Below are 72,089 nucleotides of genomic sequence, written 5' to 3' on the forward strand. Positions count from 1 at the left end.
TCAATAACATTATTTTTATTTATTTCCAACTTTATATTTTCGTTAATTTCGATATTGACTTTTAATTTGGAATCTCATAAGACTTCCAATATTTTCCGAGTGATTCTAAACATAGTTTACTTCAAATCTCGTAAAAACTATCTTGTTAGAACTCAACATTCAAAACCATATAATATTATTCATTATATTATTTACTTTTAAAAGTTACAAAACATGATAACTGAACGTGTATGTTACAAATACCTCCTTCTTTTGAGGATTTCGTCCCCGAAATTACATCGATTTAAATAAATGGGGATATTTCGCTCTTATCTCATTCTTATTTTCCCAAGTATAATTTGGGCCTCGATGGTGTTTCCATTTGACAAGCACCAACTCCACTTCTTTATTACGCAATTCAGTCGTTCTTTCGTTTACGATTTCTTCAGGTTCTTCTACATATCTTAATTTATTATCCAGTTTCACCTCGGATAACGGAACCATTTCATTATAAATGCTCAAACATTTACGCAGATAACTCACATGAAACACATCATGAATACTTGCCAAATCTTTGGGTACTTCCAAGCGGTATGCTTGCTTACCAATTCTCTAGATGATTTTGTAAGGACCAACAAATCTAGGACTCAGTTTTCCTTTCTTCCCAAATCGCATAAGGCCTTTCCATGGGGATACTTTTAGCATTACAAAATCACCCACCTAGAATTCTATGGGTCGTCTCCTCTTTTCTGCATAGGACTTCTGTCGATCCTGGGCCGCTTTCATTCTTTCTCCTACAATTTGAATCTTATCAGTGGTATCTTGAATCATTTCAGGGCCTCCAATGATTTTTTGTCCTACATCACGCCAACATAATGGCGTACGACATTTACGACCATATAATGCTTCATATGGTGGCATTTTGATTGAAGTGTGGTAACTGTTATTATATGAAAATTCGACAAAAGGTAAATATTTATCCCAATTACCACCGAACTCCAAGACACATCCACGAAGCATATCTTCTACTGTTTGGATTGTTCTCTCCGTTTGACCATTTGTCTGGGGATGATAAGTTGTGCTGAGAGCAACTGAAGATCCCAATTCACGTTTCATACTCGCCCAAAAGTGAGAAGTGAAGCGAGTATCACGATCGGAAATAATCTTTAGTGGCACACCATGTCTCGCAACAATTTCATCCAAGTATACTTGTGCGTATTTCTCCATTGGAGCCGTTTCACGCATGGCGAGAAAATGGGCGCTTTTAGTTAGGCGGTCGACAATTACCCAAATGCTATCATGATGTCTAGCAGTCTTTGGCAATTTGGTAATAAAATCCATGGACAGCTCTTCCCATTTCCACACAGGAACACTAAGACTTTCTGGAGTTCAGTAAGGCTTTTGGTGCTCTGTTTTGACTTGTAAGCATACTAAGTATTCTTGCACATATCTTCCAATCTCTCTCTTTAATCCAGGCCACCAATAATCAGCTATTACATCATAGTACATTTTACTTGTACCAGGATGTATTGACAGTTTAGACTTATGGGCTTCATCTAAAATCTTCTGTCTTAATCCACCAATCTTTGGAATCCATAGCCGATTCTTAAATACCTTTAATCCCCGTGGATCATCAAGTAAAACATCAGCATAATGTATCATCCCTTCCTTCTTCACATTTTCTGGCTTTAAGGCCTCTACTTGCCATTTCTCTAGTTCATCAAGAATAGTGAACCTTACTGTAGTGTGAGTAATAGTATAACACAAACTATTATGATAAACCTTTCCGCTGAGTGCATCTGCAACTACATTAGCCTTTCCAGGATGGTACAAGATTTCACAGTCATAGTCTTTGATCAGCTTCATGGCTCGTTGTTGTCTCATATTCAAAGTTTGCTAACTGAATATATACTTGAGACTTTTGTGGTCGGTAAACAATTGGCATTTTGTACCAAAAAGATAATGCCTCCAGAGTTTTAGGGCGAATACTACTGCAGCGAGTTCGAGGTCATGAGTGGGATAGTTCTTTTCATAATCTTTCAGTTGTCTTGAGGCATAGGCTATTACTCTAACACGCTGCATCAACACACAACCGAGTCCCAACCTTGAAGCATCGCCATACACAGAAAAATCATTATCACCTTCTGGGAGTGATAAGATCGGAGCATGAGTCAAAAGATCTTTTAAAGTTGAGAAAGCTTTTTTCTTGGGCTTCACCCCATTTGAACTTGGTTTCCTTTCGTGTAAGACTTGTGAGAGGTACAACTATACGTGAAAAATCTTTAATGAATCTCCGGTAATATCCCACGAGACGCAAGAAACTGCGAATTTCAGAAGCATTACGGGGCGCTTCCCAATTATGAATAGCTTCAATTTTGGTAGGATCTACAGATATACCGTCACCAGAAATCACATGGCCGAGAAATTAAACTTGGCGAAGCCATAATTCACATTTCGAGAATTTAGCATATAGTTTCTCCTTTCGAAGAAGTTGTAATATTTCACGAATATGAATGATATGATCAGATTAAGACTTGGAATACATTAGAATATCATCAATGAATACGATGACAAATTTATCGAGCATTGGACGACATACGCGATTCATCATATCCATGAATACCGCAGGAGCATTTGTTAGTCTGAAGGGCATGACAAGGAATTCATAATGTCCATATCGAGTACGAAAAGCAGTCTTCGATACATCCTGCTCGTGTACTTTCAACTGATGATAGCCAGATCTCAAATCAATCTTCGAGAAGTAGCTAACACCCTAAAGTTGATCAAACAAATCGTCAATGCGAGGTAGTGGGTACTTGTTCTTGATAGTCTAAATACCAATTTGTGGTATTTAGTTCACTTAAACTACTGCTCTGATACCATGATTGAGAGAACCCCTCTCTAAAATTACATCATATTACTCCAAAACATGCTACATGCATATTTATAAACAATATTTTACATTGATAGTTTAATTACAAAAGACTGGATACAAACCGACTGAGTTTTAGTATATTACATTACTACCTAGGAAATTATAATTTTATACATACACAATCACTAAAAACAAAAGTAATATTATTAACTATTCTAAATCTTCCAACAATATATGTCTATACTGGATCCTTATTACCTGCAATAGTTAAACACTGAGAGGGATAAGCGGTGACGCTTAGTGAGTTCAAAAATAGATACAATATAACGTTATGCCATATATATACCAATATGACAGAAGCAAAGAGGAACAGAGAACAACAAAGGCATATGAGTATCATATGTCATGCTTTCCATATCAACAAATAATCTGATTCAGAGATTTACAATCAATGAGATACAACAATTTCAACTTGATATACATCAATAAGACTTTAGCCCAAGTGGCACAGAAAATAAACATTTTGCTAGAATTTACAGGCTTTCAGCCCTATCCAACATTCTGCCAGTGCCAAAGTGATGCTTACTCATACACTTCATGGTCAAAGGCTACATACCAGTACCCAAGTGATGCTTAGTCATTCACTTCAAGTCAAAGGTATAGCACATTTTCATAAAAACACGGGAAAGCATATTGAACATATAACACATAACATACAATTGTTCCTATAATTTGAACTCACCGTGAAATAACCGAGGGTTAAAATAGTAATTTGAGCAGCACTTCGTTTCTAACTTTCTTCGATGAAAACCGGGAGCTTTATTTAAAACCGGGAGTTTTTATTGAAAATCGGGCCTTGCGTGGTTTAAGCTTCAAACCGAAAATATAAATTTCTCGGAGTCTTCAGGCACTTCGGGACGTTTTTCAGGTGTTAGATATGATCCTGGGGCTTCGAGGGTTGTAAAATAGCTAAAAAGAGGGTTTAATGTGTAAAAAGTATGAATTTTGCAACCAAAACCGGGAGGGTTCGCACCTCCCTTTATATAGGTGCGAGGGTTCGGCCGAAGGGGAGAAGGAAGAAACACGTGTCGCATGCGAGGGGAGCCAGGCGTCGGATGCGGGGCGAGGGCAGGCGGCGGTCTCGGATTGGGCTGCGCCTTCGGGTATGAGGTTCAGCGACACGCGTCGGACTCGGTGGCAGCTGGCTTCGGATGACTCATCAAGTCGGACACGGGGTAGGCTCGCGAGGCCGAGACCGAGACACGTGTCAGGCATGCGAGATTTCTCAGATTTTGTGCCTAATTTCTTCAAAAATTCATAACTTTTGCATACGAGCTCCATTTTCGACGTTCTTTATATGCACGCGTAGGCGAGATTATACTATACAACTTTCGTTTAGACTCTGTCGGCTAATTTTGACTTTATTTTTAATATTATTATTTTTAACAGACCGGGACAGGAAAATCCGTTCAAAATTCATAACTTCTTCATTCGACGTCCGTTTTCGTCTGCCTTTTTACCGTTGTAATACTATTGACGAGACCTTCGATTCTCGTTTAGGTTGTGTCGGCAAAAAATCACTCGATCTTAATTTCGAGTTTTTCGTTGTATACTGCTATACTGAAACTTAGAAAAATCATAACTTCCTCATACGAAGTCAGATTTGGACGTTCTTTTTATGAAAATTATCGGTTTAATGAATACTACGACTTTCATTTAGATCACTAAGGCTAAAAAGTAGTTTATCGAAAACTCACTTTTTACGCTAAATAGTGTTTGCCGGTTTTGTCGCAGATCTTCGATTGATCATAACTTATTCGTTATAACTCGGATTTCGATGAGGTTTTCGCCTAAAGTTTCTAACTAAATTATTTGCAACTTTCAATAACATTATTTTTATTTATTTCCAACTTTATATTTTCGTTAATTTCGATAGTTGACTTTTAATTTGGAATCTCATAAGATTTCCAATATTTTCCGAGTTATTCTTAACATAGTTTTACTTCAAATATCGTAAAAACTATCTTGTTAGAACTCAACGTTCAAAACCATATAATATTATTCATTATATTATTTACTTTTAAAAGTTACAAAACACGATAACTGAACGTGTAAGTTACAATTTTCAAGTTTTATTTTCATTTGTCTCCTTCATACATAATTTTCTGGATCGAAACTTTGTTTTGATAATGTTGTAGTCCACTTGAAATTGTATAATCGTTATTGTTATATGTATGGACTGTTTATATTTATAAATTGCTTTTTATATACGATTTGCAAAGGAATTACCCTGCGTATTAAAGTTACGTTTTCGTCTCTTACGTAAAAAAAATTATAGTTTTCGTTTCTATAAAATTCTTTAAGACACACTTTCAAGCTTTATTTTCATCCGAATCCTAGATACATAATTATTAGGATCAAAATTTTATTTTGATATTTTGCGGTCCACTTTATATGGTCTAACCGTCTGCATGCTATATGTGGACTATTGACCTTTTTAAATCACATTTTATATACGAATTGTAAAGGAGTTGCCCCGCATATCAAAGTTTCCCTTACACAATTTCTTTTTATAGTTTTATTTTTATCATTTGCAAACGAGTTCTTCGTCGCAACACGTGAGGTGATTTAAATACTAATTTCACTAATAATTATGGCCATTTATATACTAATTTCATTAATAATTATGAATTTTGCATACGTTTTGCAATTGTTTTAATAATATAAAACTTTTTTTACTATGAAAATGTTATTTGAATCACTACCATAAAAATTGATAAAAAAAATAAAAAATAAAAATCTCTCTCTCTCTCTCTCTCTCTCTCTCTCTCTCTCTCTCTCTCTCTCTCTCTCTCTCTCTCTCTCTCTCTCTCTCATCCTTCTAGTCTCTAACACAAATATGTTATTAGCCTCAAAATCACATTTGCATTTTTGATCTTTATCCCGATTGTTCCCTTTGAGATAATGATGGTTGTTTATTTGTAAATCTATGAATAATACGAAATATGGAGATGAATTTTTTGTCCCTGGTAAATTCTACGATCTCCCATGCTTTTTATTCAAGAGTTTCCCAAATCATTGTCTTCTACGTCTTCTGATTAACGTGATTTCTCAGCGTATAGTAGCGATCGAGATAATTGCATCGATTAGCGTGCTTGTCGGAGGATTCAAATGAGAGTGACCTGAATCAGGAGCAGAACCTGGAATCTGAGCCTTGCGTTGGGTTTTTAGAAAGGGATAGTTTCACTTAGAAACAGATAGAAAGCTTGAGAGATAGTGACGAGCCCTGATTTCTTCACCATCGTCATCTCACCTCCTACATTCCCTTCTTCACTATCAAATGAAGAAAAGCTTGAAAGATAGTGACGAGCCCTAATTTATGGTCTCTTCTTAAGAACCCTAATTTCTTTGATGGTGGTGGTCCGGTGGTGTTGAGAAAATGGGTTTGGGGCTGCGACAACTTGAATGTAATAGAAACTTTGATCTGTTCTTGAGTGAAGTGTTGAGTAAATCGTATCCGCCACCATCATCTTTACAGTCAGACAACCTTCACCCTTTATCGCAACCAAACCATCATCAGCCTTCATCTTTCAGAGCAGAAAATGGGTGCCTCCCTTACGCAGGTCCGTTCATCGGAGAGTCGTAACACGACCACCACTGTTGTAACACCACCTGTAACGCACATAAAAAACAGGTCAATTTAAAACTTTTTCAAGCATCCAAAAGCCATTAGTTATTACAAAATGTTTTCAAAATAGTTTAATATCAGAGTATCCCAGAAACCATAAGTCCAAAACACAAGGATGTGTACGGTCACGCATTCGCCTTGCCAAGTCATCTGAAGCACCTGAAACAATAAACTAAAACCGTAAGCACAAAGCTTAGTGAGTTCCCCCAAAATACCCATACACACAACAATACACATAAAATCACAAACAACATACTATGGGTCCAATCAACCATCGGGTTGGAATACCCCAGGCCCTCAACCATCGGGTTCGAATGCCAACATACTATGGGTCCAGTCAACCATCGGGTTGGAATACCCCAGGCCCGATCAACCTCCGGGTCCAGTCATCCATCCGGATGGAATACCCCAGGTTGGAATGCCAATATATATATATATATATATATATATATATATATATATATATATATATATATATATATATATATATATATATATATATATATAACGGGTCCAGTCATCCTCGAGATGGAATACCCTCGGCCCACAACCATCGGGTTGGATTGCCCACATACTACGAGTCCAATCATCCTCGGGATCGAATACTCACAGCCTACAACCATCGGGTTGGAATGCCCTGGTCTGTTGGCTCTCGCACAAAGCAGATGAGCCTCAACCACTAATCAAACATGTGTACATATATCATATAATCACATAACAGTCTATTAAGACAACTTACTAGGGTCCACTCATCCCCGTGGATGGAATACCCTCAACTACCAATCAAGCATGTGCACATATAACAGATAACCACATAACAGTTAAAAAATATTAGGCTAAAGGATTCGACCCTACAACGGTTAGACTCAAACGAGAGCTGCGAAGTAAAACCCAACCCTTCATCCTAAGATCCTTTAAACCATGTAAACTAGCATGTACTGATAATCATACAGATCTAACAGATCGGCAATCATAACATCATCCTCAAACCAGGATACAAATCTATCATAGCATCATAACGCATAATCACAAGATAACTAGGATAACAATCCAAAGGGTCGGCCTTGGTGCCTTAGACCCTTGAGTATAGTGAGGATAACTCGCCTGGCACTGCTGAAGTGTCAATCCAAAGGTTTGACAGATTCCCGAACTGTCAACATCAAACAATACCCAATTAATAATTGGGTTCCAAGCCGAAGGTCCAACTCACACTCCAAAGGCCCAAAAGTCAAGTAATGGGCCAAAACCCAACGTATGGCCCAATTTTCCAATTTGGGCCCAAACCTTCACATGGGCCTTACCTTAACGCCCAACCACCTATTCTGGTCCAAACGCTTGGCAGACCAATGGCTCAATATCTCATAATCATCAAGGCCCAATTATGGCCCGTCTATGGCCTAATTTTCCAAATTGGGCCCAAACCCCTTACATGGGCCTTACCCTAAAACCCATTAAATTATTCTATTCCATATGCTTGATTTCGGATGGCCCATTAATAACCCAAATACCAAAGTCCAATAGAAAGGCCCAACTCAAGGCCCAAGTGAAATTAGGGTTTTCACATGAAATGACGATTAGGGTTAAGTTTTCCTACTTAACCCATTAAGGACTTAATCCATTAAGTCCAATATTGACTTAGGTTAATTGCATATGATTATCAATAATATTTTAAGTTTGTTAATTAATTCAAGTGTGGGTCCCGATATTTAGCAAAATTAGGGTTTTATGCCATTCGGGTTTTCCAAACCCTAATTAGGGTTTCCAACCCAATACTAGCCCATTAGTCACATGGTTGGGCTTTTAGGTCAATTAGGGCTTCATTGGGCCCATTAGGCCCACTAGGGTTTTATTAGGCCCACTTTGTCCAATCATCCCAAACGAGTCCAAAACACAACAAGGCACACCGCCACCCAACACGACGACTGGTGGCGGCAGCCACCACCTTACGGTGATGGTTTAGAGTTTTATTACTATTCCGATCGATTACAATGTTACAACACGATATCCGAACACACACAAACACACACTAAGCTACACACTCATAAATAACACACACACGCACACAGCCGCACTGTGGCGGCAGGTGGTGGTCGGAGGTGCTAGCCACCACCCCACAGCGGTGGTGGTGGCCCTCATGCACTTCCCGGCTAAGATAACTACACCCACAAACAGAAGAACACACACCCATCCATACTTGCTTCTGATCTGCGAGATGTACCCCAGCTACCCTCCCAGTGGCCCACGACGGCGACAACAAACGTTTTGGGACGACAGCCACCACCTCACGGTGATGGCGATGATCTCCTTTGGTTCTCGGTCAAGCAGCAGCACATCCCGACGAGGCCTTACTCGGAATCTAGACGCAACCACCATTTGGTGGTGCATAACGACGACAACAGTAGTTCAAGCAGCCACAACGGTGGCTATCTGCGGCAGAACGAAAAGGAAGAAGAATAAGGACGGCGACGACTGGTCCCGAGCGACGGTGGTCGATGCAACGGCAGGGAAATGGCAGAACAAAAGAGACGCGAAGGAGGTGGCGGCTTGTTCGACGGCAGCTTCAGCTTCACTAGCGGTTGTTGTGGTGGAGGAAAATGGTGGTCGCGCCCCCCACCAGGAAGCGACCACAGCGGCCATTACCCTCGGTTCCATCAAGGGTCGATAGCCTCCAGTCGTAGCGAGCATCGTCGGTGGTCTAGGCGGTCGGAAAACGGGAGTGAAAGGGGTGGGGCGGCCGAAGGTTAGGAGGGTGGCGGCTGCATTAGATTTCGGGTTAGGGTTGCAAGTGACGGGGATAGCAAGGGTTATATACCCGGTTCTAAAACATAATCCCATAATAACATAATTAGTCCTTCCTTCCCCCATTTCTTTCAAAATAAATCCTTTATTTACCATTTAACCCCTCCTTCTGAAAATCCTTACAAATCAAGTCCCGAAATTACCAATCAGCCCCCTAATCTTTCAAATCCTTTCAATTTAAGTCCATTAATTACCAAACACACCATGACTTCTAAAATCCTTTTCAAATTAAATCTAGAACTTACACTATAACCCCCGGAGATTCAAATCTCGTCATTTGGCTTCCCGAAACCAACACCCCACTAATTATTATTTGACTTTGGACTATAATAATATATATAATAATAATAGAAATTGCTTCTCGGGGTTCCGGGTTTATTATTTAATTATTATATTTTATATGGGATGTTACAACTCTCCCCACTTAAATTTGATTTCGTCCTCGAAATCGTTTCTTCTCATTCCTTACACGCCAAACAACTTGAACTACAATCCCGAGCATAACCCTAGCCTTTCCATGGCAACCGTAACCAACCCTCACAGGGTTCTGAAACTTGATGATAATTAAATTCCTTGCAACATGATTACACTTACTCAATCCGAAATCTGGAGTCTCGAGGTGGTCTGGCCCCCTGACAGACCGCTCACACTGAATCATTGTCGAATTCATTGCACTTATCTCCCAACTGACTACTCAACTTCTGATAATTCGGGGTTCCCACTAGAAGACAGAGCCACAGACCAAATTTCCCTGCAGTACACTTATACTTGACAGAAAACTCATTCGGAATACCAGATGCATACCCGGTAGCTGAACCAACGAGCAATTTTATAGTCGCTCTGCGCGATTCCCGAAGGAACTCGACCAGCAATAACTGCCCTAGCTATATCACCTCTCATGGATCCATCAATCCTTCTGGTCCATCCGACCATAATGATCTGACAACCTGTCGCCATTGAATCAAATACGAAAGGTGAACGCTACCAGTAAATTGTAGTCTTATATCATGCCCGGTCCCCAACAACCTACCATTTCCTGATTCTGATCATGTCGTGGTCTACCCACAATCTTGCGAACTGGCCCATCCGGGCCTAATCATCTGAAAGAATTTGTGAATGCTACAGTTACCCCCGCAGTCTTACAACACTTTCGCCCTAACACAACCACAGCCCGATACCCTACCCTTAATATATCAATCCAAAAACCCTCAGAGTCGAGCACACACTCGACCGAACACCCGAACTGAACTCAATTCATGACTGGAATCCCAACTTGATTCCCCAATTTTTCTATCAAGCCCCAAGAAGACGCGATTCATATGTTGGGGAGTTTTACCGAACTCCCAACTCACACAACACTCAAACCAAACAGCCACTTGGTCTCCTTTCTTCCTGACGGAAATGTGAAACTTATCCCAGTTCCAAAACCGATCCTGCTTCTGCATTCCAGGACGGATCTCCCCCCACTTAGGTTCGACTAAGTCTTCACAATACACGAAAATTGGAGAATCCCCAATCCTTCTCACTTCCCAATAATCGATCTTACAACAACCAACTCTTTCCAACTAGTGCTCCATTAATAGCCGATCCTAAATGATCGCACACTTCTAAGAACTAGATGAACACTTCCTGGGTCCTAGTGAAACCGACAGTCCCGAATACTTGAATGATCCCACACTCAAATCTTGAAGACCTAAAGATAGGTGCTCCAACTAATATCGCATCAACGATATACTTCCCTTGGCGCCCCATCCGCCAATAAATAACGGTTACTAAAACCACTGAATCCTGATAATGTTGAATATCCATCCTGTGGGACTCTGTCCGTAGATCTACCACCTAATACCCCTTTTTCCCAATGTGCTCCAAACAAATCTCCCGCTTTCGGGCTCTAGAAATCATATCATTCAGGGTCTCACACCCTGACTCGTTCACCAGCTCGATCATCTACAACTTAACTGCAGTAGCTGAAACAATCTCTACCCTAAACCGGCCACAAACTACTCCCAAGACATAGTCTCCAATCCCCAGAAGTGCAATAAATAGCACAAGAAATCCTTACCTCCCGATGCAAGAGATACAAGGTGAATCGGATCTTAGCTCCTATGGGTAAGGACGGCAATCGTGTATGCCTCACAATATACTCACGCCAAATTGACCCACATGCGCTTACCAGCGCTGAAACAATGTCGCTAACCCCGACGACTAACTGACCCCAAGCTGGAATACAACCTGATTCAGGGGTCACAAGCCTTGTTCACTTCTTCGAGCTCGAAAACTGAAAGGGCACAATCCTTACCCTGGAACACGACATCTCAATCCATCAATTAACCATTATACTTCCAGTTGCAAACCCCAGTTGAACGTAATCATCACTCCCTTCCGGAGTCCTCGCGACTCGCATCCCGGCCTCGAACAAAACCCTCAAAGCCTCAATCTAGAAACGCATGTGCTAACCTCTCCCGCTCAACCCGCGAAATGTAACGAATACAGAACATCTCCCTGATCCCAAGTAATTGCAGCCCTCTTCACATCAAAATATGTCCCAGTAACAAGTCTCGGTACTGGAAAGCTCGACCAGCTCCTTACCCTGTCGTCGTTACAGCTGTTGTAGCTGCCACGGCAGCCGTCTCTGTAATGGCTGCATAGCGCTCGTCGAAATACTCAACCATGGCGGTCTTGATAGACCCAAACATCTTCGGCAACTGTCCCCGGACAATCTCGATCGCCTCCTCCCGGATGATCCCAGTGACACGATCCTCTGACAGTACTGGCCTATCCTGGCTGCCAGCTCCCGATCCTGACCCGGATCCGGTCTCAAGACGTCTCGTATCCACCATTCTGGTAGATACCAGAAAGATCTTTGATAATCCATATAATAATAGGGGAACAACTCCCAAACCCAACCCAAAGGGGTTGTGACTTCCTTGATACGCGTATGGGTCCTGTGATTTCAGTAGTACGGGCCCATACTATCTTCCACACCTACCCATATTTGTTTAAAGTATCACCACAACACCCTAACAATATACATAAACATAGAGAGCGCTCAATCCTCACTCCTAGAGGAATGCTAAATATCTTGTAACTGGCCTATCAGCCTCACACAATCCACTCATCCATGAAACTTCCACCAACCCTGCAGCACTAGTGTATGCTAGCCATACATAACGTTGGACCCTATAGACTTTCGAAAATCCGATCCTACCCTAAACCCCCAATCAAACAAGAACAGAACATAAGGCCAAATAAAACATTCTCAGACTATAAGATCTTAATTATGTATAACCGTGATGCATACACAAGCAACTACAGTAATGATGGCAATCTCATATAAGGAAAACCCTAGGCTAGCAAGCATCATGTAATCAGGCAATTCTATCATGCAATTCCTGAAGATCCTTAGCCTAGTACTAGTATGTTGTTCTAAGATACCACAATATCAAATAACCGTATGGTATTTTGGGGTTTACTTACTGGCTCTGGCTGATCGTACACCCTCCATCATCCTTTACTTATTTTGAAAACCATTTTAATTTTTTTTTGAAAATCCTTCCTTGATTTGAGACTGGATTCACACGAATGTTCCTCCAATTCACTCAAACCAAGACTTTGATACCAACTTGTAACGCCCATAAAAATCAGGCCAATTTAAAACTTTTTCGGACATCCAAAAGCCATTAGTTATTACAAAATGTTTTCAAAATAGTTTAATATCAGAGTATCCCAGAAACCATAAGTCCAAAACACGAGGATGTGTACGGTTACGCCTTCGCCTTGCCAAGTCATATGAAGCACCTGAAACAATAAACTAAAACCGTAAGCACAAAGCTTAGTGAGTTCCCCCAAAATACCCATACACACAACAATACACATAGAATCACAATAAGCATATTATGGGTCCAATCAACCATCGGGTTGGAATACCCTAGGCCCTTAACCATCGGGTTGGAATGCCAATATACTATGGGTCCAGTCAACCACCGGGTTGGAATACCCCAGGCCCAATCAACCTCCGGGTCCAGTCATCCATCCGGATGGAATACCCCAGGTTGGGATGCCAATATATATATATATATATATATATATATATATATATATATATATATATATATATATATATATATATATATATATAACGGGTCCAGTCATCCTCGGGATGGAATACCCTCGGCCCACAACCATCGGGTTGGAATGCCTACATACTACGAGTCCAATCATCCTCGGGATGGAATACTCACGGACCACAACCATCGGGTTGGAATGCCCAAGTCTGTTGGCTCTCGCACAAAGCAAATGAGCCTCAACCACTAATCAAACATGTGCACATATATCATATAATCACTTAACAGTATATTAAGACAACTTACTAGGGTCCACTCATCCCCGTGGATGGAATACCCTCAACTACCAATCAAGCATGTGCACATATAATAGATAACCACATAACAGTTAAACAATCTTAGGCTAAAGGATTCGACCCCACAACGGTTAGACTCAAACGAGAGCTGCGAAGCAGAACCCAACCCTTCATTCTAAGATCCTTTAGTGTGTCAGTAAACACGCAGTGGTTAAGGGCGTAGACCTCTAGACAGGACAGATTAAACCATGTAAACTAGCATGTACCGATAATCATACAGATTTAACAGATCGCCAATCATAACATCATCCTCAAACCAGGATACAAATCTAACATAGCATCATAACGCATAATCACAAGATAACTAGGATAACAATCCAAAGGGCCGACCTTGGTGCCTTAGACCATTGAGTATAGTGAGGATAACTCACCTGGCACTGCAGAAGTCCCGCAGATACAACTCCAGCTGCTGGTTGACAGATTCCCGAACTGTCAACATCAAATAATACCCAATTAATATCTGGGTTCGAAGCCCAAGGTTCAACTCACACTCTAAAGGCCCAAAAGTCAAGTAATGGGCCAAAGCCCAACATATGTGTAACACCGGAAATTTTCATACAAAATTTTCATTTTTAAAATCACATAAATATCATCAACACATATCACAAAATCTCAATATATCAATTATCAAAAACACGTGTTCATAATTATTTAAATAAAATCCAGGATCCTCGAACACAACTCCGTCTCGTGTGTACAATCAAGCCGGCGCCTTCCCGTGATCCTGAGAAGTACCTGAAACACATAACACATAACACATAACACGGTAAGAACGAAGCTTAGTGAGTTCCCAAGATACCACATACAACACATTAGCCACTCGAGGCTATAACTCGGTAAGACCCTCCGGTCTATGTGTCTCAGTGGGACCCTCCAGTCCCATAGCTCGTTGGACCATCTGGTCCGGTCTGAGTGAGGACCCTCCTGTCTCACAGCTCGTTGGACCCTCCGGTCCGGTCTCAGTGAGGACCCTCCGGTCTCACAACTCGTTGGACCCTCTGGTCCGGTCTCAGTGAGGACCCTCCGGTCTCACAGCTCGTTGGACCCTCTGGTCCGGTCTCAGTATCCCATAATATAGCATACATATATCACACAAACAAGTGCACAACTCAAGTAAGCACATAAGATCAACATATACACAAATTACTATAACACCATAAGTCACAAAGACAATATGCACGATAACACATAACATATTATAAACAAATAAGACCCTCCGGTCGATAATGTACAAAGACCCTCCGGTCTACAATGTACTAAGACCCTCCGGTCACTAATATAATTAAGACCCTTCGGTCAATAACACGAATAAGACCCTCCGGTCACACATAATTTACCACACGGGTAAGTAGTGAGAAGACTCACATCGGTTGGCGAACAGATCCTATAAATGTTGCTGCTGTACTCCGGCCTCTAACTCTGAATCAAACCCATAATTAACCCCATTAGGATTTAAGACCAACCTTCACATATTAGGTCTAAATATGGTCCACCAACCCGGTCCATAACTAACTCAAACCCATTGGGCCCACCAAGGCCCAATACCAAATGGGCCCACAAAGGTCCACTAAAGGTCCAACTATGGTCCAATTTTCCACATTGAGCTCAAACCCTCATGTGGGACTTACCCTAAAGCCCACCAATAGCCCAATCACCAAAGCCCAAAAAGGAAGGCCCAACTCAAGGCCCAAGCAACATTAGGGTTTTTACATGAAATGATGATTAGGGTTAAGTGTTCTCACTTAACCCATTAAGTCCATTATTCCACTAAGCCATTGAACAATGGAATCGACCTGAGCCATAACTCCAGTCCACTGGTCCAAACGCGGGTCCCAATAGGTCCAAACCCACAAACCCCAAAATTAGGGCTTTCTAAACCCTGATTAGGGTTTTTAGCCCAATAACCATCCAACTAGCCCAGATCAAGAATTTGGGCCGATTAGGGTTCACTATGCCAAGCACCACCCACTACCACCTCAGATAGTGGTGGTCGGTGGCGGCTCATGGCGGCGGCCACCATTTCCAATGGTGGTGGTCTGAAATCTTGACTCAAAAAAATCACATATATCACTTTACACATAATGCACACACACACAGCCACCCTCCACGGTGGCTGGTGACGGCAAGAGGCGTCACCACGGTGGCAGAAACAAAAATAGGGGCGACAGCCACCATGGTTGGCTGCCATTGTGGTTGCTGCGGCTTTCCGGCAGCCTAAACACATACACATATTCGAATGGACAAGTTCCTTTGCCACCATAAGCTAAACATACATCACACACACAAAAGCGACGATAACAGCAGCCAACAGCCACCGTCATGACGGCCGGCAGCGTCGGGGTCGACGGAAACAGCAGGCCGAGGCCAACAGCGGCGGCAATGGCGTTTCCCATGCCACACACACCGGAAGATTAAAGGGAGAAGGAGGAATCAGATTTCAGATCGCTTACCCAGTGGTTTTGGTCGTTCAAAACTCCCAGCGTCGTTCACAGCTCCGCCGGAGGATTCCGATGGCTCTTTCCGGCTTCGCACCTCGTCACCGACATCAACATTTGGGCGGCGCTCAACACGACAGCAGGCGACACCTTCGCCTGATCGGAAAAGTGAGGAGGAGGGATAGGTGGCGGCTGCAATGGAATAATGGAATTAGGGTTTGTCTCTCCAAAATAACGGGAGGGAACAACCATCGGGTTCAAGTCCCATGTTCTCTCAAACTCGAAAACACTTTTGTCACAATAAGCCCCTCCTTGCCAACCCTTTTCAACTTTAGCCCAATATTTCCCTTTTAACCCCTAAATCCATAAATTCATTACAATACAGGTCCCAAAACTTACCAAATAACCCCTGACCTTAGAAATCTTTACAAATTGACTCTACAATTACCATTTAGCCCTTGATTCCGAAAAGATACTCGATTTAAGGCTATTACTCGTTTATTAATTTCACATATTGATTTATCTAATAAACGGAATGTTACAATATGGCCCAATTTTCCAAATTGGGCCCAACCCTTCACATGGGCCTTACCTTAAGGCCCACCCACCTATTTTGGTCCAAACGCTTGGCATACCAATGACCCAATATCTCATAATCATCAAAGCCCAATTATGGCCCGTCTATGGCCCAATTTTCCAAATTGGGCCCAAACCCCTTACATGGGCCTTACCCTAAAACCCATTAAATTATTCTTGTCTATATGCTTGATTTTGGATGGCCCATTAATAACCTAATTACCAAAGTCCAATAGAAAGGCCCAAGTGAAATTAGGGTTTTCACATGAAATGACGATTAGGGTTAAGTTTCCCTACTTAACCCATTAAGGACTTAATCCATTAAGTCCAATATTGACTTAGGTTAATTGCATATGATTATTAATAATATTTTAAGTTTGTTAATTAATTCAAGTGCGGGTCCCGATATTTACCAAAATTAGGGTTTTCCAAACCCCAATTAGGGTTTCCAACCCAATACTAGCCCATTAGTCACATGGTTGGGCTTTTAGGTCTATTAGGGCTTCATTGGGCCCATTAGGCCCACTAGGGTTTTATTAGGCCCACTTTGTCCAAGCATCCCAAACGAGTCCAAAACACAACAAGGCACACCACCACCCAACACGACGGCTGGTGGCGGCAGCCACCACCTTATGGTGGTGGTTTAGAGTTTTCTTACTATTTCGATCGATTACAATGTTACAACACGATATCCGAACACACACAAAAACACACACTCATAAATAACACACACACACGCACACAGCCGCACTGTGGCGTCGTGTGGTGGTCGGAGGTGCTAGCCACCACCCCACGGCGGTGGTGGTGGCCCTTATGAACTTCCCGGCTAAGATAACTACACCCACAAACGGAAGAACACACACCCATCCATACTTGCTTCTGATCTGCGATATGTACCTCAACTACCCTCCCGGTGGCCCACGGTGGCGACAACAAACGTTTTGGGACGACAGCCACCACCTCACGGTGGTGACGGTGATCTCCTTTGGTTCTCGGTCAAGCAGCAGCACATCCCGACGAGGCCTTACTCGGAATCTGGACGTAACCACCATTTGGTGGTGCATAACGACGGCAGCAGTAGTTCAAGCAGCCACAACGGTAGCTATCAGCGGCAGAACGAAAAGGAAGAAGAATAAGGACGACGATGACTGGTCCCGGGCGACGGTGGTCGATGCAACGTCAGGGAAATGGCGGAATAGAATAGACGCGAAGGAGGTAGCGGCTTGTTCGACGACAACTTCATCTTCACTAGCGGTTGTTGCGGTGGAGGAAAATGGTGGTCGCGCCCCCCACCGGGAAGCGACCACATCGGCCATTACCCTCGGTTCCGTCAAGCGTCGATAGCCTCCAGTCGTAGCGAGCATCGCCGGTGGTCTAGGCGGTCGGAAAACGGGAGTGAAAGGGGTGGGGCGGCCGAAGGTTAGGAGGGTGGCGATTGCATTAGATTTAGGGTTAGGGTTGCAAGTGACAGGGATAGCAAGGGTTATATACCCGGTTCTAAAACATAATCCCATAATAACATAATTAGTCTCTCCTTCCCCCATTTCTTTCAAAATAAATCCTTTATTTACCATTTAACCCCTCCTTCTGAAAATCCTTACAAATCAAGTCCCGAAATTACCAATCAGCCCCCCTAAGCTTTCAAATCCTTTCAATTTAAGTCCATTAATTACCAAACACACCATGAATTCTAAAATCCTTTTCAAATTAAATCCAGAACTTACACTATAACCCCCAGAGATTCAAATCTCGTCATTTGGCTCCCGAAACCAACACCCCACTAATTATTATTTGACGTTGGACTATAATAATATAGATAATAATAATAATAAATGCTTCTCGGGGTTCCGGGTTTATTATTTAATTATTATATTTTAAATGGGATGTTACACCACCGACGATTTGATGGAGCCAAAACATCACCACGATCGTTCATACATATGGATTGAAAATCGATCCATACAAACGTGTTTTTTTTAGAGATTGATTTAATGGATCGTTTATACAGATGGGGTTTTAGAGAGATCGATTCTCTATATGTGTGGGTTTTGTCGAGGAGATCGAGAGATGTGTGTGTTATGGCGTGTTGGTTCAGGAAGAGAGAGAGAGAGAGAGAGATTTTATTTTTTATTTTAAATTATTTAAATACCAAAAAAATAAATAAAATAGAAAAAAGAAATGAAAATGGCAAAATCGACTTTTCAAGTGTATGAGGGACCAAAAACCCAGAAAACTTTGATTTTGGATCTTCCATGCAAGTTGAAAACTTTTTGGACTCTACCCAAAAATTTTTGAATACCACATGGACCAATCTTACAGTTTTGTATTTATTTATTTTTTTTATACTTTCAGCTTTTTTTTTCAAAAGGACATTGTTTTGACATTTTCACATGTCAAAATGTAATTACACAAATCAAACTTAAAAACATGTGGTTATTTTTGAAAATAATAATAATAATAATAATAATAATAATAATAATAATAATAATAACAACATGAAAATATTTAATTCACAACTATAAGCACAAAGCTTAGTAAGCCCTCAAAATATCACAAACACTACAAAATGACTATACATATCAATAACGGGCTTATCCTGCTCACGACTTCTCCGTTCTTGCCATCATCCTGACCAAGACGTTTTGACTCACGACCTCTCCGATCTTGTCATCATCCAAACATGGATTGTTTGAATCACGGTCTATTCAATCTTATCATCATCCCATCATAGCATATAAACATACAAGCAAACAAGCAAGACCCTTATAGTCTAGTTAAGCATATGATCATTTCGCAACATTAAATAGGCATCCAACACACAGAGGATCCAATTATGACATAAGTAATATAGTAAGAAAACTCACTTGAGCCAAACAACAAAATCTCAACAACATGCTTTGCAACGAATTGTTAACACCTACCACCTAATATCAATCCAATACTAATCCTTAGTCAAATACTCATTCCCAACAAAGTTTGACTAAAAGTCAAATTGGTCAAAGTCAATAGTTAAAAGTCAAAGCGTCACGACCAACCCTTGGTCGCATCGCTACCACTAGGCGACAAAATACTCGTGATTTCTTCTATATGCACTTCATGACCATCCAAAAGGTTGCGCCAAGAACTAGCGTCTGAATCAACTTTCATTTAGAGTCTTAATCCCTTACGTCCATAGACCCAATATTTCAAATCTAAAACTCCTCGTAGGCTTAATGGATAAAGTTTCCAACTTTATCCATTTAGATGACTCAAACAAGCATTATCCCAAACCCTAACTTAAAATAGGACTTTAAAGACCAAAAACTCATGCATGGCTTAATGGGGATGCAAGAACTTCCATTTTTCCAACTCCAATAGGTCCGGAAAGAAGTCCAAATCGTTTAAATGGTTATGGAGTTCTCCAAACTCCAAGAACACAAGAAATACAACAATAATGGACCAAAACAACAACCAAATACAAGATCTTAACGAAGCAAGATTAAGGTTGGAACTTTATACTCACAAAGGTCCAGAAGAGTGTTGATATTGCTTGATCTAAGCTAGAGCAAAGCTTCTATGCACCAATAAATAATAATCACCTCCTTCAACTTCAAGAATGCACCAAAAGCTCAAAACTCAACAATAAAGGATAAAGTTTGGTGAGAGACGTTATATGAGGATGGGTGCTGAAAGATAGAGCAAACCATAGATATAAGGTTCCTTAAATATGGCCTAAGGTCGAAGATCCACGGCTTCGCGCCACGACATTCACTTAATTTGCATCACGACTTGTTAATATGTCACACACCATGTCCTTCAAGACTCGCGCCGCTAACTATGGTTTTTTTCAAAACCATCTAACTCATTTCCTCCATAATACTAATGACATGCAACCAAAAAAAAGGGCATTACAACTCTCCCCCTATTTATCTGTATTTTATCTTTAAAATCCGCCTTGCAAAACATTCTAGATATAACGCACACCATTTCTATATGGATTATCCATCCTCACTCACCATTGTACCTAAGTTGAGATTACCCCATTGGCCTAAACGTTGTTTCCCAACAACTCGAAACAACAAAACGTCAATCAGGAAACAAAATATAGATCCTTGCGAAACCACCCAAAACCCAAAAATTCATCGGTATAGATCTTCTAAAACTAGCAATCTGAAACTGAAGGCTACCTTCCTAAACATGGATGTCAGCTAGCTCCTCTGGTGAGGAACACTACAACCCTACGGAAGAGTGAACACCATAGATAATTCTAACCGCAACAATTCAAGATGAAAACCGTATTCCGAAAATGGTCCGAAAGACCCCTAATTTACTTTCAAACTCATAAGGATGAGTTCCTAACATCACTTATTCACTTATTCTTCAAGTTTTAGCCTAGATCTTCATATTCTTCGTGAAAATCACCATCATCTCCATTTTCCCTCTCAGAATTGATTGTGGGGAAGAAATGAGGTGGACAGAATGATTAATATATTCTCACTTTGTTCACGAAAATATGTATTCGTCCTACTTTCCTTTCTTGTAATTCAACCGCCATTATACCTAGTATCTTAAGTACACTTGAGTCCTAAATTACCAAATATCATTTATGACTAAATCATAACCAGCCAATCCAACTCTGGTCCAATCGTTACTTTTTGTCTCTCATCTATATTTTCCATATTAAACCAAATTTGGTTATTCTATTTAAGAATAAATTACATGAATCATCCTCGTGAAGGTACCAAAAGACACGTTTAGTCCCTATTTTCAAAAATTATCTCGGACCCTCCCCACATACATAAAATAACTTTTTTGTCCTTAATATTTTTGCTTTTAGTTTTCTATTATTTATTTATCATTCTTAGATTAAAAAAATAAAAGAAACTAAATACCCCACCACCAACCCACCCTCTCCTTCCATTTCCTCTTTCCTTCTACCTTCCCTGAAACCAGGTCAACGGACCACCACCACTGACCACCATTTTTGAAAATCAAACCTCAAAATTCGAATCCCAAACCTGAGTCGGAGAAGAAGACCGAGAAACTACAGGTCGCAGGAGAAGAAATAAGATTCAAATTGGATGAATACCAACGCTCCATCTATGCCTCTCTTATCTTTTCTCCGTTCGCCACCTATACACCAACATCACAAATATGCAGACATGCAAACTACCATCGCCACATGCGCACCAACATCGCTGCACCAAATCCTAACAACCTTTCATTTTTCGGCGAGAGGGTAGCAAATTTGCACTCCGGCTCGAGGGTAGCATATATAAACTCCTCCCTAACCTTATACCTTACCGTTCATATATGCGCTACAACAAAAGGTTAGATCCTCCGATAGGTTTAGATGGTAAAAAGGGAGAAAATGAAGTTTAGTGGTTTTCAGTGGTGTGTGGTGCTCACCAAAATTGTGAGAGAGAGATAGAGGGTGGTTAATGGAGGTTTGCAGTATTGATGATGAAGTGGTGACAAATGGTGTTCGAAGGGGTGGTTACCGCCTGTTTGTATATGAGGGTGACAATGGTGAAGGAGGTGGTGGTTTGTGGTTATTTTCAAGGAAACCGGTGGTTGTTTTATAGATTTTCCGATGGTGGTTCAAATGTTTCGGTGGTGGTTGTGCAAACTCTCAATGATGGTGGTGGTTAAGTGTTCTTCAACAAAAGACACACACACACACACACACACACATATATATATATATATATAATATAATATAAAAAAGAAAAAAAACTACAAATGACACTTTAGTCATTTCATGTCTCACAACGGACGAAACATGCACATTTAAACTAACGATTGATGAAACGTACAACTGTACACCTTTTTACGATATAATGGATTGTCCGAGTTAATTTTTGTAAATTGGGACCGAACGTGCCTTTTGGAACATGCACGAGGGACGGTTCATGTAATTTACTCTTTATTTAAACTAAACCCTTAATAATCATGAATATTGTTATTCAATTCATTTATTTATTTTACTTAGTATTCTATTTATTATTAATAATCTATTAATTTTAAAATTTTAAATTTACCCAAAAAAGTACAGCCCTAAATAGAGTATGTTACTCAATAGACATCATAGAATATATGTTTTTATACTTGTCCTAGTTTGGGCATTCATATTATCTTTTGTTCATTTGCTACATTTTATTATGCATGTATTAGGTTGACTATGTTTTTAATGCCTTTTGATTCGTATGTTTCCCTTCCCATGCACAATTTGACGGTCCAATATTGCTATATAGTTAGCGATGGTTCAACCGCGAGTATACATGACAAGGTACATGACAAGGTACCTCCATACATTATAGGAGCATCACAGCAATCGCCACCATCTTGATATAACTTGCATTTCTTCTAGGTTACAATGCCATTTACCTTACATGTTTGGTGTGTCACACTATATTATGTACATACATTACATGAGTTTCCATTTGTGTACCCTATTTAGTTTATCTGTTTTACACATTGGTGGCAAAATTCTAAATATGTTTGGGAGGTGTGTTTTCCAAATTCCACTTGATGGCAATTTATGTGTTTTCCAATGATTTTGATATGAGTGTATGATATAACGATATTGTAAAGGTACTCATCATGAATTCATGATGTATATTGAATTATTGAGGTTTAAATATGGGGATGAAAGTCTATTAACAATGATGTATGTAGATGTAAAAACACTATAACTCCAAAGATTTATTGGAAAATCAACATGATGTATATAAGAAGTCTTTGATTGAAGAGAATATAAAATATGTGGTTAACAAATTATATGCAATGGCTATAAAATTCGTTGCATCACTAAAAATTATTTTTCTAAAAAAGGATGGTTTTGAATTTTTTTAAATATATACATGCCTTTCCTACATAAGTATAAATGTTTTTTTTTGAAAAATAAAATAAAAATAATAGATTTTCATATTAAAAAACAATAAATAGATCAGTCAAAAGTCTATGTGGTTGGAATTGATGGGGTAACGGGTGAGTAACGGGTCAACCCATTTGTCGGGTTCGACCATAGCGGGAGATATATAAACTCTGCCGCGAAACGGCCCAAAATTTCCCAAACATTCCCGCCAAAACTTATATACTTCTGAAGTTCTGATCCCATTTCGAGCCCTAACCAAACAACGCCATCCACACTGTGGACATCAAGAATCAATAAGAGCTCTCACATACTGCTCACGCATCCTAAGAAGATCCCCAAAATCAACCATGAAAATCAGATCAATGAAGCTGCGGGAGGCTCACAAGAACAATGGTGTAAGCTCCTACTGTACCATCCTGTGGGACCTCACTGCCGAGCACATCGTTACTGCTTCTTCTTCCGACGCCTCCATTTCAATCCACGATGCTCTTTTACCTTCAAATACGCCACGATTTCTTCGTAATCATAGAGATGGTGTCACCACTTTGGCCCTCAGCCCTAATTCCTCATGCCTAGCTTCTGGATCTAGTGACCGCTCCGTCAAGCTATATAAGTTCCCTGGTAATCTTTTTCCTCTCCTCTTTTTCTTATTTATGTATGCTCGTGGATTGCCAATATACCGACTGTTACTGATGCTTATATACAAGCAATTTGGTTTAATTAGTGTTGATTGTAGATTTTGACATTGGCATTTCTAACGAAAATAGTTAGAACATGTTTTTTTTTCTTCGATCACATATACATATTTCGTGAGTCTTTGATGAATAAATGGACCGATGTTTGGACATTGATACTGAAGAGAAAAATTGAACAAACTAGTTACTGCTTAATTCTGTAACTAATTTATGATTTATCGGAAATATCACTAACTTTCAACCATCTTGATGGCCTTTTTACCAGGTGGAGAATTCGAATCAAATATTACCAGATTCACATTGCCTATTCGTGCCTTATCTTTCAACAGATCAGGTACCATGTTAGCAGCTGGTGGTGATGATGATGGCATCAAACTTATCAACACAATAGATGGATCAGTTGCAAGGGTTTTAAAAGGACACAGAGGATCCATCACATCCATATCTTTTGATCCCAAAAGTGAATACTTAGCATCTGTGGATTCATTTGGAACTGTTATAATCTGGGAGCTTCAATCCGGTACAACACTCCACACTCTAAAAAACATTTCCCATAATACCCCTCCAGATTTCACAACATTATCTGCACTCTCCTGGAGTCCAGATGGCGAAATGCTAGCTGTTTCTGGTTTAAAAAACGATGTTATCATGTATGATAGAGACACAGCTGAAAAACTTTTCACATTAAGAGGTGAACACACACAACCTGTGTGTTTCTTGGCTTTTTCACTTAATGGAAAGTACATTTCCACATCTGGCTTAGATAAACAGGTTTTGATATGGGATGTTGTTAAGAAACAAGACATTGAAAGACAAAAGTTTGAAGAAGTGATATCTTCTATGACATGGAAGCCACATGGGAATGCTTTAGCTGTTATTGATGTTATGGGAAAGTATGGTGTTTGGGACTCTGTTGTTCCATCATCCATGACATCACCTACAGAAGGGGGGCCCACTTTGGATTCAAAGAAAAGTGATGGTTTACTTTTCTTTGATGAAGAAGAAAAAGAGATTAGTACATCTGGAAGTATGAGTGATCATGGTGAAGAAGAAGATAGCTTTATGAATTCTGAACAACCTACAAGAAAAAGATTGAGGAATTTCAAATATGATGAAGATTCAGATGATGATATTAATGATATGAGTTTGCTTCCAAAAGTTGAATCGAATAAAAAACGTTCAACTGCTGACGTGGCAAACATGAAAAATGGGAAGGGGACAACAACAGATGTGGTGATGATTACAGGACCAAAAATGCAGGAAGCTTTTCAGCCTGGTGTGACACCTGTCCAATCTGGAAAAAGGCGATTTTTATGCTATAATATGCTTGGAAGTATAACAACAATGGAGCATGATGGATACTCTCACATTGAGGTATTCATTTTCATCTTAATATGTAGTGATTGGTGATATGGGAACATTTTATTTTTTTCAAACAAAGTAATTAACACATAAATGTCCCAATTTATACTTCTAGTTTAAAACATCTCATAAAAGACCTTATATTTTGTGTTTTTCTGGATTAAACTTCAAATTTATTTTTGCTTGAAAAAGACCTTGTATTTTTCAAATTTTCGATCTGGCCTTTTTAGTAATTTTTTTCCAAAAACTTCATAAAATGTGAGGGTTTATTTGGAAGCATTTAGAAGGTTGAGGGATTTTTTTGGAAAAATTAAAAAAATACAAGGTCTTTTTTGGGTAAAAAATAAATTTGAGGTTTAATCTTGTAAAAACACAAAATGTAAGGTTTTTTATGAGATTAACTAATTTTTTTTCAAAAAATTTGTTCAATGTGAGGGTTTTTTCGAGAAAAACCAAAGAAGATGAGTGTTCATTCGGAAGCATTTAGAAGGATGACTTTTTTTTTTCGAAAAAAAAAATACAAAGTCAAGGGCTTTTTTGGAAAAAGCGAAAAAACACAAGGTCTTTTATGAGATTAGCCCTTTTATTTATATATATTATTATATTATGGTTGCAGATTGATTTTCATGACACTGGTAGGGGCCCACGAGTTCCAGCAATGACAGATTACTTTGGTTTCACAATGGCTTCATTGAATGAAAATGGAAGTGTTTTTGCAAATCCATGTAAAGGTGAAAAAAACATGAGCACTCTCATGTATAGACCCTTTAGAAGTTGGGCAAATAATAGTGAGGTTAGTTCATATTCTATCTTACTTTTTTTCATTATCTTTAAAAAACATGACATAATAATTCAAGACTTGTAAAATATTTTATTTTTGTTTTTAGTGGTCTATGAGATTTGAAGAAGAAGAAGTAAAAGCAGTAGCACTTGGCACTTCATGGGTTGCTGCTGTTACAAGTTTGAATTTCCTTCGTATTTACACAGATGGTGGATTACAGGTTTTTATTTTTATTTTTATTTTTTTTATTTTGTTTTGTGAATTGATTAAATACATTTTTTTTTTTGCAGAGGCATGTTGTTTCTCTTGATGGGCCTGTAGTAACTGCATCAGGGTTTGGGGATGAGCTTGCAGTTGTCACACATTCTTCTCCCTCTCTCCCTTCAAATGAACAAGTATGCCTTTTTTTATTTTTATTTTTAAATTCATCATAATCTTTTCTTTTTTATTTTTCATTTTGAATTATAATCTTTAATTTGTTTTTGTGACATTTGCAGATGCTAGAGTTTAGAGTATTGAATGTTCCCAATGGAACACAAGCTATTAGAGGAAAGTTGGCATTGACTCCTGGATCCATTTTAACATGGTTTGGTTTTAGTGAAGAAGGTCAACTAACTTCATTTGACTCCATGGTATTTATTCCTCAATCCACTAAAATATTGTTGCTAAATGCAAGAAATAGCAACATACTTTCATTTCATTTTTGTATTATAATTTATAACTAGGGTTAATCTCATAAATAAAACATATATTTTGTGTTTTTTTCCGGATTAAACCTCAACTTTATTTTTTTCATGAAAAAGAGCTTAGATTTTTTCATTTTCTTTTCGAAAAAACCCTCAAATTTCTCTCTCTCTCTCTCTCTCTCTCTCTCTTTTCGAAAAAACCTCTCAACCTTCTAAATGTTTCCTAATAAATTCTCAACTTTTTAAGTTTTTCCTAAAAAAACCCTCACATTTTACAACTTTTTTTTGGAGAAAAATGACTAAAACGGCCGGATCGGAAAAAAATGATAAAATGCATGGTCTTTTTCATGAAAAAAATAAATTTTAGGTCTTTTATGAGATTAACCCAAAAAAGTTGTAAAATGTGAGGGCTTTTTCAGGAAAAACTAAAAAAGTTGAGGATTTATTTGGAAACATTTAGAAGATTGAGGGTTTTTTCAGAAAAAAAGACAAAGTTGAGGGTTTTTTCAGAAAAAACGAAAAAACATAACGTCTTTTTTTCATGTAAAAAATAAAGTTAAGGTTTAATCCAGAAAAAAACACAAAATTTAAGGTTTTTTTTATGAGATTAACCCTTATAAGTTATAACTATAACAACTATCTTTCATTTTTTTTCCTTATTAAAACATCACACTTTTCAAAATATTCTTCAAATACAATTTTGTATTAGGAAATCAATCAAAGTACATTGATATTTCTTGCATTTATCCCAAAATATAATTTATGTGGGAATTATAAATAACTTAATTTTATTTATACATGCAGGGTGTTCTTCGTGTATTCAGTAATCAGTATGGAGGCAGCTGGTTTCCACTCTTTAGGTAAACAATCCTTCCATTTTTTTTAAAAAAATATTTCTTTTTAACAATTTTTATTCTTTACTAATATTGTTCTTTTACATAGTGCAAGTAAATTAAAGAAGAAAGATGAAAGCTATTGGGTTGTTGGATTAAATAAAACCAATTTATTTTGCGTTTTATGCAAATCCCCTGATAAATTCCCACAGGTAATATAATAATCAACACCAAAACACAAAAAATAAAAAATAAAAAATAAAAAATTACATTTTTCATGTTTATGTTTTGAAATTAATATTTTATTTTATTACTCAGGCTGTTCCTAAACCAGTTCTTACACTATTAGATCTTTCAATTCCTCTTGCATCATCTGATTTGGGAGCTGAAGCTCTTGAAAATGAGTTCATTATTAGCAACATGCATCTCTCCCAGGTAGATATAAATATTAAATATTAAACTCTTTATTTTTCTTGTTATAAATAATAATTTTTAATTTTATTACAGATTCAAAGAAAGATTGAAGAAAAAGAAGCAATGGGAGATGATGATACAGCTTCACTTGAAGATGAAGCCTTTAATATTGAAGCAGCTTTAGATCGATGCATCTTAAGACTCATTGCTTCCTGTTGTAATGGTGAGTTATAATTTCTAAATTCTACTTTTTTTTTTTTTGTCTTAAAACTTATTATTTATTTATTTATTTATTATGTTTTATATTGTTAGGTGATAAACTTGTGAGAGCTATAGAACTTGTTAAGCTTCTTTCACTAGAGAAATCTGTTAGAGGTGCAATAAAGCTTGTCACAGCTTTAAAACTACCAAATTTAGCAGAAAGATTCAACACCATATTGGAGGTATTCCATCAATTCTTCAATTAGTTATTTAAATTAAATCCAATTTTAGAAATGTTTAAATTTTTTGTTATTTTTTCAGGAAAGGTTGCTTAAAGAAGAAGCAATAGAGACTAAAACAGAGACTGTTTGTGTTAATAATACAACAACAAAAACATTCATATCACCAGAAATTGTGAAAGCTACAGAATGTGTGAATGAAGTACAACTTACTTCGCCTTCTTTTGTGAAGAAAAAAGCAACAGAAAATTCAACAACTAAAATTGGGAAAGTGGTGGAATTGAAAGATACAAAATTGGAAAGTAAAGGTTTAGTGAAGAAGAGTAATGGGGAGGTGAGTCAACAAAGGTCAACAAATCCGTTTGTGAAATCTTTAAACAATCAAGAAAAAGAAAAAAGCTCATCGGTGTTTGATTCTTTGAAGAAGTTTAAGAAGAATGAGAAATAGGGTTTGGAAATGGTAAAAGATGTGTATATATATATGACTTGAGTTGTAGTTGTTTGTTACCAATGGTTTTGTGATTTTTGTTTAGATATTATTATGGAGTTTGTTTAAAGTTATTTATATTATAGGTTTTTAAATGGATTTGATTATTTGATAGTTGTTGTTTTGAAAGAAGGCTTCATTAAGTCCCAAGTAAATTGACTATTTGGCCCCCATTTTCATCTTCTGATTTTTAGTATTTTTTGCAATATACTTTAAAATCGACAAAACTGCATAAATGGTCCCTGTGGTTAGCTGAAAATTGCCATTTTGGTCCAAAAAAGTTTGGACTAGTACCAGAGGTCCAATCTTTTCATTTTGTTGCGGTTTTGGTCCAATTTGGATTGAACTTTTTTATAAAGACGATTTTGCCCATTGTTATTTATTTTTCCATTTTTCGTTTATTACCAGCAATTAAAAATAAAACAAAAATAAAATCTCTTTCTCTCTCCCCCCCCCCCCCCCCCTTTACTTTTTAGTTTTAGAGATTTTCATCTCTTTAATCTCTATCACCACTATTCCTCCCTACCCCAATATTCTGTTTTTTCAATTAGAGGTAAACCCAACTTAACAAATTGAGAGATTCACAGCGGAATGCTTCTAGCAGGGTTCATGTCTTGAAATTTTCTTTTATAGTAAAGGGATTCAACAGATACCCATTTCAAAATCATGTTGGAACCATTAGCATCATCCTCTCTGTCTTCCAATGAAGATAATGACAATACTTTTGCAACAAAGAAGAAATCTGAAAAAGAAATGGAGCCCAAACCATTAGTTTGGCGACTACAGAGAAACACCTCCAGAACGGGGATCTATACATCGGAAGCTTTTCCGGTAACGTGCCTCACGGATCTAGGAAGTATTTTTGGTCTGATGGTTGTATGTACGGAGTTGATTGGAAGAGAGGTAAAGCATCTAGACTCGTTCTTACAGATCTTGAAATGAGAAGGGCGACGGGTTAGGGTTTTATGAAACGATAAGGGTGACAACAAGAGAAGGAGATAGATATAGATAGATGAAGGGGAAAGATCCGATCGGAGCCTCAAACTGACCACAATTTGTTCTCCCAACTTCAAGTCTCCGATTTTAAGCTCCTATTGTGGCTTTACCATCACTGATCTTTCAGTCTTCTCTTCCAAAGCCTCACATTCTTCTACCTTGTTCCCCACATTCTTTTGACTGCCAAAAACGACTTGATTCAGACTAATCACCTCAACCCCAAAACAGCCAGACCACACAACTTAGCAACCACTTGATGATGGTCTTGGTGCTATCGTACATTGGAGTGTATGGAGAAAGATTAGAGGCATGTTTTGTATCAAATGCAAGGGATAGTTGAAATTTTAGGATCTAAGTTGGGGGTTACTTTAGAACTGAGTCTTTTAAAAAAAATCTGAGTGATTGGGAGATGGGGTGTTCTTGATTGAGAAACAACAAGGTGATTGAAAGTTCTCTGGTTAAAGAGAAAGATAATTATGTGGGTATGTGTATGTATGTTCTTGAATGTTGAAGAACAAACCAATAAATGTGTGTGTTATGGTTGCTGACGAGAGATAGAGAGATAGAGAGGGAGGGAGGGAGGGAGAGAGAGAGAGATTTTATTTTTGTTTCATTTTTAATTTCTTTTGAATTGCTGGTAATAAAAGAAAAATGGAAAAATAAATAATAAGGGGCAAAATCGTCTTTATAAAAAAGTTCAATCCAAATTGGACTAAAGTCGCAACAAAATGAAAAGATTGGATCTCTGGTGCTAGTCCAAACTTTTTTGGACAAAAGTGACAATTTTCAGCTAACCACAGGGACCATTTGTGCAATTTTGTCTTTAAAATCAACCTAAAAAAGGATAAATTATTTACCTCTTGATCCTTAAATCATGTGATGGACATCTCTTGCAAAGGATGAAGAGCTCAAAGGAAAACTCCTCTAATGTAGTTAGACCCAAGACTCCAAAAACAAACAAGGAATAACCTTATTAAGGTTTATGTGAAAGTCCCATAACCCTAGAGAGGGGTTATGGTTTTTGTATATCGAGAAGAAAGAGAGAGAGAGAGGATAACGAAATTAGAGGCTCTAAAAAGTATTTTAGGGTTTAATCCAAAACCCTCTATATATTGGTAGTAGATAAATCCTTTAGGGTTTCAAACTCTTAAAGATTATTCTTACCTTATTTAAAACATGTCATATCCAAAGACATGCATAAATCATCCATATCAACTTTTCAGGAGTTTCTGGCATATTTCAGTTAATATTTTTGGATTAATTAATACTCAAGACCTTTAATTAATTAATTATCAAAATAATTTCTAATTAATTTATTAATTTCCAAATAAATTACTAATTTATTTTCTCTATTTCATTTTAGTTATTTGTGTCATAAGGCCACCCCAAAAAGAACCTGTTATTATTCAAAAATATTACTAACTAGTTAATGACTTTGGACATTATTTCACGACAGGGGTTATAGTTATCAGTGGGGATGCAAAGGTGGCTGACCATTACAGAGTGGGAGAGAAAAATAGGGTGAGGTGAATTGGTGAAGGATGAGGGTTTAGGGTCTTTATTTTTTTTTTTTATAAAATTGGTCCTTAAAGCTTAAATAATATAAAAAAATAAAAAAATAAAGGTAAAATGTTCATTTTATTATTGGTTAATGGATTTGGGTAGAAGGTTACAACAAATGACCAAACGTGATGAATTATGAAATCATGAGGATTGTCGATGCTAAATTTTCAAATCAAAGACTAAAACTGTAAAAGAGTGCCAACAGAAGGGCCAAAACTGTAAATGACTATATTTTATTTATAGGAGTTTATAAATCCACAAATTAAAATCGGTCCTGATTATGGTATTCAATGTACAATGAAAATATACGTAGAATAAAAAAAATGTAAGTGAAACATATACTTAATATAAACCAAGTTATTTATACATTTTTTTAAAAACGACTCATCGTAATTATCTTTGTGTTTTGTTATTTGTAGGAACACATGGCTTGTAAACAAGAAGGTTTTATAGTTAATTAAATAGTAAATTATACTAGAAAAATACATTTCAACCAATTCATGTATTTTAAATCATAATATGAAATTGCCATTTAATACTCTACATTATATGTTCAAGATTAAATGAAAGATTGTCAATAAGTAATAACATAGTCTTTCTCCGTGTATAATATCCTTATTTCCATCAAATTCCGCCTTCTTATAACCACCCTAACAAACTACTATTTTACCTCTCATAATATAATATACATCATCCAGTAAACGACTTCAAGAATCTTAATCAAGTAATATCAATAATACATAATTAAAATAAAAAGATTCCATGCTTATTTATTTGATAAGAATCCAACTTAAATCATCTGCGTACCTGATACACCGAATCTGTAAACCTTCCATGTACTTCTTTTATGGCAGAGGTGTTGTTTTCCATACTTGACCGCCAATATCAAGAATAATCCATCATTTTTGCGTCACTGTAGTGTCTCGTATCTCAATCTTTTCTTATACATATTTATGTTTGATTCACACACTATATTGACGAAGCTTCATTTGATAATTGATAGAAGTTTATGCATGTTTGTAAAAAGTTTTGTTTTTTTAGAACAACAAACAGTTTTGATTTTGTTGATGTATGATTTTTGACTTTTGGTTTGAGATGAAAGGGGTAAAATTGTATTGATGAAGAGGATGAATGAGTTGAAATTGTTTGTAAACAGTTTTGATTTTGATTTTTTTTTTCACAAACTATTTTTTCCAACTGAAACTTTTTCATCTATGATAAATGCAACCACCAAAAATTTGGTAGCATAGACATTTGACGGTAACTAAATACCTTACTCAAGGGTAACTATTCAATATTTTTTGTGATGCAAAAATAATTAACAATTAAAACCTTTAATTCGAATACATTATTCATATAAGGTTACAAATCCATTGTTAGATATAATTCAATTATCATTTGTTAAAGATAGTTTATTATCTATTTTCTTAAAATTTTTTATTTTTATTATATATTTTTTTAAAAGTGGTGAAAAAAGGATTGTTATTACATACAGACATTTTATCCTTAATATTAATAAAAAAAAATACCGTTTCTTGATAAAAGAAATATTAAAATGATTTAATATAATAAAAATACTAAAAATAGATTGACCAGATTAATATTAAAATTAAAATTAGAAATTGTAAATTAAACTCATGGTTCATGAGTCTTCCAAATGTGCAAAATCCCCTGTCCAGCAAATATCTTATTACCAACTACAAATTCCATTCCCCCCTCGCCTGAAACACCACAACACCCACAAAGCTTTATCAATGGCGGATGTTTCCTACTTCCGCGACGACGACGACAATGACGAGGGGCAGGACGTTCTAGTATCCTTTTCTCAATGGCCCGATGATCTTGACGGATTCGACGTTTACACTCCAGATCTCGACATCCCTTCCTCCGAAGATCTCTTTTGCGCCCGAAGATGCGGTCTTGATCGTAATTCATCTCTCGATCGAGAGACCCAGGCAAATTTCGTAATCGACATGTTCCATCAACGCGTTGAGCAATCGCAATCGCAACAGCAACTGCATTCTATGTCGCGTTTAAGTGAAGAGAACCACCGCTTGGTTCGGTCTGATCGGAATTCGGGGGTTGTTGAAGGAAATGAAGATGGGAATTCGAATGAATTTGAGGTGGATTTTGGGTCAGAATTAGGGTTTCATGTAGAAAATCATGATGATAACCATAACCCTAGTGGTAGAGGCGTCGATGATGATTACTCTGGGTTTACGGTTGCTGATACCGGGGACGAAATGTTTGTATCCAGACGGAGAATCGGTCGATCGGAATCCAGCCGTTCATCTATCGATTCAGGTGCTCCTGAATTTTTCATGGGTGGGTTGACGGTGACTGATATAGTGTCCGATTCCTTCGAATCCGGCGGCGGCGAGGTGGAGAATGGTCCCGACATGGATAGAGTTAGAGACTATGATGACGAAACTAGTCTTCACCTTTGCTGGGATTCTTTCCATCTAGACGATGATAACACAACACCGAATCCAAACAGCAACATTAATGGAGATTTCGATTGGGAGGAAGTGGATGAACACGAACGAATCGACGGAAGGGAATTAAGCATGTTTTTTGGTGCAGAAGCTGACGACGATGCATCTGTTCTACCAGGAATCCCTCCTAGAAATCACGAATCACACCAAGAAGAAGAAGAAGATCGAGATGGATCGGATTGGGAAGTTCTATTGAATGCTCAAAACTTCGAACAATATCCAGATGTATCAGGTGAGTACGATGAATACAATTACACAGAATATGAAATGTTCTTCGGGCAATTTGCCGATAGCGATGTTTCATCTTTGGGTCGACCACCTGCTTCCAAAAAAGCAGTGGAGAATCTTTCAACTGTTGTTATAAGTGAAGAAGATATTGAAAAGAACAATACCACCCTTTGTGCTGTATGTAAAGATGAAATTAGTGTTGGAGAAATGGCGAAATTGCTACCTTGTAATCATCGTTACCATGGTGATTGCATAGTGCCATGGCTGGAGATTAGGAACACCTGCCCTGTTTGCCGCCATGAACTGCCGACAGATGATGCTGATTATGAACGCAGGAAGCTGGAAAGGAGTGTTGGTGTACACTGAAAACTGAAAAGATGAGATGATTTTTGAAGGTTTAGTGTTAGTATATGTGAAATATAGATACAGTTTGAGTTGAGTAGAATAATGTTGTTGATGATTTGGTATGTGGGTTTGATCTTGATCATTGATGGAATATAATGATTGCTCGAATGTTAAAGTGAAATTTTGGTATGCTTTTTTGATAGCAGACTGGAATATGAATGATATTGTTACTTGAACACTGATGATAGATTGGATTAACGTATCAGTTTCAAGTTTGATTTTTGTTTTTGGTGTGATAATGCCACTGCTTTGTGTAGAAAAGGGCGGATGGGATCGGTTTTGGTCAACAAAGTCAAAATGAAACTGATCAAATCGGATCTTTTTTAGCAAAATATCGGAACCTGAACCTGTAAGAATTGGTTAGGATCGGTTCAAAATCAGGTCTGAAAGAACCGTTGTTTCTGACACTTTTTTGTATTTTGCCAAACTTGATTGTTGTTTCGGATTTTAACAAATTTTTATGATTCATGAGACAAATCAACAAGCAAAACTCATAGCTTCGTCACGATGTAAGATCTTTTTTGGTTATTCGGGATTATTTAGGGTGCTTTTAGTTGCGGAAAAATGAGCCGTTTTCCGGAAAAATTTTCCAAGAAAAATGAGAATTTTGAAAACGCGTTTAGTTCGTCTATTTTTCTAAATTTTTCACGGAAAATGAAAATATTTTCCATTTTCTAAAATTACAAAAAAGTTGGAAATTTTTGGAAAACCAATAATTATTGTTTTCCACATTTTTCTAAAATATAAATACACACTCACTCCCACCTCTACCTACCCCCACCTCTACACTTCCAACTCACCACACCCATACCTACCCACACCCACCCACACCCACCCACTTCCAAGCCCACCCCCACAAACATACACCTACCCCAACCCCCCCCCCCCCCCCCCCCCCACACACACACAAATACACACACCCACACCCACAAACACACACACACACCCACACCCACAAACACACGCACACATAAACAGACACCCACCCACCCCCACAAACACACACACACACACACACACCCCAACCCTCACTCACACCTACACACATACACACCTAAATTTAAAGCTCAAACTCGACTCATCAAATACCGGTCAGGGGTATAACGAGTCAAGTCGAGCCGAGTGTTTCACAGGATAGTACAAAGTGTGAAAATCGGTCAGGGGTGTAAACGAGTCGAGTCGAGCCGAGTAGTGCAAAGCTCGAAGCTCGACTCACCTAAAATACTCGAGCTCGCCTTGAGCCTAAATTTGAAGCTCACACTCGACTCATCAAATACTCGATACTATCGAGCCCGATTAAAATCAACTAAAATTTTAAAAAAAATTAAAAAAAAGTTAAAAACATTAAAAATTAAAAACATTCCACGTGCTTTTAAAATTTTCAAAATAACAAAAATTCAAAATAAATCATCTAATGTAAATATAGCATCAACTATCTATTTCATTGCATTTTACATACATCCAAAAAACCAAAAGTGCCGAGGTGCTCTCGATGGCATGTTTTAATCTCGATTATGCCCTTCAAGTTTGTGATTGGGATACCGAGGATCACAAACAATGTGTGAATAACCATACAAATTTGCGTGATACTCTCGATGTCATTTACCACCTAATCAACGTGCCGGTTAGCCACACACGCTCCATTGATCTATGATAATTCTCGAGCTACCCTTTGCCACCCTTGTTAGTCCAAATTAGTGTGTCGGTTAACCACACACGCTCCACTAACGACTTGGCAAGGTGCAAAGTGCAATTTCATGGATTAGCACCATTTTCACATTTTTCCTAAAGTAACTAAGATTGGAAATTTTGAAAAACATTTAGTTACTTTTACAATTATCATTATACTTATTAATAAGAGAATTATGTCCTATCCTACCCGTTCGGCTAACGATCCTCCACTGGTCAAGGAAGCGGTGGGTGAGAGTGGACACCCATTCAATCGCCATTTTATATGCAATTTCCTTATACCCCCCTTATAGACCAGCTTTGTGAATGAGGTCTACTAACGGTAAGACTGACTCGTCTTATACATATATATAAGTATTAAGCTTTTAATATTACAATAGTATAAGGTTTGAATTTTAAACTTTCAAAACTCTAGGGGTTTAGAATTTAAATATTTCAAAATCAAAATTTTTTAATCAAATTTTAAATTCCAAAACTTGAGGGCAAGTTTTGAAACTTTTCAAAACTTTCAAGATCAAATTTAAAATAATTAAATTAATCAAATAAATTTACCATTATCTAAATTTGACCTAATCCAATTTTATTTGGCAAGATAATTACAATTCAAAATTTACAAATAATTAGTTTATCATATAATCTAGTAATTATCTTAAACTTTGACCATTATCTTCCAATTAGATGAGGATAATCATTACCATATCAGAAAAATTGAATTTTATCAGTCAAAACAGTTTATGGTAATGATCCTAATCCAATTCTGGTCAAAATCCCGAAAAATCTGCCAATAGACGAGCCGAATCGTCGAGTCAGGCAATGGGCTCTTCGAGTAGCCCCAACTCGTCGAGTCCCACAGTGGACTCGTCGAGTGATGTGAATTATGAACATTGGTTTGGCTTGCGGAATTAAAGAACACACAATGAACACGGTGATTTCGGTGTTTAAGAGATGCATTCGATTATGTATGGTGTTACAAAAAGGGATCTAGATCTAAATCTACATAAATAACACACACTTACACACTCAATTTTACATCTCTCAAGCACACCTCCATAAGTGGTATGAACCCACCTTATATAGAGGTGTTTACATGTCTCTCTCTCACTCTCTATCTCATGTCACAAGGCTAATGCACCACATGCAAGTGGGTCTACAAAAGTCAACCCATTTACAAAGTCATACATGGATAACTTTGTACCCAACATTCTCCCCCTCAAAGTTAGGAATGGATGACCCACTTCAAATCTTCCAAAATCGAGCAACTACGCGATCCGAGCCTCAAGCGTGACACACGTAGAGATGAACTTCAAATCTTCAATTCTTCCATGATTCTTCAAATTTGGGTTCTAGTATGTGAGACCATACGAACCGAGCATTAACGAATGATCAAGAGCTTCTCAAACTCCAAATAATCACCCTAAAGTTGAGCATAAAAACACACCCCAAAAATCTTCAATAATTCCAAACCCATCTCGAACCGAAATCACTTCCGAATCTCCAATCGAATCATTTCATAAACTTCAAATACTCGAGGTCACTTCGGTCTTCAAGTCCGCGTAATATGAAAAATTCAACTTTCGAAGTTCCATATAAATTTCTCCCCCTTTTTATAATCGAAATTTGGTTATAAAACCATCAAGGAAAGAGAACATGCTCTATTCAGAATTTTTTGTGTCAAAACTCCCCCTTAACATGTGGCATATACTTTGTGCTTTAATCCGGAAAACCCAAAAAATCTTCAATTTATAGCTTCGTTCACGGACCGCCTTTGACAAAATTTCTCAAAAATGGGTAGAAATTGTCAATTTCAAAATTCTGCAGTGACCCGGTGCGCCCAAAACAGCAAAAAATGCGAAACTCTCCCCCTTTTTCGAAACTGGGTAGAAAACGTCAATTCGTATTAACTGCAGGGGCCGAAAATGCATTTTCTTCAATCTTTCAGCAAAATCAGTCCAATTTCGAAATTGGGTACGAACAGCCAAATTTTTGAAACTTCAGGGACTGATTTCGAAATTTCTGCCTTTTGTCCCAAAATGTCGAAAATATGTCCCAAATGTCGAAATTGGGTGAAAGATGCAACTTTGTAGAATCAACAGGGACCAATGTCGAAATATTCTATCATCTTCCCATTCTAACGAAATTAAACGCAGATAGCTTCGCTACTCAACCTCAACTTTTCGTTACTCGATCATCTACAATTCGTCATCAACTCCTTGTAAACGAAGCATCAACAACCCATCGATATCAAAATCTTCAAGGCTTCGTCCAATCAACAAACAAAAACCTTCGAAATCAGATATACGATTCCAAACAATTGACCCATAGCGAAGGCATCCACAAATTGACCAACAAGGGAATATGATTTTGTCATCAAATAACACAAGCACTGTTCGTTCGACATTCAGAGTGATACACCCAAATCGAAACTCCAAACAACGACTCTTCCCAGTCAATTCAACCCTTCGAAATCATGATCAATAATCATCGATTACTGACTCCAACTCAAAACACAACCTTCGTTTTTCAGTAACATCTTCCCAGTTCCTTTAGCCAAGTCAATGTTTGTTAATCCCCAAACCATCGACTCCAACATCGACAATCAAAATCGAAATCACAAATCATCAGTCGACAATACCAATCGATTTCAAAATCTTCGTTATCAATCGACAATCATGTACAGCCCTTCGAAAGCAAACCCAAATCAATTTCACATCTTTCGTTCAATCGACTTCCAACATTACCAACCAGTAAACATCAATTCCAAGCAATATACCAACATCAATCGATCGAACTTTGACTCCAAAAAGTCAACTTTCAAACCAATACCAATTCATCAACCTTTGAAATCATCAATCGAATCATCCAGTTCGTCAATCATCAAACCAAATCAACAAAATTGACTTCAATTCTTTCATCTACATTGACTTCCAAACTAGATTCAAAAACAATCATGCCTTTCGACTCAACATTCATCGATATCAACCAAAAGAAAGAAGGAAGAGATTATCGAGAAAGTGAGAAGAGTAATCAAATGCAATCAGTTAAGAAATAAGAACGAATTCGTATGAGTTCTATGGTACGACCATTTGAAAGCGATGAACACAAAATTGATTCAGAACACAAAATTGATACCCAAAATTGATTCAAGAACGATAGAAAAATTGTATCAAATCGATGAAGCTCAAAAATGTAAACCGAGCAGATTATCAATCAGGATAATCAGTCAATTTGAATCAAGAATTCAATCGATCAAAACGAGAGTGATTCAAATGAAATTTGACTGAAGATTAAAAAACAAACCGATGATCCGAGTCTTCAAATCGAGAATGATGAAGATATCAATAATAACGATTTGGGCTCAAGGTTTCATGAACAGTAACATTTAGATTGGGCTCAATATTTCGTGAATTGTAACAGATAAGAAATTTGGATTAATATTGGGATCATGATCATTGAACAGTAGCTTCGAAATTTTTTGGAATTTGATTTTATTTATGAACTTTTGATCTAAGCAACAACAAATGGATCAATCAATGGGGTTAAAACGAATTTCGATCCATTGAGACAAAACGATCACAAAATCAAGAACGCAACGCACGAATTAATGAGATTAAGAGAGATCATAGAGAGAGACTCGCCATAAATTCATAGAGAGAGACTCACCATAAATGCTCCAATTGTGACAAATTTTGCCAAACCAAGAATCATTCTTCAAAAAATCACGTTGATCTTCGAAGACCCGCTTTGATACCAATTGATGTGAATTATGAACATTGGTTTGGCTTGCGGAATTAAAGAACACACAATGAACACAGTGATTTCGGTGTTTAAGAGATGCATTCGATTATGTATGGTGTTACAAAAAGGGATCTAGATCTAAATCTACATAAATAACACACACTTACACACTCAATTTTACATCTCTCAAGCACACCTCCATAAGTGGTATGAACCCACCTTATATAGAGGTGTTTACATGTCTCTCTCTCTCACTCTCTATCTCATGTCACAAGGCTAATGCACCACATGCAAGTGGGTCTACAAAAGTCAACCCATTTACAAAGTCATACATGGATAACTTTGTACCCAACATCGAGTTCATCAGGCAGAATGCAGATTTCGATTTGCTTCAGCTTTGATCAATTAACCAATGCATCAATATAACAGAAAACACCCTAAGCTCTGATACGTCTGATGAGTTTTGAGCACTACAACATTGCTATGGTGCACATGAAACCCTAATGCTTTGGATCTAGGTTTTCTCAAGTTATACATGCAATAATAATTATCTAAAGCATGAACCCTAACTAGCATACAATTTTTGAGATTAACAACATAAAAAACAAGTTAGATGAATACCTCTTAGTTGTAGCTAGTAATCTTCAACCTTTGAGAGCTTAGTACCTTAAGTGTGATACCTCTAATAAGTCATAAACACCAAAAGCAATGGAGGATTATGAGAGAGAGGTTATGAGGCACTTAAAATCGGCTAGGGTATTCTACTTAAAAGCATAGGCCAATTTTGGGAGTGCTAGAGGTTCTATTTATAGTGTAGGATCCTTAGGGTTTTAATCTTGGAAACCCTAATTCACTTGCTTAGGCATTAAGCAATCCAATAACCCTTATGATAGGCCCTTGGACGAAATCTTCATGGACCCTCACATAGATTTCGTCCATCCCTAATCAATATGGATCATTAGCCCAAACTATAAGTATTACTGATTTTCCCAATCAGTCCCCGTAAATTTAATCAGTCTATTTTAATCACTAAATTAATTCAAAATTAATTCTTGATCAATACTAATTTAATAATATGATTTCTCAATTAATATATTATTCTTATAATATATTAATAAATCACAAATAACCTCTTTCTTCATTATCCATCCAGTCAAGTTGCTATGGTGAAGGCAACCCAAAAGGACCATGCTACTATCGGGTCAAGTACATACCAATTATAGTTATGGGCTTAGACACCTAATTATAAATTGGTTAATAATATTAAATAAGTGCAAAACCTAATTTGTAATCATAAATTAACTAAACTTCAATATTAATATAACATCTATGTCTACTTAAAAAACTATGTTTTTAACTTTTAACATATTATAGTTAACTTATTATTTTGGATATGTTGTTGTATGTGAACCATTGCTATTTTAAAGTCATAACTTTTGAATAGTATGTATATAGTACTTAAATTGTTAATTTAAATATAACGTTAAAGGGTTAACCCAAAATCCAAATTTCAACTAAACCTAAAAGAAAATCCAAAGATTATTTTGTAAATAGTTGAAGGTTATAAATTGTAGTGTTAATGTAAAACATAAATTGTAACCCCAAATTAAGTAGAATAATTTATAAAATTATTTTTATAATCATTAATAGTTGCCAAATAAATAGGTTAAAAATAGCTGACAACAACAATAGTTAAAAGTGTCATTATATAAAAATGTATTGTTACCTTTATAAACAAAAACAATGTTTGATGTTTTAAATAATTACGTGGTTTAGGACCAAGTTAAACATATATATATATATATATATATATATATATAACATCCTGTTTCCTGACATTTCTTATTTCAGGGCCGCTTAAGGAGGTAAAGTTTAGTCCTTGTGGAAGGAGGTAATGATCATTAAGAGATTTAGCCTTTGAACTGTGTATTGGACCGAAGGGTAGAAATGGGAAAGTCATAGGCCGGGTTTTTGCATGAAATATTTATTTTTATTCGAGAAGTTTTTAGTCATATATATCTAGATAATATTGTGGGACTCTTCAATACCTTTCCGTGGATATAACGATCGTCGAAAATGGAGTTGGAACGAAGAAGTTATGACGGTTGGAAGTTAGGAAGGTTTTAGGTGTATCCTAATACGCTGGACGTACTAGGCATGACTGATCGCAGAGGTTTAACCTGGTACACTGGGCGTACGCGATCAGAACCCAAACCCTAATTTCGGGGTTTTGAGCCCTATTTAAGCTCCTTAACTTCCCCAAACCCTTTCCATTCTCAGCCTCCACCTCTCCAACATCCTCCCTTGAAACCCTAAACCTAGTTTGAGCCTTGTGACCATAAGAAAGTGTTTTTGAGTGCCTTTGAAGGAAGAAAAAGGTGGTGATTATGCTTAGAAGCTTGAAGCAATCTTGGATCTGGAAGTTCTCCTCCCTCATTCATATTCAGAAGGTATAAAGTTTGTACCTTTATGCCTCCATTGATAGATCTAGTTTAAAGGTTAAAGTTATGTCCTTTTTGTCCCATGAATTGGTCTATTTGAGCATGGGTTGTTCCTGATCTTATGAGGTGCATTTCCAGGTGTATAAGAGGGTGTTAAGTCATAAAAATGTGATATTGGTTTTGTTCTTCCATTCATACATGTGTTATGAAGCTTAGAATCTTATGATAAGTTAGGGTTTTGGATTTGGACCCTTTCTAGCCATGCAACATCATAAAGTTGGAACTTTACGATTTAGAACATCATTTAGACTTAGATCTGAGCTCTAGACAAAAGGTCTTAAGGGATAAAGTGCTTAATGGAAATGTTGGAGCCAACTCGCGTATGCTGGGCGTACTAGACCTAAACCACGTACGCTGGGCGTAATTTGAGTATACAGGACGTACTCAACTAGCTTTGGACTTTGACTTTTGTTGACTTTCATTGACTGTTGAATTTTTGACCAAGTTTGACTTTAGGTCAAACTTGAGGGTTTTGATTGGTGATTAAGATTTTATCTGGTTCTAGTGTTAGTAGATTCGCGGGAGCAAGCAGTGTAGAAGGGAGCGTATCACAGTGTTTCTCGGGTTTCTTTATTTCAGGTGAGTTTTGCCTCATTGTACCCGTGGGTCGAATGCTCTGATGCCGGCCCACTAGTTTTGGTTATCTGTTAGTAGAAAGATGCCTTATGGACTATATGTAGTCACGTAGGATAGACTGAGGACTCTTGATCTATGATTTCTTGCCTGTTCCTTATTTGGTTGCAGCTTCTAGAGTAGGATCACCTGTCTGGGTGTCTATCTCACCTATGAGTATATACGGTTATGCATTCCTTGGATGGTTGGTATTTAGTATGTTGTTGTACTGTAGTGATCTGTTAGATCTTTGTCTTGGTATATAGGATGTTGATGTGCTGTAATGATATGTTAGATCTATATCCTGATATATAGGATGTTGCTATGCTGTAGTGATATGTTAGATCTGTATCCTGGTATATAGGATGTTGCTGTGCGGTAGTGATATGTAGATCTGTATGACTACCTGTAATTGTTGGTCATCATCTAGTAGAGTGCCCTAGGGGCTGTAAGTAGTCATGTAGGATTGCCTGAGAACTCTTGATATAGGCTTTCTTTCCTGTTCCTTGTTTGGTTGTGGCTCTAGAGCAGGATCATCTGTTCGGGTGGCTATCTCACCTCTAGTTACTTATGGTTACGGATTGCATAGAGGTTAGCTGGTAGTGGGACAATGTGTTGTGAGAGGAATAGTAGGTGGTAGTGAGCTGTATAAATGATGTTTACCTGTATTACGTACTTTCATGATCCTTGATTGTTCATATGTCGACATATGGTAGTAGTGGGTTGAGGTGGTCCTGTTTTGTGCTGTAGGCCAAGATACCAGGTGCAGGTCGGCTGTAAGCCGTAGGCACAGAGGCTCAGGAAGAGCGGTTGGGTTGAGGAGGTAGGCCAACAAACCCTAGGTATTCTAGCTCAATGGCTGATTGGATCCGATGCATGTTGGCATTCCAGTCTGAGGACTGATTGGGCTTGGGCATTCCAATTCAATGATTGTGGGCTGTTATACATGCTTGTATGTTTATCGTATGGGGTATTTTGGGGGAAACTCACTAAACTTTGTGCTTACCCAATTTTTTATTGTTTCAGGAATCATCAGTTATCATGGGAGGCAAAGGCGTGACTGTACACATTCATCAACAATAATGAAGATTCCGCGCTTTATATTACTCTGATTTTGACCAATGTAATCTGGAGCAAATTTTTTCTTAATACGGGTCTTATTATATGGATGATTGTGGGCCGTTATGCATAAAACACAAACCAATAGAAACACCACTCATTCATTTCAAAATCCATCAAAATGTGATAACGTATAAAATAGTTATTAGAGTACAAATCATGTCATAAAATACGGAATGATGGTGGATGCGGTGCGATCACGCCGGGCTCTTCCCTTTCGAACTGAAAGAACCTGAAACCATAAACATAAAATTGTAAGCACAAAGCTTTGCGGGTTTCCCCCAAAATACCCCATACCAAACATACATAACAACTCGAAACGAAAATTGGGTCTATTTAACCCCTTTCGGTATCTTTCAACCGGTATTGGGTCTATTTCACCCCCTTTGGTATCTTTCAACTGGTACTGAGTCTATTTCACCCCGTACAGCTAAGCATGCAATCATATCAGCAAGAGTCACATACAAGCATATCAAAGAATGTCACAAAGACAATTATCATCCTAAAAACATAATGCAGTGGGCCGAAACTGGTGCTTTCGACCCACGAGTATAGTGAAGACAATCACCTAACAAACGATGATCAACTGATACTGCTCCTAATGCCGTGAATAGAGATGCTACAAACCACCTATACAACCATAAAAAGTACAAACTTAGCTTCCCTTCCAAAACTAGGGGTTTGACCAAAAGTCAATGCAAGTCAAAAGTCAAAGTCAACGGTCAAGGTTGACCCTCCACATCGTGGCCATCCTTGGCCACGTCGTGGCCTTCAAACGACAAAACAAACATGTTTTTCCAATCGCCACATGGTGGAAACCTAGGCCAGGATGTGGGCACTAGGTTCAAAGTGTCTTAATGGGCTAAGCCGAATCCTCCAATCTCAGAGGTTCCAAGGTCCATATCTGATCATTTTATGGTCCCAAGTCCACTCTAAGCCCTCCGGTGCTGCCATTGCACCCTCACCAGGTTCACCTCCTTGTTTCTTAGGGTTTTGGTCTTCCTATCGAGGATCGTAATTGGTTTCTCTATGTATTTCAGGTGCTTATCCACATGAATGTCCTCTAAAGGCACCACTGTGGAATCATCAACCAAACACTTATGCAGTTAAAAGACATGAAAAGTGTTGTGGATATGACCGAGCTCTTCGGGTAGCTCCAAACAATATGAAACCATGCCCACCCGGACAATAACCTTGAAAATACCGATATATCTGGGGCCCATCTTGCCCCGCTTCCTGAACCGGATGACACCTTTCCAAGGTGACACATTCAACAGTACCATATCTCTGACCTGAAACTCCAAATATGTGCAACGCCTATCTACATAGCTCTTCTATTGACTCTGCACGGTCTTCAATCTCCCGCGTACCTGCTGGATCATCTCGGTAGTCCGGAGCACCACCTCCGTGCTACCATGACTCACTGACCGAACTCGCCCCAACAAATTGGAGTCCAAAACTTCCTCCCTTCGAGAATCTCAAAAGGAGGTCAATCAATACTGGAGTGATAGCTGTTGTTGTAAGAAAACTCAGCCAATAGGAGGTACGTATCCCAGCTACCGCCGAAATCCAGCACACAACCCGAAGCATATCCTCCAAAGTCTGTATAGTTCGCTCACTTTGAACATCGGTCTGCAGATAAAAAGCCGTGCTGAAGTGTAGACGAGTACCTAACTCCTCTTGAAATCTCTTCCAAAATCTGGAAGTGAAGCGTACATCCCGATCCGAGACCACTAATACCGGAACCCCATGTCGTGCCACAACCTCTCAGATATAAACATCTGCCAACTTCTCTGTAGATATGCTCTCCTGAATGGGAATAAAATGTACACTCTTGGTCAATCGATCCATGATGAACCAAATCGAATCCACCCCCTGTGCTGTCCGTGGCAACTTCGTGATCAAGTCCATCGTGATCTCTTCATATTTCTAAACAGGAATACCCAACGACTCCATTTTTCCGTGAGGTCGCTGATGTTTGGCCTTGACCTTTCTGCAAGTCAAGCACCTCTCCACGTACCAAGCTACATTGCGCTTCATGCAGGGTCACCAATAATCGGATCGGAGGTCTCTGTACATTGTCGTCGCACCTGGATGAATAGAAAATCTTGACTTGTGTGCCTCCTCCATCAGTACCTGTTGTACACCACCCCAATACGTAAACCAAATCCTCCGATGTAAGGCCAACAGTCCCATACTGTCGTAATCGGAAGAGGACATATGCCCCACAATGCGCTCACTCTTGCGGTGTTCCTTTTTCATGGCCTCGACCCGAGCCTCGCGAATCCGCTCCAATAATAGAGTAATCACCATCATCCTCAAACATAGATTTCGAATAGGTGCGCTCGCCACATTGTGACTGAGCGCATCGACCACAAAGTTGGCCTTCCTAGGGTGATAAAGGATCTCACAATCATAATCCTTCACTACATCTTACCACCTGCGCTACCTCATATTCAGATTTGGCTGATCCGTCAAGCACCTCAAGCTCCTGTGGTCAGTGTAAATGGTATAACGTACCCCATAAAGGTAATGTTGCCATATCTTGAGGGAGAAAACCACCGCCCCAACTCCAAATCATGAGTGGGATAGTTCGCCTCATGAGGCTTCAGCTACCTTGAAGCGCAAACAATAACCGAACCCCTCTGCATCAGTACCGCACCCAAACCTATGATCGATGCATCATAGTATACCACGAAATCACCCACACCTTCTGGTAAGGTCAAAATCGGAGCCTCACATAATCCCTGTCTTAAAGTCTCAAACGCCGCCTGCTGCTCAGGCCCCCAACGGAAGATAACAAACTTCTTCGTCAACCTGGTCAACAGAACTGTGATCCTGGAGAAATTATCAATAAATCTCCAATAATACTCAGCTAGTCCAAGGAAGCTCTGAATCTCAGATGGAGACCTCGAGATCTTCCACTACATCATGACCTCGATCTTGGCCGGATTAACCAATATACCCTTCTAATTGACAAGGTTCCCCAGAAACTGCACCTCACACAACAAGAACTTGAATTTAGAGAAATTGGCATAAAGCCTCTCCCTCCTCAGAGTCTCCAGAACCTCTCGCAGATGATCCTCATGTTGCTCCTTGGTCTTAGAATAGACCAATATATCATCCATAAACACAATGACCGACCGGTCCAACATCGGTCTGCAAACCCTGTTCATGAGATCCATAAACGCCGGTGGTGCATTGGTGAGCCCAAAAGGCATCACCACGAACTCGTAATGACCATAATGAGTCCAAAAATCTGTTTTCTGACCATCATCATCCCTAACTATCATATGATGATATCCTGAGCTCAGATCAATCTTGGAGAACCAAGACACACCCTGTAACTGGTCGAACAGATCATCGATCCTCAGAATCAGATAACGGTTCTTCACTGTTAACTTGTTCAACTTTCGATAATCGATGCACATCCTATGGGACCCGTCCTTCTTCTTCACAAACAAAATCGGCCCAACAGATACATCACTCATTCATTTCAAAATCTATGACATTGTGATAATGTATAAAATAGTTATCAGAGTACAAATCATGTCATAAAATGCGGAATGCTGGTGGATACAGTGCGATCATGCGGGACCCTTACCTTTCGAACTGGAAGTACCTGTAACCATACATATAAAACTATAAGCACAAATCTTAGTGAGTTTACCCCAAAATACCCCATACCAAACATACATAACAACTCGAAACTAAAACTAGATCTATTTCACCCCTACAACTAAGCATAAAATCATATCAACAAGAGTCACAAAGACAACAAGCACATACATGCATATCAACAAATGTTACAAAGACTATTATCATCCTACAAACAAAATCCAGTGGGACGGAATTCGTGCCTTCGACCCACGAATACAGTGAAGAGACTCACCTAACAGACAATGATCAACTGCTACTACTCCTACTACCGTGAATACAGATGCTATAAACCACCTATACAACCATACAAAGTAAAACCTTAGTTTCCCTTCCAAAACTAGGGGTTTGACCAACAGTCAATGCAAGTCAAAAGTCAAAGTCAACGGTCAAGGTTGACCCTCCACGTCGTGGCCTTCAAATGACAAAACAGACGCGTTTTCCCAGTCTCCATGCCGTGGCAACCTACGCCACACCGTAAGTACTAGGTTCAAATTGTGTTAATGGGTAAACCTAAATCCTCCAATCCCATAGGTTCCAAGGTCCAAATCAGATCATTATTATGGTCTAAATGGATAAAGTTTCCAACTTTATCCCTTGATACCCACCAAGAGGTCTAGATCTCAAGTCTATAGTCTATAAAGCATAACTATGACATGAACTTAATCAAGAAGCACTTAATCCCTTAAGTCTCAAGCCTATTTTCTCCAGAAGAGCTTATGACACTAAAATCATCCTAAAGATTGGTGCTTTTTAGACATGCATGTCCAGTGCATTTCTTGGACTCACCAAAATCTTATGCATGGGTCAAACAACCCACCAAACTTTAGATCCAAATCATGAACTACTCCAAATGATCCAGAGATTCATAATGTTGCAACCTTTATGAAATCTCACCATCCCATCTAACAAGATCAAGAAGAAAATTGTAACATTCAAGTTTTGGTAAGTTTCTCTTTTAGCCCATGCAAAATTGTTAACATTTTGGTCCCGGTCTAGTACGTGGGGCGTACTCTATGAGTACGCTTAGCGTACTAGCCCATTTGATGATCGCGGGTTCCACCCACGTACGCAGGGCGTACGTGAAGTACGCATAGCGTATGTAATGCAGGGGAAAACCCTAATTTTTAGGGTTTGCATCCTATTTAAACCCCTTCTTGGACCTTTATTGACCAACCTCTATCTCCCTTTACCCTGATATCGAAACTCTAAGAGCATTTGGTGAGTTTTTGAGCTTGAGAGTGATTTGTTGGTGTTTTGTGGTGAAGAAGAAGAAGAGGAAAACTTGGAGGAGTAGCTTGGGCTTGTAGATCCAGGATCACATTCTCATTTGCAAGATTTTTGAGGTAAAAAGCTCACACCTTGATGATCATTTGTGTTAGATCTACTTTATGGTGTTTCCTGGGCATTTTTGAGTCTTTTGAAGTAAAAATGAGATTTTGATATACTCCTAAAGCAATGGATGCTATATCTAAGCTCTATTTAGGCCCCATGTTCATAAAAAATGCAAACTTTAAGGTTGTTTTTGGTTCATGCAAGTATTAAGACCTTATTAAGCTCATTTTGAGCTTTAAGTCCCATTAAGCCATGCATGAGTGTAAAGTTGCCAACTTTACGTGATAAGTCACCCTTAGGGACCATATCTGAGAGTTTGGATTGAGGTCTCAATCGATTAAGTTCTTAATGGAGTGGGTTGGCAATCTGGGGAGTACGCTGGGTGTACGCAGCTGGTACACTGTGCGTACTAGCCTCGAATAGAGTATGCTAAGCGTACGAGCTGAGTACGCCCCACGTACGAGCTGAGTACGCCCCGCGTACTTAGCAGATGGGATTTTGGGCTTGACGTTCTCGGTATTGGGCCATGTTTTGGACTTTTTAAGTTTGGGCCTTGTTGGGCCATTAGACTTCTGTCTTGGACTTGGGGCTAGTATGTTGGGCTTCCTTGGATTTAGGTCAATGATGGTTTTTGGGCCCAATTTCGAAGATTGGGCCATAAACTAGGCTTTGGTTTGCCATTTAGGATTTGGGCCTTTTGAGTGGTTGAGTTGAGCCTAGGCTTTGGGCCAAGTTAGATAAAGGGTAAAATGGTCTTTTACTCTAGTTATAGGCTAAGTAGCTTAGATTCTTGGTTATGGGTCGAAATCCAATTATTAATTGGATGTTATTTTTATGTTGATAGTGTGGGGATTTTACGAACCAGCAAGCAGAGATCCATTTGAGTGATTCAACAGCTAGAGGTGAGTTTCCTCACTGTATTTAACATGTCGAAGGCACGAATGCCGACCCATGGTTTGTTATGTTAGGATGCTAGATGTATTTGTGACTCTTGCATGTGTTATGTGCTTGTATGCTTACCGGCGGGGCCCGATGCCGGGCGGGGCCCGATGATCATTTTGTATGCTATTTATCTTTATGATTATTGCATGTGTTATGTGTTTATCTGTTATATGATTATATGTATACCGGGCAGGGCCTGATGCCAGGCGGGTCCCGATGACTGACATATCTATATACCCAGCAGGGCTCGATGCCGGGCAAGGCCCATTATGTGTTTATTATGTATGGTATGTGGTATTTTGGGGAACTCTCTAAGCTTTATGCTTACGGTTTTTAGTTTATGTTTCAGGTACTTCTGGTTCGAAGGGAAAGAGCCTGGGATGATTGCAGTGTACACGCCACCTCATTCCGCATTTTATGATTACTCTGATGTTTTATAATGTATTTGATACACTTTTTCCCATGTTGGTTTTATGATGATGTTTTGGATTATAGTTTTATTAATTTAGAAACAAAAATTTTTGGTGTTAATTTTGGGATGTTACATGTTGGTATCAGAGCCTTAGTTTGAGGGTTTCGGACGTACTCTCGGGTATGTCTGAACTCAAAATGAGGGTTTGGTAAAATTTTTCAAAAAGAAATGTTTTATAAAAAGGGTTTCTAATAAAAGAAAAGGGTGTGGTGCATGAAATTGACCGAGCTCAAGTAAGTTTTACCAAAATACCCATACATGTTTATGATATGTTTTGAGTTATGAATCTGTGAATCATATGCTAGTTAGGGATACGGATCTGCTCAGGATTTGCATGATAGAATGCTAGGAGATATGCCTTTATATGCCTACTATATGAGCTTGTAGACTTGCATGCTAGTACTGATCAGTCAGTGATAGGATGGCCTGATTAGGTTATGCTTGATTCTGATTACTCGATGCTCGAATGGTGCTTGCTTTGTGCTTTTTAGGAGTTCTCACTAACTTCAGCTAACTAGTAAACGAATATGCTAAGTTACATATTACGGAAACTAAATAATTTTAGAAGGTTAAGTTTTAACGCTATTGCGCAACTCTTGTTTGAGTCTAACCGTTATAGTGTGAGATATTTCATTCGAAGAATTATCTGGTGTCGGTGATATGTAATTGTATACGTAAGCTAGTTAGAGGGTGGTGGTAGGAGTTCCTTCTGTAGCTGATGGCAGAGAGTGGTGTGGTGTTTGCCCTAGAAAACCTAGGAAAAGATTTAGTGCTGGGAGCCTTGTTTTGTGGAGGCTTGTATATGTGGATAAGGAATGAATTGGAGGATTCAAAGCGATCCTTGAGGAAAGTACGAATAGATGAGGAAGGTAGTATGGGCCGTACTACTGGAAGCAGAGGATCTATACTCGAGTCAAGGAGATCTATAATGAAACTAGGAAGCTGGTAGAGTATGAGATTTCTCGATATTTTTTATGCGTTTTCTGATGGTTTGTATGGTATATTTTCAGTATGGTGATTCTTTGATGCAGACCGGTTGGTGGTTATGGTGCCGGTGAGGGATCAGGATCATGTTTCAGGGGCCGTGCAGTTGGATGATTAGAAGCGCGAGTTCATTTCGTCTTAGATTATATGCAGCATACTTGATCAGACTCCTATGATCTTTGGTACGATCAAGGAGAGTATCATGGAGGTATTGGAGGAGCACTTAGGATCTTTCCGTTCTGAGATGGTGGCTTTGATTGGGGCACGTTCAATGACCTTCATGGAGTCCCGAGCATGTGGGGATCCAGATTACTACGGGGAGAAGGACCCGATCGCCAGCAGGTGTTGATTAGTGGATGTCGCTAACGCCTTCCGCACTAGTAGTTGTCCCGATGGGGCAAAGGTCAGAATTGCTTCTTGTCTTCTGAAAGATAGAGCTCGAGACTGGTGGGAGGAGGTTGGGTGCTTTGTTGGTGATGAGGCTGTTGATTCGATGACATGGGATGATTTTACGACCAAATTCCAAGCTGAGTTCGCATCAGTGATTGAGGTGCAATAACTGGCAAGGGTGTTCTAGGACTTTCGCCAGACTACTGAGACGGTGGCTGAGATCACCATGATGTTTCGTGAGAGGGAGCTGTTGGTTCCGTAGTATGTGGCAGACGAGGGGATAAAGAAGGCGAGATACCATGACATGATGAGGAGTGATATTTGGCAGTTTGTGAGCCGATCCAATTGTAAGACACCGGAGGATATGATTGTGAGAGCCACACACACACACACACATATACATACACACACAGAGAGAGAGAGAGAGAGAGAGAGAGATTGATCTTGAGATGGAGAGGAAGAGGAAGCCAAATCAGTCTTAGGGTTCATGGGTTCAAGCAAGAGGCCCAAGGTATTTGATTCCAGGTCGAGAGGATAGCAAGGTCGAAGCCGTTGTGGCAAGTGCGACAAGACGCACGATGGGGGCGTGCAGGGTGGTGGTTCTGGCTGCTTCAAGTGCAGCCAGATAGGTCATATTAGCAGGGATTGTACTGCTACTACCATGACCACCACCCGAATATCTGATCTGATTTGCTTCCATTGCAATAAGAGGGGCCACATAAAGGCCCATTGTCTGAGTTTGATAGCAGTGGGACCAGTGGTAGCACCCGCTCCAGCGACGCTGAGGATCACCGATGGCCACCAGGCCAAAGTCGGATGCACTTGTGGAGAAGTGTAGGGATTTTCAGCTGACGTCCTAGCAGGCTTGCGCAACACCTGATGTGGTGATGGGTATGTATCTTCTGCTTATATATTTATTTATATTGAATTGTCTGCTTATATTTATGTGTTTTATTTTAGGATCGTTCCTCATGAATGGTATTTTTTGCCTTGGTATTGTTTGATTCGAGGATTACCCGATCTTTTGTATTGCTTGCGCTTAGCAAGAAGTTTGCTGGAGCTCATGGGGAGTTGGATTTTCCTGTAGACATCGAGATTGCAGATGATCCATTTGTCCAGGTATCGATGGTTCATTAGGGTTGTGTTCTTCAGATGTTTAGTGAGTAGTATCCGATCGATTTGGTTCCCATTCCTTTGCACGGGAATAAGGTTATCATAGGGATGGACTGGTTGAGACCCAATGGGGCGGTGATCAATTGTGAGCATTAGTTGGTGCGTATCCAGACCCCAAGTGGAGGAAATTTGGTGGTTCAGGGAGAGAGAGCTCAACGTAGGCCGCTTCTATGTTCAACGGCTAGGGTCAGACGCTATCTTCATTAGGGTTGTTCCGGATTTGTCTCCTATGTTATGGATACCCGGAATAAGGGTAGGGCGACCGTGGATGATGTGTCGATTGTGTTGGATTTAGTGTCTAAACCCATAACTATAATTGGTATGTACTTGACCCGAGAGTAGCATGGTCCATTTGGGTTGCATGACACCGAAACAATTTGAAGGATGGACTTTTGAGAAGGGGATATTTATGATTTATTAATATATTATAAGTTCTAATATATTAATATGAAATCATATTGTTTAATTAGTATTGATCAAGAATTAGTTTGGATATAATTTTGTGATCAAAAGAGACTAATTAAATAAATGGGGATTTATTGTGTAAATCATTCATTCTTATATAGTGGGCTTATGATCCATAATCCTTTATGTTGGGCTAAACCCATGTGGTGACCCATGGATACTCCATGGAGGTTAAAACCCATGGATCATAAGCAATGTGGAACATCATGCACATTAGGGTTTGCATGGTGTAACCTAGTTGTGTCACACTATATAAAGGACCCCATAGCTACCAAAATCGGACCTAAGTAAAAGGAAAGAGGGCTAGCCAATTTTGAGTGCAAGTAAACTTCTCTCAAGTTCTTCCAATTGTTGGTGGTGTTGTGTGAAGCATTTGAGGCATCACACTTGGGGTGCTAGGCTCTTAAAGGCTTAAGGTATCAAGCTACAAGAAAAGGTATGTCATTCTACTAGATTTTTGTATTACATATACATCATAGTATGCTACTTAGGATGAAACCTTGGAAAAATGAAAGTTTGCATGTATAGTAGAGAAAACATAGATCCAAGGTTTATAGGGTTGAATGCACACCTTAGGAGTGTTAGAATGCTCAAAACCCTTCAGTGGTATCAGAGCCTAGGTTTGTTTTCCTTTATACTTGATGCTACTTGCTTTCATACGCTTTAAAAATCGATTTTATGCTGTCTGAACACTGGACTCGCCGAGTCCACTGGGGAACTCGCCGAGTCCCCTCACAAATGTAACCAACTCGCCGAGTTTGTTCATGCACTCGACGAGTTGGTGCTCCTGAGTATAGATTTTCGAGTTTTAAGGTGGAATTGGACTAGAATCGTTACCCTAAACTGTTTTTGATAAAATAACCTGTTTTTGATGTGGTAATGATTGTGCTTATCCAATTTCAAAGATAATTGTCAAAGTTTCAAGTTTTATATTAGTTTATATGATTCTTGAAAATTGTTGATGTGAATTATCATTGCTTATGAGTTTTGCTAGATCATTGAAATTATTTGGAACTTGTTTGTTAGTTTAATTGTTGATCTAAATGCCTTTTAATGGACTCCATAACTTGTCCTCAAGTTGTGAATTCCAAAAGTTTTTTTTCTTAAATGTCATTAAAAGTCATAAGTTATAGAAATGAAAGGCTTTGAATAGTTTCAAAACTTGCCCTCAAGTTTTGGAATTGGTAAAGTCACTTTAGAATACTTTAATTCCAAACCCTAGAATTTTAAAAGTTAAAATTCAACCCTTATACTTTATAGTATTATAAGTTAATATATATATATATATATATATATATATATATATATATATATATATATATATATATATATATATATATATATGTATGTATAAGATCAAGTCAGTCTTACCGTTAGTAGGCCTCATTCACGAAGTCGGTCTATAAGGGGGGTATAAGGTTACTGTCTATAAAATGACAGTTTAATGGGTGTCCACTCTCACCCACCGCTTCCTTGACTGGTGGAGGGTTGTTAGCCGAACGGGTAGGACAGGACTATAATTTTCATTAAGTATAATGATAATGATAAAGTAACTAAACCTTTTATAAATTCCCAATCTTAGTTACTTTAGGAAAATGTGAAATTGATGCTAATCCATGAAAATTTCACTTTGCACCTTACCAAGTCGTTGATGGAGTGTGTGTGGTTAACCGGCACATTAACTTGGACTAGTAAGGATGGCAAAGGGTGGCTCGATGTTTATCATAAGATCAATGGAGCGTGTGTGGTTAACCGACACATTGATTGGGTGATAAAGTCGAGAGTACCAAGCACATTTTGCATGGTTATTCACAACTTGTTTGTGATCCTCGATATCCCAGTCACAAACCTGAAGGGCATAATCGAGATTTAAACATGCCATTGAATTGTTCAATGAATTTCAAAGGATCTAGGAGTTTCAATCCAATTAAAACTTAATAAAAATTTGGTTTTTGATGGTGGAAATTGGTAAGTCGTCATTTATCTACCTTCATATATTTTGCAAGTTGGATTTCGACATCCCTCTTCCAATTTGTAAAATATTGTGTTGGGTCCTAGCCTTAATATTTCATTTGGGTGTTATATTATGGACTCTTATATCTAATCTAAACTTTGTCTTTCTTTCTTTTCAGATGTCTTCCAACACTGCTTCTGGCTCAAACCCTACTAGCTCCTTCTCTCTCATGAACCTTTGTGGGAGAGTCATCTTTGATGGTTCAAACTTCAATGATTTGATTAGGAACATCAGGATGGTCACTCGCTATGAGGACAAAGAATATGTCCTCGACAAGGAGCTTAAGGAAATTGATGAGTCTTTTGCTACTCCTGAGGAGATCGCTGAGTTTAGGACTCATGAGAAGGATGCCACCAAGGTGTCTTGTATCATGTTGGCCAGCATGAGAACTGAACTCCAAAGTCTTATGAGGACTTCTACCCTTTTGAGATGCACCAGGACCTGATGGAAAGATACCATCAGAGTGCTCGTCAAGAGAAGTATGAAATCATCTCTTCCATGATAACAACAAAGATGAAAGATGGTGAACCCATCACGGGCCACTTGCAGAAAATGCAACGATTTGTGGACCGGTTGCTAAAGTTGAATGTGGACTTCCCTGAGGATTTGGCTATTGATATTATCCTACAGTCCTTACCTCCATGTTATGATCAGCTCCGTATGACCTATCATATGAAAAAGGAAGAGGTCACACTTAGCAAACTTCAAGGGCATTTGAGGACCGCTGAAAGTGGTCTTAAAGGTAAAAATGTTGTTTCTACTCCTACCGCAACTACCCCTGTTCTTACAATTAGACAAGGGAAAGGGAAGAAGAGGAAGGCTCCCTCAAAGAGCCGCAAGGGAAAGTCTCTTGATGGATCCTCTTCAAGTGGGACCAAGGCTGGTTCTGCTGCTCCCTCTTCCATTCCTAAGGATGCAGAGTGTTTCTACTGCCATGAGAAGGGGCACTGGAAGCGAAGCTGCCCCAAATACTTGCAGGATGTCAAGGATGAGAAGGTTAAACCCACCCATGCATGTATTTATACTATTCTATCTAAAATCTCATCACATTCTAGCTCTTGGGTGCTTGACATAGGTTGTGGATTTCACATTTGTTCTGATGTGCATGGCCTAAAAAGAAGTAAGGATGTGGAGCATGGGAAGATAAACTTGATCATGAGGAATAGGAAGGTTTCACCTGTCACCAAGATTGGAGTTTACTCTTTATTGCTTAGTAGTGGGTTAGAAATAAATTTGAATAATTGTTTCTACTCGTCTGAAATGGCGAGAAATATTATTTCCTTTCATGGTTTGTACAAACAAGGTTTTACTTTTTCGTTTGATAATGAAATTGGTGCAATAAATGCTTTTTATAATGGTTGTTTTTCTTTTAAATCATTACCATGTAATGGTGTATATGAAACTGTGATGGTTGTAGACAACTTATGAAATAATGTGTTGCATATCGATTCTTCCAATGAATTGGATAAGGCACGCTTGTGGCATTGTCGTCTTGGACATGTCAGCAAGAAGCGCATAGGCCAACTCCAAAAGGCTGGAGTTTTAGAGTCATTCGACTTAAGGTCGGATGACACTTGCAAATTTTGCTTACTTGGAAAGATGACTAAATCACCCTTCACTGGTACTTGTGAAAGGGATGAAGGTTTGTTGGATCTCATACACACCGATGTGTGTGGGTCCTTCAGAACCTCCACAAGGGATGCTAACCGCTTCTATGTGACTTTTACTGATGATTACAGTAGATATGGCTATATCTACTTAATTAAGTACAAGTCAGAAACCTTTGAAAGATTCAAAGAGTTTAAGCAAGAAGTGGAGAATCAGCTGGGCAGGAAGATAAAGATGCTTCGATCCGATCGAGGTGGTGAGTATCTTATTATCGAGTTGCTTGACTATCTTAAGGAGTGTGGAATTGTTTCACAGTTGATGCCACCTAGGACACCGCAACTTAATGGTGTAGTTGAGAGGCGCAACCGAACCTTGTTGGACATGGTTCGTTCCATGATGACTCGAGCTTTGTTACTTATCTCATTCTGGGGGTATCCCTTAGAGACTTCCGCCCATATCCTTAATCTAGTCCCAACTAAGAAGGTTTTCAAAACACCTCACGAGATGTGGGCAGGGAAGGCTCCCTCGTTAGACCACATCAAGGTTTGGTGTCACACCTCCAAACCGGAATGACGGAAACGTCCGGTGGTGGATAACTTCATGTTAGGTATCACAACACATGAATCATAGTAATCAAAGTAACAACAACCATTGTATTAATAATATAAATTTTACATTACGTTCAAAACGTTTCATGATTTACATTATAACAAAAGATAAGACGTAACGCTCCGTCTTCGCAACACCTGAGAGAGTACCTGTCTACTAACGATCCTGAGAATACAAGTGGTTTGAAAAAGTGTCAACAATAATGTTTGTGATTTCATAAGTATTTTTGTTATAAAAAGTATACTCTTTGTTCTTTGGAAAAGTTTACCTGTTCCTCCAGAAAATCCTATATTTTCTTAATGAGTAATATGACCGTACCCGTTCCTTCTGCGATCATTTAGTGAATACAAATTATATATAATACAGATCGAATAGATAGTTGAATGTGTGGATCTACCCTAAGCCCACAACCAAACAAGGAACAAGAAGTAAGGCAGAAGTCACACATTCCACTGTCTATCGAACTTCAATTTTATATAACCCTATTGTATATACTGAGTAATCACATAGTTAATATCCCTTGAAACTGTTTAAGAAAAAGTATATTACTACGTAAATATATCGTTGTTTTCTCCTTGTGAGTTCTTATAACCATACTAATATGACGGATATCCTGATACAACGTGAATTGGTCGTCAATATAAAAAATGACGTTTGTCACCCCCAAACCTGCCGGTCAAACTGTAGCTAACAGTTAGGGTGCATGATTGTTAGTCCCATATAGATCTGTACACAAAACTCATGCTCTCTCTCCAGGACACTCTGGTTCATAAGGCTAGACTTCCCTTGGTACTTAGGTAAGTACTCGAAGACGTGTCTCACAATTAGCTTCATCGAATTTACAAGTAATAAAGTGAAAACCTTTTTATAAATAACAAGTTGAAGGTCCATGTTATGGTTTGGTCTAGGCTTTGGATGTATAGGTCATTTAGTCTTGTAATAGAAGTGTTTTGGTATGTTTACGGCCAAGAGTGTGTTTACGGCCGTAAACATGTTTACGGCTGTAAACCTGTTTACGGCCATGTCTAGTTTACGGTCAGGTGTATTTCCTTATATATAGGATCAGTCTGTGTCTGTTAGTGGTTGTTGATGAACCAAAGTGTTTACGGTCATTGTCAGAGTTGTACCAGACGTTTTATGAATACAAACGTGTGCAAGCTTTGATTCATTCTTCTTCTTCTCAATTCTCATCTTATTTGATTGTTAGATTGCTTGATCACTGGTTAAGATCCTGTTTCTAGGACCTTAATGATGGGTTTTGAGCATTCTAACACTTCCTAAGTGTACATGCAACCCTAATAACCTTGGATCTATGTTTGTCTAATAATCATGCAAAGTTGAATTCCAAGGTTATATTCCTATCTAGCATACATGGGGAACATTTTTAACTTAAATGAAAGATAGAATAACTTACCTTGTTGTTGATTATGATCCTTGAAACCTTGTGAGCCTAGCACCCCAAGTGTGATGCCTCAAATGCTTCACACAACACCAAATGCAAAGGAGTAAACTTTGAGAGAATCTTACACTTGCAAAATCGGCTCTAGCCCTCTTGTTTCTTAGTGTCGCCGATTTTGGTGGAGAACATGTTGCTTATATAGTGTGTCATATCTAGGGTTACACCATGTAAACCCTAATGTGGCATGACTCTTCATTTCCATGACCCATGGGTTTGTAACTCCCATGGAGCCTCCATGGAGCATTCAATGGGTTTAACCCAACTTGATTATCCATGGAGCCTTTTAGCCCACTATACAAGTTATGGATGATTTACATGATCAACCCATATATTTAATTAGTCATATTTTGATCACTTAATTAATCCTAGATTAATTCTTGATCAATACTAATTAAATAATACTATTAATATATTAGAACTTATAATATATTAATAAACCACAAGTGTTATTTCTCTCATTTAGTCTATCCAAATGCATGATGCCATACAACCCAAATGGACCATGCCGGGTCGGGTCAAGTACATACCAAAAATAGTTATGGACTTAGACACCTTATCCAACAGTCTCCCACTTGGATAAGTCTAATAACTATAACTGCAAGTATGACTTCAGGAACCGATCAACAATCGTAGCTCTTTTCAAGGTTTCTCGGAACTGAGAAGATGATGATACGCCATTTCAGATAAGTGATCATATAATCCTCTGTTCTAGATATCAGCCGGACAAATACATGGAACAATGTCTTACTTATTGTCCAGCAGTTTGTTTCCCGATTTCCGATTTGTTTGACAAAGAACTTAATTGAACACATCAACTTAGTTCTGACCGGGCCCGGTACATAGGTCAAAACAAAATCATCGAGGGGCCCAGATATCAGCTTCTAATCCAAGAAGGAACAGATAAACTTCGACTCATATGTTTGTTCTACCACTCATTGAATTATACACAAAAGCACGTTTTATAACATCGAGTTACCAATGCGTTAACGTACAATCAATGCATAACCAACTCATAAGTAACAAATCATATCTCTAGGTTTGAAGACTTATATGATATTACCGTCTCACGATCACTCGAGATAAATTCCATGAAGTGATTCCAGTGAGCGTGGGTTGAGTCCAATGCTCAGAACTTATGAGCACTCATGAGTGTTGTAGCCATGTCCAACAACTTATACCTCTGCAACCAATCATGACAGTCTTGATTCATACCTACTTCCGACATATGACCGACTGTGGAGGTTCGAATAATATGATATACCAAACATAATTATTCTGGAAGTCAAAACATGCAAAAGAAATATAGTAAACGATCGACAAGAGATAGCAACACTTTACTCATAAATAAAACATCTTTTATTCATCATCTAATGTCAATTACACTTTACAAATTTCAAGGTTATCTAACTACTAAATCTAATATCATCCTTCAGCCCTATGCTCCGAGCATGCTGGAGATGCTTAACCCGAGTCAGTCCTTTCGTGAGGGGATATGCTGGATTCTCATCTGATGATACCCTCTTTGCCACGAGGAGTCCTTCTTCTATTCGATGTCTGATGAAATGGTATTTTCTGTCGATGTGTCTGGATCTCCCATGATCCCTTGGTTCCTTGGCTAAGGCAACTGCACTTTCACTATCACAGAAAATTTCCATTGGCTCTTTAATAGCTGTTACAACTCCAAGGTCTCCAATGAAGTTCTTCAGCCATATCGCCTCCTTTGCTGCCTCGCTAGCTGCTATATACTCTGATTCGCAAGTTGAATCAGCCACTGTCACTTGCTTGGAACTCTTCCAAGAAATTGCTCCTCCATTTAAGGTAAAGACCCAGCCTGACTGAGAGCGGAAATTATCCCTATCAGTCTGAAAGCTAGCATCACTATACCCTACAACTCTCAAGTCTTCACTCCCACCGAGGGTAAGGACCCAATCCTTAGTCCTCCGTAGGTACTTGAGGATATTCTTTACCGCAGTCCAGTGTGCCTTGCCAGGGTTCCCCTGATACCTGCTAACCATGCTCAAAGAAAAGGCTACATCAGGTCGAGTACACGTCATAGCATACATGATCGATCCTACAGCCGAAGCATAAGGTATTCGACTCATTTCTGCTATCTCAGCCTCAGTAGTAGGGCTTTGTGTCTTACTCAATCTGGCGTTACTTTGGATGGGTAACTCTCCTTTCTTGGAGTCCTGCATGCCGAATCTCTTCAGAACCTTATCCAAGTAGGTACTCTAACTAAGTCCAATTAGTCTTTTACTCCGGTCTCTCAAGATCCTTATCCCTAGAATATAGGCAGCTTCTCCTAGGTCCTTCATAGAGAAACACTTTCCAAGCCAGGACTTAACTTCCTACAGAGTTGGGATGTCATTTCCTATGAGTAGTATGTCATCCACATACAATACCAAAAAGCTAACTATACTCCCACTAGCCTTGATATATACACAAGATTCATCTTCACTCCTAGAAAAGCCAAATTCCTTGACTTTCTCATCAAAGCAAAGATTCCATCTGCGAGGTGCTTGCTTTAACCCATAAATGGATTTCTCAAGCTTACACACTCTATTAGGGTACTCTGTGTTGACAAAACCCTCTGGCTGACTCATGTAAACATCCTCAGCCAACTTTCCATTAAGGAAAGCGGTTTTGACATCCATTTGCCATATTTCATAGTCATGAAATGCGGCTATGGCTAACAGAACCCTAATAGACTTAATCTTGGCCACTGGAGAAAAGGTCTCATCATAATCAACTCCCGGAGTTTGTGAGAAACCCTTTGCAACCAGTCGTGCCTTATAAGTGTGTACATTACCATCCATGTCGGTCTTCTTCTTGAAGATCCATTTGCACCCTATAGTCTTACGACCTGGTACATTCTCAACCAAGTTCCAAACTTGATTGTCATACATGGACTGTATCTCGCTGTCCATTGCCTCTTTCCACTTGGCTGACTCAGGGCCTGCCATGGCTTCCGCGTAACTGTTAGGTTCATCCAGACCTATCAGTGTCTCATCACTGATAAGTGTATCACCTTCCGCAGTAATATGGAATCCATAGTAATGCTCAGGTGCATTCCTAACCCTTGTGGAACGCCTCAGAGGTACATACTTGTCAATTGGCTCAACAGGAGTTTCCTCCTCAAGTTGAGTGCTAGGGTTTGAAGTTCCTTCACTACTTGAATCTTGAATTTGTTCAAGGTCAACTTGCCTCCCACTGTCTCCTTGGCTTATGAACTCTCTCTCTCTCTCTCTCTCTCTCTCTCTCTCTCTCTCTCGAAAGAAAGCCCTCCTAGCTACAAAGACCACATTCTCACTAGGTCTGTAGAAGAGGTAACCAAAGGATTTATGTGGGTAGCCGATGAAAATACACCTCTCACTTCGAGGTTCGAGCTTATCATGAGTCTCGCGTCTCACGAAAGCCTCGCAACCCCAAATCTTAATGTGGTCTAGTTTGGGTACTTTACCAGTCCACATCTCATGAGGAGTTTTGGCAACTTTCTTTGTGGGAACTAGATTAAGGATATGGGCGGCAGTCTCTAAGGCATACCCCCAAAATGAGATTGGTAGCGAAGCTCGACTCATCATGGAACGAACCATATCCAACAAGGTTCGATTACGCCTCTCAGCTACACCATTCAACTGTGGTGTCCTGGGAGGTGTCAATTGTGAGACAATCCCATATTCCCTAAGATAGTCGAGGAACTCTGAACTAAGATACTCACCACCTCGATCGGATCGAAGCATCTTAATGTTCCTGCCCAATTGATTCTCGACTTCCTGTTTAAACTCTTTAAACCTCTCAAAAGTCTCTGACTTATGCTTGATTAAGTAGACATATCCATATCTGCTGTAATCATTAGTAAAAGTCAAATAATAACGATTAGCATCCCTTGTGGCATGTTTGAAGGGCCCACACACATCCGTGTGTATAAGATCCAACAAACCTTCACCCCTCTCACAAGAACCTGTGAAGGGTGACTTTGTCATTTTTCCAAGTAAGCATGATTCACAACTATCATCTGACTTTAGGTCAAATGACTCCAAGACTCCATCCTTTTGGAGTTGGCATATGCGTTTCTTGCTTATATGTCCAAGACGACAATGCCATAATGATGCTTTATCCAAGTTATTATCATTAATAGAATCAATACACAATACATTATTTCCTAAGTTATCAACCACATATACAGTTTCATACACACCATCACAAGGTAATGCTTTAAAATAAAGAACATTATTAAAGAAAGCATTAATCGAACCAACTTCATTATCAAATGAAAAGGTGAAACCTTGTTTATACAATCCATGAAAGGAAATAATATTTCTTGCCATTTCTGGCGAATAACAACATTTATTCAAATCTAAACTAAACCCACTACTTAGCGATAAAGTATAAACTCCAATCTTGGTGACAGGTAAAGCTTTCCTATTCCCCATGATTAAGTTTATTCTTCCATGCTCCACATTCTCACTTCTTCTTAGTCCCTGCCAAAATCGGGGCGGAGTTTGGAGTAGGAGTGTTAACAACCGACTTACCCTTAAGACCTGTTTCTGCGGTCTTGAGGAGTCCCTGAAGTTTGCTGAGTGTGACCTCTTCCTTATTCATGTGATATGTCATGCGGAATTGATCATAGCACGATGGTAAGGAGTGCAAAATGATATCTATTGCAAGCTCCTCAGGGAAGTTCACATTAAGCTTCAGCAACCGATCCACATACCTTTGCATTTTCTGCATGTGGCTCGTGACGGATTCCCCGTCCTTCATCATGGTTGTTATGATAGAGCATATGATTTCATACCTCTCCTGTCGTGCACTTTGATGGTATCTTTCCATCAGATCTTGGTGCATTTCAAAAGGGTAGAAGTCCTCATAGGACTTTTGGAGTTCCGCTGTCATGGTGGCCAACATGATGCATGCCACTTTTGTAGCATCCCTTTCATGTGCCCGAAAGTCAGCGATCTCATGGGGAGTTGCAGTGGTCTCATCAATCTCCTTAAGCTCCTTGTCAACATATTCTTTGTCCTCGTAGCGGGTAATCATCCTGATGTTTCTGATCCATTCATTGAAGTTGGATCCATCAAAAGTGACTTTCCCACACAAGTTCATAAGGGTAAAGGAGCCATTAGGATTAGAGCCAGAAGCAACATTGTTTGAAGACATCTGAAAGAAGAGAACAAGATTAGTTTAGATATTAAGAGAGTCCTTAATAAAACACCCAAATGTAATATTAAGGCTAGAATCCAATCACAATATATTATAACTTAGAAGAGGTATGCCGTAATCCAAGCTATAACATATTTGAAAGGTAGGTGAATGACGATTCACCAATTTCCACCATGAAAAACGAAATATAGATATTAGGTTTTTAATTGGTTCTTAGAAATTCCTAGATTCTTTTGAGATTCAATGAACTTTTCAAAGGCATGTTTCAATCTCGAGTGTGCCCTCCAAGTTTTGTGACTGGGATATCGAGGATCACAAAACGAGGTGTGAAGTAACCATGCAAATCACTTGGTACCCTCAAGGTTTATCACTCAATCGATGTGCCGGTAAACCACACACGCTCCACCGATGCTATGGTAAACCTTAAGTCACCCTTTACCTACCTTGTTAAGTCCAAGTTAGTGTGCCGGTTAACCACACACGCTCCACCAACGACTTAAACAAAGTGTAAAGTGTAATTTCATGGATTAGCATCTTATTCACATTTTCCTAAAGTAACTAAGATTGGGAATTTAATAAAAGCATTTAGTTACTTTATAATATTCATCATACTTTTAATGAGAATTTATAAGTCCTTGTCTTACCCGTTCGGCTAACGACCCTCCACCGATCAAGGAAGCGGTGGGTGAGAGTGGACACCCATTAAGTTGCCATTTTATAGGCAACAACCTTATACCCCCTTATAGACCGGCTTCGTGAATGAGGCGTACTAGCGGTAAGACGACTTGACGTTATACATATATATATTAGTAACTTATAATATTACAAAGTATAAGGGTTGAATTTTAACTTTTAAAATTCTAAGGGTTGGAACTAAAGTTTTAATCAAGACTTTACATGTTCCAAAACTTGAGGGCAAGTTTTGTAAACTTCCAGAACTTTTCATTTCTTATAACTTATGAATTAATTGAGTAATAAAAATGAAGACTCTTCATTTTTATAACTCTTGTGTTCTTTTAATGGCTTTAATAAAAGTGAGACTTTTGGTTTTCCATAACTTGAGGACAAGTTATGGACTCCATTAAAACACATTATGATCATGAATTAAACTACCATGAAGGTTACAAACAATTCCTATGATCATCTAATCTTCATAAGTTCAAGAACATGAATATGAACACTTTCAAGAATCAAAAATTACACTTAAAAAAAACTTGTAATTTTAATAATTGCCATTGTAAATGGATTAGCATAAACATTACACCATCTAAAACAAGCTTTAAAACATCAAAACAGTTTAGGGTAATGTTTCTAGTCCATTTCCAGCAACAAATGTGCAAACTTTCATACGAGCAGAAAACAGAAAAAACGATTTTTTTTCAAGCTGTTTGCACAAAAAAAAAAAAACAACAAACAAACCTAGGCTCTGATACCACTGATGGGTTTTGAGCATTCTAACACTTCCTAAGTGTACATGCAACCCTAATAACCTTGGATCTATGTTTGTCTAATAATCATGCAAAGTTGAATTCCAAGGTTATATTCCTATCTAGCATACATGGGGAACATTTTTAACTTGAATGAAAGATAGAATAACTTACCTTGTTGTTGATTATGATCCTTGAAACCTTGTGAGCCTAGCACCCCAAGTGTGATGCCTCAAATGCTTCACACAACACCAAATGCAAAGGAGTAAACTTTGAGAGAATCTTACACTTGCAAAATCGGCTCTAGCCTTCTTGTTTCTTAGTGTCGCCGATTTTGGTGGAGAACATGTTGCTTATATAGTGTGTCACATCTAGGGTTACACCATGTAAACCCTAATGTGGCATGACTCTTCATTTCCATGACCCATGGGTTTGTAACTCCCATGGAGCCTCCATGGAGCATTCAATGGGTTTAACCCAACTTGATTATCCATGGAGCCTTTTAGCCCACTATACAAGTTATGGATGATTTACATGATCAACCCATATATTTAATTAGTCATCTTTTGATCACTTAATTAATCCTAGATTAATTCTTGATCAATACTAATTAAATAATACTATTAATATATTAGAACTTATAATATACTAATAAACCACAAGTGTTATTTCTCTCATTTAGTCTATCCAAATGCATGATGCCATGCAACCCAAATGGACCATGCCGGGTCGGGTCAAGTACATACCAGAAATAGTTATGGACTTAGACACCTTATCCAACACTTACAATTGGTATCAGAGCAAGTCCGGTGTCAAAACATCTTTCAATCATGTTTTCAGTCAAAGGAGTTCAGTTTCATCATTCTTCAAGACTGCATTTGGTGTTTTCGTGACATAAGGGGATCATATCTGGTTACAATTCGAGTTTTCATCAAATTCTGAGCATTTACGGTCAACTGTTTACGGCAGTAATCTTCAATCTTCATTGACCGTAAACAGCCAATCTTCATTGACCGTAAACAGTCAATCTTCATTGACCGTAAATCCCTCTTAGACCGTAAACTCACCTCAACCGTAAATCCCTCTTAGACCGTAAAATCACTAAGAACCGTAAATCCCTCTTAGACCGTAAACCCTAATTAACCGTAAACTTTCATTAACCGTAAACTCTCGTTGACCGTAAACTTGTGTTTACGGCCGTAATCGTGTGACCGCAAAATATCTTTTTGTCATTTTACTTTATCTTTTCAAGTCATTTTCAATTAAAAAAAATTAAAAAAAATGGATTCTCAAGGTCAAGCACTCTATCATGAATTGAATTCCATCATGGGAACAACCACTCGCATTCCCCGATTGTTATCTGCAGAAGGGTTCCCAGAATGGAAATAAAGAATCAAGAAATACATTAAAATGAAAGATTTCAAGGTTTGGAGAAGCATTCTCAAAGGACCAGTCAGAATCACTACGAATCTTCCAAATGGACAAGTAATTGATAAACTGTACGCTGATTACACTGATGATGATTTCGAAAAGGTTGAAGAACAAGAAAGAGCACTGGCTACTTTGACTATGGCCCTATCACCTGATATTGCTCAAGGCTTCAGAGAATACACTTCAGCCAAAGCACTGTGGGAAGCTTTGATAGAAGTTTACGAGGGAAATGAAGATATGAAGGAAAGCCGTCAGGATATGTTAAGACAAAAATTCAACATGTTCAATTATGTTGTTGGAGAATCCCTGGAAGCTCAGTTGCAGTGATTTACTGCACTTACTACTGAGTTGAGTACAGCTGGGATTTACTTGACTAAGTCAGAGATAAACAAAAAGTTGCTGAACTCACTTCCAAAGTCGTGGGACATGAATGTGGCTGTTATAAAAAAGACAAAAGATCTAAATCGTCTTAGTCTTGCTGAAACAATGGCAATCATCAAAGCCTGTGATCTTGATGACAAGCAACGAGAGATGAATCATGTGAATTCCTACTCGACTGCGAATCTTGGAATTTCCTCAAATAATGCTTTTTCATCCTATACCTCTTCACCAAGTCAAGCCTTTGTTGTTCAACAACCTCAGAATCAAACATTTATTACTCCATCCGTCGCACCACATGTTGCTTCATCATCTGTTTCTCATCCACAAAGTCAATCTTTCGTTGTTCCTCAAGCTGTTTCCTTCTCAAGTGCACCAGTTATAGCTCCAGCTCCCCATTCCAAAGAAACTGATGAGAACTTAGCTCTTACTACTGGACTTGTTAATTGCTACAATGCTTTTGTAGCTGGAGAGCTTCCTCCGCAACTCTCATTTGCTGACCTGGATCAAATTCATCTAGAGGATGTGGAGGAAATGGACATTACTTGGCAAAGAGCTATGGCAGTGTTCAGGGCAAAGCAATTTGCTAAGAAAACAGGAAATAATAACTGGGGAATGAATGCGGATAAGAAAGTAGGGTTTAACAAGGGAAAGTTGCGTTGCTACAACTGTCACGAGCCGGGTCATTTTGCTCGTGAGTGTCCCAAACCAGACAGAAGAGTAAGCCGTGATCGAACAATGGTTCCAGTGGGAAATGGTCGCGGAAATGTTGCTGTCAACAGTGAGACTGCTAATCTAGCAGTGGTTGCTCAGTCCTTTGAATGGGAGGACCAGATTCAGGCACTGAATATTTCAGGGCCTGAAAATGCTCACTTGGCTCAAATCAATGATACTCCTGTGGAAGAAGCTGAAGTGGATCCTGAAGAAGAGATGATGGAGTTGCAGTTTGCTTTCATGGTATCTTCCACTTCAGAACCTAAAAAGAATGCGGTAAATCAGTCTTGTTGTTCTCAAACATGCATTGATAAAGTTAACAATCTTCTTGAGCATATAGCATTATTACGTAGAGAGAACGAGGACTTGAGATATGAAGGGTATCAACTTAGAAAAGGACAGAAACCCCTGAAGGCTGAATTAGAAACAAAAACCAAAGACTCTAGAAAACTTCAGGAAGAGTATAGTACTAAGAGTGCACATTATAGATATGTAACTGAACAACTTGCTGAGGTAACTGTTGAGCTTGACACATTGAAAAACAAATTTGAAAATGCAGATTTTACTTTTAGAAAATTTGATGTGTCAAGTGAAGTAGTTGCATCCATGATAGAAACAAATTTACAATTCAAGAATAATCAGTCAAAAGGTTTAGGGTATGATAAAGTTCCTCCTCCTTTTAATCATACCTATACTAATGTCCCTTTGTCAAAAGAGGAAATGGATAGAGAGCCATTTCTTAAATATGGATTTGTGTCGGGTGGTAGTATTAATGTCGAAAATACTAACCTTTCTACTTCCCATGTAGATCAATTTTTAAGTCACTCAAAGCAAGAAGCTGCAGGATCTGTTTCTGAAAATAAACATATTTCTGAACCTGATGTTTTTGTTTCAAAAAATGACTCTTTTGTTTCTGATGTTAATGTCCATGATACATCTTCTGATACTTCTGCATCAGATCATGTTGATTTAAATTTCTTTGAAATATTTGATGATTTGTTTGATAATTCTGATGTTCCTGAATTTGATGTTCCTGTTTTAAGCACATCCACTTCACCAATCACACAAACGGATTCACCCCCACCTATCAAACAATCTGATTCTGTCATACCCCCAAACCAAGGATGGCGGAAACGTCCGGGGGTGGAGGACTTCATGTATAGTATCACAACAACGATTATATTAGTGATCAAAGTAAATACAACCATCATAAATATAATTGAAAAGGTTACACCATAGTATATGTTTACATGTTTCAAAATCAATTACATTATGATGACAAAATGAACTGTTTGACGATTTAACGTCCCATCCTCAAAATGTTGTTGATTTCCTGTTTCACTGATTTCCTGAGAATACAAGTAGTTTTGAAAAAGTGTCAACAATTAAGTTGGTGAGTTCATAAGAGTTTTATTTGAGAAAGAAGCCGTTTTCCTTGTAAAAGCGCTAGAGTATGATTCCAGAAAATCCAATATTTTCTTTATTAAGTGTGAAGTGAACGCTCCTATGTTATGCGATAATCTACCCTAGAAAGACCCATAGATTCCTTCTATAATCACCCAACGTATATAAGTTATATAAAATTGAAGTTAAATAAATCGTCGAATATAATGGGTCTGCCCTAGGTCCACAACCAAACAAGGAACATGAAGTATGGCGGGCCCACCAATTCTAAGTCGATTGCGACTAAACTCATATATAACTCTAACGTATACACTTAGCAATTATAGCTGAAGTCTAACAATTCTAGATGAAACGTAGTTTTAATAGAAATGTGTTTCCAAAGAAAATCCAATATTTTCCTTATAAAAGTCATGTAGTCCTAAATCCCAAGACCGAGAGTATGAGTGTGTTTTATACTTATAACGTGTTTGTAGTTTTAAATAGATAAAACCCCTTTTCAAAGTAGAATTTTCTCTGTAAACTTGAAAGGTTGTTAACTCCCTATGTAAGTCGCTATAACCATACTACAACCGGATGACCTGTTACAACGTTTTTCAGACGTTAATATTTGTTATGACTTTTGTCACCCGTAGACTTGCACGTCCCGCTGTAGCTAGCGGCAAGGTGTGGGGTGTCAATCCCAATATAGATCTATACACAATTATCACGCTCTCCCTACAAGAGACTCTGGTTATAACTTACAAGAATTTGAACCCGTACTCTAAGAGTACGATGGAAGTATTGTCTCACAACTTACGTTAACTAGTTTACATATAGTTTGAGTGTAAAACCTCTTCCGCGGTGGAAGTGAAATCACTTTTTATGAAAATAAATTAGTGATATGAATCCATAAACTATTACTATTATAGTTTATCAAGTAGTATATGAAAAACCCATTTGTTTTGAGAGTAAAACCTTTTTCATGTAATATGGTTTTATCGTAGAATCCATAAACTATGCTTATTGTAGTTTATTATATGTGTTCGAAATGAATGAAGAATCATTATCATGAATGACTAAATTTCTGTTTATGATGATAAACTAATAAGAAAATACATTCAATATTTAGAACTTATTGTTATGCACTTTGCTCAACATACTACAAAGTGTTGTTAATATTGTAAGCTATGTAACTAGTTTTTAACCTTTCTGCATTGTTTTAAAAATATCATAGAAAAATCATACAAAGTTGAAAACTGAATCCGTAAACTCTGAGAGTTCATAAAATGTGTCTAGTTTATTCATAATTTTTATTATGATTTTTAGAAGTCTTTAACTTGTGTGAAAACGTTCATATTCACAGACTGGTCAGTATTCGTTTATGAAATGATAGGCAGTTTTGTAAAAATCACCATAAATTGTAGAGAACTCGTATGGAGATGTGAAAGTAGTCATTTTAAAGGTATGAACCTGAACTATTTTCATATTAAACAGTTTTGAAAGATATTAAGTTTAAGATGGTCAAAATAGTCCATGAATAAGACTCAACTTTTCTGATGAGAGCTGTTGTTTAAGTTTAGTTGAGTTTTTGGTATTTTTAACTTGTATCCCCCCCTAAAACTTGAAGAAAACATGAAAATGTAGGGGTATGAACTCACCTTAAGTGATCTCTTAAGATGGATGATGAAAAGAAGAAGTTTCCAAGTCAAGAACACTTGGGAGACACTTGAAGATTCGTAGATCCTAAGCACAAATATGATGATATTTGTATAAGAGATTCACGTTTTGAGTGAAAGAGTGTAGAGTATTCAAATGTAGG

At 38.5% G+C, this 72,089-nt stretch overlaps 2 protein-coding genes across 2 annotated transcripts; both read left to right on the top strand.

Annotated features, from left to right (window-relative positions):
• The first annotated feature begins 23,844 nt into the window (after positions 1-23,844).
• LOC145108290 (transducin family protein / WD-40 repeat family protein) lies at positions 23,845-29,433 on the top strand. The gene is made up of 12 exons (XM_079045317.1): positions 23,845-24,249; positions 24,589-25,697; positions 26,302-26,478; positions 26,573-26,686; positions 26,757-26,861; positions 26,964-27,098; positions 27,957-28,012; positions 28,095-28,197; positions 28,304-28,420; positions 28,493-28,622; positions 28,712-28,842; positions 28,922-29,433. Exons 1-12 carry the CDS (start codon positions 23,976-23,978, stop codon positions 29,285-29,287), a joined length of 2,817 nt encoding a protein of 938 aa, XP_078901443.1. The 5' UTR covers positions 23,845-23,975; the 3' UTR covers positions 29,288-29,433.
• A 4,096-nt stretch (positions 29,434-33,529) lies between these two features.
• LOC145108292 (uncharacterized) lies at positions 33,530-35,134 on the top strand. Its single transcript, XM_079045318.1, has one exon. The coding sequence runs from the start codon at positions 33,640-33,642 to the stop codon at positions 34,972-34,974; it is 1,335 nt and encodes a 444-aa protein (XP_078901444.1). The 5' UTR covers positions 33,530-33,639; the 3' UTR covers positions 34,975-35,134.
• The last annotated feature ends 36,955 nt before the right edge of the window (positions 35,135-72,089 follow it).

Source organism: Lactuca virosa, chromosome 4 (genome assembly GCF_052849685.1).
Source record: "Lactuca virosa cultivar CGN04683 chromosome 4, Lactuca_virosa_CGN04683_v6, whole genome shotgun sequence".
Lineage (NCBI taxonomy): Eukaryota > Viridiplantae > Streptophyta > Magnoliopsida > Asterales > Asteraceae > Lactuca > Lactuca virosa.

Excerpts from the sequence above, each read along its gene's own strand:
- LOC145108292 (XM_079045318.1), top strand. The coding sequence starts at position 33,640 with ATGGCGGATGTTTCCTACTTCCGCGACGACGACGACAATGACGAGGGG.
- LOC145108290 (XM_079045317.1), top strand. The coding sequence starts at position 23,976 with ATGAAAATCAGATCAATGAAGCTGCGGGAGGCTCACAAGAACAATGGT. Across the intron at positions 26,687-26,756 it reads ACACAGATGGTGGATTACAG|AGGCATGTTGTTTCTCTTGA; the intron begins GTTTTTATTTTT and ends TTTTTTTTGCAG. Across the intron at positions 28,421-28,492 it reads GCAACATGCATCTCTCCCAG|ATTCAAAGAAAGATTGAAGA; the intron begins GTAGATATAAAT and ends ATTTTATTACAG.